General features: G+C 36.1%; 1 protein-coding gene and 1 long non-coding RNA gene across 2 annotated transcripts; both read right to left on the bottom strand.

Moving 5' to 3' along the window:
* Nucleotides 1-10,495: 10,495 nt before the first annotated feature.
* On the bottom strand, nucleotides 10,496-16,853 carry LOC150105604 (uncharacterized). Its single transcript, XR_016548491.1, has 4 exons — nucleotides 16,722-16,853; nucleotides 16,413-16,510; nucleotides 13,133-13,214; nucleotides 10,496-10,745 (listed from the first exon to the last, which is right to left on the bottom strand). It is a non-coding gene; the product is annotated as an uncharacterized LOC150105604 (long non-coding RNA).
* Nucleotides 16,854-25,214: 8,361 nt separating this feature from the next.
* LOC150105603 (sodium-coupled monocarboxylate transporter 1-like) lies at nucleotides 25,215-52,392 on the bottom strand. Its single transcript, XM_090393993.1, has 8 exons — nucleotides 52,142-52,392; nucleotides 36,356-36,719; nucleotides 34,325-34,444; nucleotides 29,753-29,907; nucleotides 28,509-28,649; nucleotides 26,777-26,912; nucleotides 25,627-25,698; nucleotides 25,215-25,301 (listed from the first exon to the last, which is right to left on the bottom strand). The coding sequence occupies exons 1-8, from the start codon at nucleotides 52,390-52,392 to the stop codon at nucleotides 25,215-25,217; spliced, it is 1,326 nt and encodes a 441-aa protein (XP_090250119.1).
* Nucleotides 52,393-72,089: the final 19,697 nt, after the last annotated feature.

Here is a 72,089-nt window from a genome sequence, read left to right as displayed (position 1 = left end):
TTCGACATCCCTTCACGGATTTTTTCTGGATGAAAATTATGTGTTAAATCAAGGTATAATGGATTTATTAATTATGGTGTCATTTACAGTTTCTGAAGAAGTTGCAAACTCTAACTTTAAAATCAGTGAGAATTAATTTATTCCTAAATATTTGTTTATTTGCTGGAATCGTTATTTTGTTGTAGTTTATGAAATAAAAAGTTTACTGTGTGTCTGTGTGCTAAGATAGTTTCACTGGTACTGTTTTCAAGTACCAAATGATGACACACACACACACACACACACACACACACACACACACACACACACACACACACACACACACACACACACACACACACACACACACACACACACACACACACACACACACACACACACACACACACACACACACACACACACACACACAGAAAGCTCGGTTTGGATTCCCACTGATATCAAGACCAGATGATATTAAGGGTACTTAAGTTTAAATCGGTATAGTTTCCGTTTTAATATATTTTTCCACATTCTGGGCTAGCGTCTTTTCACATTTAAAAGTTTTCGACAGCTATTGCGAACGATATATTTTCTGAAACAGCAAGAATATAAAACAGCACATGGAACCATCCTTACCTTGCGTATTCTACAACATTCATTTTCTAATATTTGAATTGTAGGACTCCACAACAACGTCTAACATCAGAGCATGCGTACGTTTATTTATACAGGCATTATTTCTAATGCAATAAATAAAATATTTAACAAACATCCTTTGTAGAGTGAAACACTCCAGTTTCCAGAAAGGAAAAAACTTACAACCTTCGTGTGTGACCCTTCGATTTTCAGTCCAGTAAAAATCCCCGATAAAGGTTCACGTCTCACTTGGGATTTGAACCCCCACCTATTTCCAACCAAAGGGTAGCTTCCAAACAAACGGAGCGAAGGAACTTCTGCACTCCCATGTATTGTTACCTTTTAGCAAAGCTATTACAGAATTACTATATATGGCGTGCACTCTATTATATCGAGTTTCACTTTATTTTTAAATTTTACCTAGTATAAAATTCAAAATTAGCAGCTTCTTTAATATTGCTAGTGATCACTTGACGATCATCAAAACATTCTCCGATGAAGGCGTTGTAGTACTTTTAGTTGTATTGCATTATGGTGCTATGGGTTTTTTCTATTTATATTTTATGCTCCGTTCTACGTAAAATGTAAGAATACAGAGCATTCATATTATTGCAGTGAGTGAGTGATCTATGAGTCATATAATACCGAATCTCTGTTTTAAAGAAAACACATGGAACGTTTTAGCCTGTCAGGCATTTATTATTAAGGAGAATGGTGGCGGTTTCATACCGAGTAATGAAATCACTTTCCAACTATCAACACGACGAACTAGATCAGTGAGTTCTTATTTGGCTGAGAAATTAAAGCTAGTTTTTCAGTGCAGTCTTGGTAAACACTCTATCTGAATGTTAAAATCACAATACGTGAAAGATATAATGCAAACGAAGCATGCCTTCTTTTACGCAACGAACAGACGCGTTATCTACTCAGTTAAATAACTGGATATTATTATTGGATAAACCAAAATAATAAATTATTTTCCATTTGTGAGATGAAAACAAAATTCTAAAAATGTTCCACCAAGTACCTGAAATCTAACTGCTCATCAGGTTTTATATGAAATATCGAATTTTTGGATAATTATGCATCGAATCTATCCTTAGTTGTACATGTATTTTAACTGTACAGTGCATTTGGTTTACCGTGTGGTTTTCATGTTGGAAAAATATGCAGACTATTCGGATTCTCTATATCTCTGGTGTGAAGTGAAGACTAATAGGATGAAATCCTATTAGCATCCACTTCACATTATATATATTCAGATTTTTCTCTCAAAGAGCGGTGCGTGATTGGAACAGTTTACCTTTGTGTTAATCAATATAAGAGAAGATATGATAGTCGGTATGGATAATTTATGTCCTCAGGAAGGGAACATTTCTTGTACCATTATTGTTGAAGTACTTACAGAATAACTTGAATAGGCTTAAAATGTAAGTAATGATAGCTATGAATTCAGTGTTATTAACAAAAAAAAGCATTCGTTTTGGTGTGATGAGAATTAAGCGTATTAAACATACTAGTCACAGAATCAGGAAGTTTTATTTGATACCGTCTTAGACCTCCTTCAGTTGGAATTACAGAAACAAACTGGTTCGGCATGGATCCCACATGGTGTTGGATTGTATCTATGTCTGTAATGTATAGGATACATCCATACGTCGTAGACGTAGTCCTCTTCCCTCAGATTTGAGGGAAGGACAGTAGCATTATCGTCCAAGAAAGAATCGTTTCCAATCTTCCAGTGTCCAATCATCATGATCCTCACTCCATTATTTCACGAACTTTCCGGTTCTTCTCAGATATAAATGATTTCCATATAGACATGAGTAGTAGAGGTTGAACTTTGAACCAGATCAAGACAAGATAAGATAATGTATTAATAAGATTGTTAAAATTTAAGAATATAAGAGTGCAGAGCTTAATTTGCTCAGTTACTTTGCAAGCTACCCTTTGGTTGAAAAGACATGGGGATTCAAATTCAAGTGAGATGTGAACAACCTTAGTGACGAACTTTTATCGGATTGACAATAATAGGGTCACTTACGAAGGTGGAATTTTCCCCCCTTCTGGAAACAAGAGTTATTCATTATACAAAGAGTTTTTATTAAGTATGTTATTTATTGCATTTGAAACAGTGCCTAAATAAATAAACCTGTACGTGCTCTGATGTTGGAGTTTGTTGTGGAGTCCTATAATTCAGAAGATAAAAGTTGTAGAATACAGACGTTAAGCTCAGTTTCCGTGTTTATTGCAATTCTATCTCGCCTCCTCGAGGTGCATCCTGGATAACCTTGTTAATCTTCTCGATCTCCTGGTTATAGCACACATGAACTCAAACACACTTATTAGGTCTCTTAAGGGCAAGATGACTAGAAATATTCGACCTGTTGTCCGAATTTGCCAAATCAACATTGAGGGTATATGTAGAGCAAAATGTGATATAAAATTGTTGTCATATAAAATCTCTAAAAGATTTTATATGACAACAATGTCGATGTTGTTCTTGTTCAAGAGACTCACTGTAAGGATGAGGATCAGCTCCACCGCAGGGTCAGAATTCCTGGTTACATTATTATTGGAGCCACTTACCATCATGCACACGGCCTTGCCACCTATGTACGTAGTACCCTAGAAGATTCCCACCTCATTACAACTAGCAATATCGGCAGCGTGCATCTGAGAACAACTATTATAGGGAACATAACCATTACCAAGGTGTATAAATCCTCTGCCCTCTTGTGGCCTCCACAAATTCTAACCAGTGTATAACCACCCTGCGATGAATATAGGTGACTTTAACAGCTACCACACCCTATGGAAATATGCTTCCAACAATGAATGCGGAAATAGACTTTGACTGGATGGGCAGAAATTCACAACATGCACCTAATTATCGATGCAAAAGATAGATCTTCCTTTAGGTCAGCAGCTTAGAACAGGGAGTACAACCCTGACCTCTGCTTCGTCACTGAAGACAACAATGGACGAGCGTGACCTCCATCGAGAAGAGTTCTCTCCAACTTTCTCTGAAGCCAACATAGACCAATTATATTAGAGGTAGGTCTGCAGTTACCCCTTGTTAGATCCATCCAACGTCCCAGCTGGAACTTCCAGAAAGCCGACTGGGATACATTTGCTGCCTGTATTGACAAATATGTCCGTTGGATATCTCCAACAAGCAATAATTACAAGAGATTCATGGGAGCTGTAGTAGCTGTAGATAAGAAGACCATACCAAGAGGTTTCCGAAAGGAAAGGATGGTGACAGGATGGTGACAGTAATAAACTGTATCTAGAGTACCTAGAGTATGGCGATCCTGATATTGTAGATGAAATCATTCACAGCCTTGACACTAGCCAACAGAAGAAATGGACTGTGACAGTAGAAAGACTCGATTTTTGGCACTCCAGTAAAAAAGCATGGAGCCTTCTAAGAAAACTAGGTGGTGGCACCCTGACTGCCCTGGAATAATCACCAATTTCTCCTAACCAATATGCATCACATATTGTCAACACATCAAGATATACCACCAAGGACAAACAGCGCACTTCAAATAAAAAGAGAACTTACATATTTGAAAATAACAGACAATCAGACACTTTATATTCGCGACCTTTCACTCTTGAAGATATTAACACAGCTGTAATGGATGTGAAATCAGGCAAGGCCCCAGGTCTCGATGGAATTCATCCTGATTTCCTGTTGAAGATAGGCCGAAAAGCTCGACAGTGGTTGGCTTGATTTTTCTCTAACATCCTCCAGACTGGTAGACTCCCGAAAGAGTTTAAGAGGACAAAAATTATCCCCTTCTTAAAACCAGGAAAAACCGACAACAAACCAGAAAACTATCGATCAATCGCCCTGCTTAGCACCTGTTATAAGCTCCTAGAAAGGCTCATCTTCAATAGAATTGCCCCTAAAATAACAGAACAAGTCCCAGTGGAACAGGTCGGATTCAGGCATAATCGAAGCTGCTGTGATCAGGTTCTGTCACTCACCACACATACAGAGGCATACTGCCAACAATGCCTGAAAACAGCTGTAGCTTTTGTAGATCTTAACATAGCTTATGATACAGTCTGGAGGAATGGGGCAGTCTGCAAGTTGCTCCGTGCAGTCCCATGCAGAACAATAGCAAAACTAATCGATAACATGCTAAGCAACCGCATGTTCATGCCTCGTGGCTAGATCAATGAATTACCACAAGGGTCAGTCTGGACTCCCCTACTTTTTAACTTATACATCTCGGATTTGCCTAATATAGCCTCCGAGAAGTTTTGCTAGGCTGATGAACATTGATCTAGCCACGAGGCACACACACCAATGGAAGATACACTAACAAACTACCTTACAGTCCTAGATGAATACTTCAACAAATAGAAATTAAGCCCAAATCCTAGCAAAAGAGAAGTTTTATGCTTCCACCTGAACAATAACCTGGCTAACAAAGAACTCATGGTCTACTTCAACCACAAACTGCTACGCTACAACCGATTCCCGAAATATCTGGGCGTCACTCTGGTCATTAACACAGGATCCAAGCTAAAAACAAGACACAACATACTGCAAAAACCTATGTGGTGGAACAAACTGGGGTGCCTCAGCAACAACGCTTCGCTTCGCTGCTTTGCTCTTGGCCTCGTTTACTCTGCAGCTGAATACTACTCACCCGTATGGTTGAACAGCGCCCATGTGTATTTGGTTGATACTCAGCTTAACATCACTATGCGCCTTATTTCTGGAACTGTAAAATCAACCCCAACCTACTGGATCCCAGTGCTAAGCAACATCTCACCTCCACACATCCGTAGATCCAACTTTCTTCTACATGAATACAGCAAAATCATGAAAATCCAAAATCTTCCAATCCACGAAGGCATCCCATCCCTGGAAATAAATAAGCTAAAGTCAAGGTACCCTCCAATCTTAAGAGCAAAAAATCTTGCAGAGACAAATTTCAACATGAAGGAGAAGTGGAAAGAGTCCTGGTGTAAAATTTAACAAGGGTCTTCCACGAATTAGTGGATCCAACACAGATGCCTTCGGGTTTTGACCTACCTGGGAAAACTTGGTCTATCCTTAGCAGAATCCGCACCAATCATGGCAGATGTGCACATCACCTTTACAAATGGGGCATAATTGCCTCAGTCAGGTGCGAATGTGGTTCACCCCACCAGACAATTTTAGCAGAATGTGCCCAACGTGCATACACTGGGAACCTGTCAGACTTCTTCCATGCTACACCACGTGCAGTTGACTGGATAATCATCCTAGACATACAGTTGTGGCCTATTCTTGAGTGTCTCTTTTAGGGCTGTATTATGTCTTATTATTGTGCATATGTCTATTACTATGTCCATATATATTAAGAATTAATGTAATGTGACTTTTCATGTGTGAGCCATATGCTAAATAAATAAATAAGACCGTATTTATGTTTTATATTCTTGCTGTTTCAGAAACTATATCGTTCCCAAGGTCCGTAAAACATTTTAAATGTGTAAAGACGGGGAATGTGGGAATATTAAAAATGAAACTATTCCGATTTAAAGTAAATTAACAATAATATGGGCTTATAATAACCTCAATATTGGCTGATAATCTTGATATCAGTGGGAATCCAAACCCAAACTTTTTTTTTGTCATCACGTAGTACTTAAACATAGCACTAGTGAAACTATCATATTTGTACAGATTTGCAATATTATTCACCATTCAATTAGTTTTAATATTTTAGGACCCAAAGAGACAGTTATCTTTTTATTTAAGAAACTCCAATGAAAGAATAATTCCAGCAAATAAAGAAATATTTAGCTTATAACATTGATTGATTTTTAATTTACACTTTGTCATCTCTTGAAAACATATTGATGAGATATATCTTGATTTAATACTCATAATCATATTCCAGAAAACATCCTCAAGGGCTCACTTTAGTGAGTACGGGCATGGCAAACCCGAGGTACCTGATGCTGGACCATGCCTTACTTCATGTAATATATATCTGTTATATTATTCTGTAGATTGGTCCCTCCTCTTCTTTCTTTGCTTCTTTCTCCTCTCCTTGCTCCTTCCCCCTGATGCTATTAGAGTATTCGAGGGCTAGGGGTGAGTCTTTCCTATCTTGCTAAGTCATTTCGTCTTATGCAGCCACCGAAGGAGGCAAGCTAGCTTCAATAGGTGCCGGTCCCAAGCCCGGATAAATGCGAGGGTTGATGTCAGGAAGGGCATCCGGTCGTAAAACTTCAGTGCCAACTCAAACTATGATTATGAGTCTAAGAGAAAATGATATAAGGGCTAGGGCGTACCCCTTAAGCGACGCGCAGCCACATCGCCCTACAGCTGTGAGAAGTGGACGAGGGCTACCGCATCAAGGGCGGGTGCGGTTAAAGAAGCGAGCCCAGCAGGTGGAGAGGATGTTGCGAGTGGGAACACTGAATGTTGGAAGCATGACTGGAAGGGGAAGAGAGGTGGCAGACATGATGAGGAAGAGGAAGTTGGACATTTTATGTGTGCAGGAGACAAGGTGGAAAGGGGGAAAGGCAAAGGAACTGGGAGATGGATATAAATTGTTCTACTCTGGAGCGAATAACGAGGGAAGAAATGGTGTAGGAATTGTGGTGTGTGGCAGAATGAAGGGTGAAGTACTGGACGTGGGTAGAAGGAACGACAGGATCATGCGAATGAAATTGGGTCTTGGAGAAGAGCGGGTGGTCGTATTATGTGTATATGCCCCGCAAGTTGGTTGTACAGCAGAGGAAAAAGATGAGTTCTGGAACGTGTTAGATGAAGAAATGAGGGAATTGGAAGAAAATGAGATGGTGATTGTCGGAGGAGACTTGAACGGGCACATAGGAAGACAGAATAGAGACTGTGAAAGGGTGCATGGTGGCCACGGAGTGGGAATGATGAACCAGGAAGGAGAGAGGGTTGTGGACTTTGCAGTAGCGTTTGATCTGGCAATTGTGAACTCGTTTTTCTTCAAGAGGGAAGAACATTTGATAACATTTAGAAGTGGTAACAACAGCTCACAAATTGACTACATTTTGACTAGAAGAAAACATCTTAAGGTAATTCCAACAGATCAAGTAGCACAACAACACCGACTGCTGTGCGCAGACTTTAAATTAAGATCGAAGATAAGAACTTCTGGTTGCCATGGGATGAAGACAATTAAGTGGTTTCGCTTAAAAGAAGAGAGTGTGAGGAATCGTTTTAGGGAGAGAGTGTTAGAGAGGATTTCGGATGGACTGGAAAGTGTACAAGATTGGTGGAAACATAATTCAAAAGTAATCCTGAGCTGTGCAATCGAGGTGCTTGGTGAGACATCTGGAAAGATTAGAGAGCAGAAGGAGGGTTGGTGGTGGAATATTGATGTACAAGTGGCAGTGACAGCTAAGAGGAAGGCAAAGCAGAAGTGGGATGAGTCAAGAGTGGAAGAGGACAGAGAGGTGTACAAAGAGAGAAAGCAAGAAGCCAAGAGAGTTGTGGCACAGGCGAAGGCCATGGCATATCAAGATCTGTATGATCAATTAGAAACAAAGGAAGGACAGAGAAAAATTTACCAACTAGCGAAATGTAGAAATAAAGCAGCTAAGGACATCTTACATGTGAGGCAGATCAAAGATGCTGAAGGAAGAGTATTATGGAGGGATGTGGACATAAGAAACAGATGGAAAATATACTTTGAGGGACTTCTGAATGAGGAAAATGCAAGGACTCACAAAGGAGATGGGCAGCCTTCTGAGGGGATGGTGCAGAACATCAGTAGAATGAAAGTGACGGAGGCCATGAAGAGGATGAGGAATGGAAAAGCGGTGGGCCCCGACAGAATTCCAGTGGAGGCATGGAAGGCACTGGGGGAAGAGGGAATTGACCTGCTGTGGGACCTGTTCATGAAAGTTTGCGAACAGGAAAATATACCCAAGGAATGGAGGGAGAGTACTCTTGTTCCCATCTACAAGGGTAAAGGGGATGCACAAGACTGTAAAAATTACAGAGGAATAAAGTTAATGTCCCACACAATGAAGATCCTAGAAAGGGTTCTTGATGGTAGATTGAGGGAGGAGGTGGAGATTGCAAAGGAACAATTTGGCTTCATGCCTGGTAGATCAACAACAGATGATATCTTTGGGTTACGACAGATGATGGAAAAATATCGAGAGAAACAAAGGGAGCTACATCTGGTATTTATTGATCTGGAGAAAGCATACGATAGAGTGCCAAGGCAAGAAGTCTGGAGGTGTCTGAGGGAGAAGAAGGTGCCGGAGAAATATGTCAGGTTGGTGCAGGAAATGTACAGAAATGTGAAGACAAGTGTTCGGACCTGTTTGGGACAGACAGAAAGTTTTCAAGTAACAGTTGGCTTGCATCAAGGGTCAGCATTAAGTCCGTTTCTGTTTAATATTGTGATGGAGGTGGTAACAGAGGAGGTGAGAGAAGATGTACCTTGGACAATGTTGTATGCAGATGACATCTTGCTGTGTGTAGATACAAGAGAAGAAGCGGAAACTAAACTGGAAAGATGGAGAAAAGTACTGGAAGAGAGAGGTATGAGACTGAGCAGAAGTAAGACAGAGTATATGTGTTGCGCAGTGGGCGGTGGCCAGGAGACAGACCTAGAGCTGGAAGGAAATGTCATCAGGAAGGTGAGAGACTTTAGATACTTAGGTTCGACAGTGGAAGAAGATGGAGGAGGTGAGAAGGAAGTGGGATGCAGGATACAAGCAGGTTGGAGGAACTGGAGGGAGATGGCTGGAGTGTTATGTGATAAGAGGGTGCCGATCAATCTGAAAGGCAAAATTTATAGGACAGTAGTGAGGCCAGCTATGACATATGCTATAGAAACAGTGGCCCTGAGGAAAAATAACATCAGCAGGATGGAAGTAGCAGAGATGAGAATGCTTAGGTGGATGTGCGGTGTGACCAGAAAGGATCATCTGAGAAATGACTATGTCAGGAGAACAGTGAAAGTTACGAACTTAGGAGCGAAAATACAGGAGGCAAGGTTGAGATGGTTTGGTCATGTGATTAGGAGGGAGGACGAATATGTGGGAAGAAGGGTCATGCAGATGGATGTGCAAGGAAGGCGGAAGCGTGGGCGGCCAAAGAAGAGATGGAGGGAGCTGGTAGAAGAGGACTTGAAGATGAAGAACTTGGATGTGGTGACAGCCCAAGACAGGAAGGTGTGGAGGAGACTCATAACAAACAGTGACCCCACTTAAGTGGGAGAAGCTGCAGAAGAAGAAGAAGAAGAAGAATCATATTCCAGAAAACGATTCCTTAAGGGGTGGCGAAAGTAGTCGAAAATCTTCTTATCACAAATGATGAATATGAACAAAATATAATTCTCAATGGAATATAATTTTCGTTTTTCTTTATTTTCTTTTTTGAATCGCTACTTAATTCATTAATTATAATAATGGGATTTATTCATAATTTGCGTTTAACAATTCAGAAAGTAGAATTATGAATTCTACTTTCTGAATACTACTAGAATTATTAATTACACTAAAATAGTTATATTTCTCTTTCTTTGTCGTTTTCAAACAAAAAAAAAAAATGAACAGTGGTAGTTGTAATTTTCAAAAATATTGTCTGAAATTTTTTTGTAATTTAATTTGCAAAGAAACCTCACTGAACTATTCACCAGCATATATTTCTTTCTACTATCGATAACTAGAAATGAAGGTGTTATTTAAAATTATAATTTTAAAGTTTTATTATTATATTTTATTTACTTGAACAGATTTGCTTGATACTTCAGGTCAATAACGGATGTCATGTTCTTCTTTGATGTTTTCAGGTTTATTTATAAATCGGGAAAGAATAAATGATTTTAAATTTATTAATTGAGACAAATTGTATTTCCTTAATTAATATAGGGACGGTTTTTCTTTCTCCCGGGCGTTTAAAGTATTTCTTTTTCATTTACGTTAGTTACATGTTCTGCATTGTTACTTTGCCTCAGATTGAGAACCTCATAGGCTCTTATATTAATAACAGCTATGTGTAACTTATTATTAGGCAAGTTTCCTCTGTTGTCCTTTTCAACCACTTTGATGGTAACATCCTTTGGCATACGAGTCCTCACTGGGATTGAAGAGGGGCAGTCTCGCTCATGTTTCTGTAAATATATAAAACATCTTTAATACACTTAAACATTATGGTATACTATCAGAAATTCATTTTCATTACAGAATGACATAAATATACCTCTTTACATATAAAGATTTCTATTGAATCAAAACGTTGTGTGAATGATTTTTCTCACATTATTTTTTATACCTCAAACACAGAATATTTAAACGAATATTGAGATCCATACTAGCGACTATTTCCGAGACCCCATTTCATACATTAAAAACTCTGCAAGCAAAACAAAGATAGTCATCGTCCCTTTGCTAATTACGCTCTTACACGATCTTCAAAGATGATGCCTTCTTCTCTTATTTGCTATGATACATTAAAAATATTCCTTGTCAATACTATACGATTAGACCTTCAATCCTTCCTCATAGGGGACATTCTGAAGATCTCTCACTCTCATTAGGAATTGTCTAGGATTCTCTCCACAATAACCTCATCCCCAACTTTATCCTGGCAAACGAATCTGTTCGCATATCGTCACCCTTTACATCTCGCTGAAACCCCATATTTTTACCTAAACATTATTTTATATTAATATGATATAAATTTAATAGAATCTGCGTAACACTAATCCTAATGGGAATACTATTATTTTACTTACATTCTCCTAGATCCCAAACACTACTCTTTGATGTCTGTCAGCCACTCTCTTACCGATATAATACCTAATTTTATTTGCTCCAATTTATGAAACACGGTATCATATAGTGTCCTGGGGAAACCCATTGCAAAGAGTACCATTATCACTGTTGTAATTTACAAGAGGAGAAGCTATGAACAGTGGTATACTGTATCACTATTCATACTACTGTTCATCACTGTTCTTCTTCTGGATCTATTCTATACCATCCTTTGATGTTTGGCATCAGCCACTATTTTACCAATATCACCACTTCATATCAAACCTCATTTACTCCAGTTTATCTAACATAATTCCGTGTCGTATCATCTAGAATACTATTACTATTGTGCATCCTTATCTTTATCTACTTCAATTGTTATTTTATTCAAAGAGGTGAGCAAATTACTAAGGCAAGGCGTTTTTTTTTTAATTCCATGCGTCCCGTATAGGATGTCATATTCTTCATTCATTCCAAAATTTTGCCATTTACCAGTTTACCCAATACCAAAATCTCTACTACTCTCAACCTCATCTCATATAAATATCTGTGTTTTGAACCTTTGATTTACGTTTAGACGATTAGACCTCTCAAGTAAGGAAACATTCTTGATTCGTTATTGTAATTTGATTTCAGAAAGAGTTAAGCTGAGTAAAGAGCTAATTGAATCATTAATGCAATTAATCTACCTTACTTAATTTATTTACCTTATGATGTTTACGTATTTAAAAGTTGCCTTTGGTGTTATTGTGGATTAATCGGAAGAATTATTGTTATAATAGTTTGACGAAACGTGTACGTGTAAACGCAGATTTATTACATATGCTATAAAAGGTTTCTAAAGAATGATTGCTGTAATTACCGTGCTGATTTTATTATTCCAGATTGTTAGTTTTCTTTCAGAAACTGGAAAGTTGTTTCTTCTTCCTTAAAATAATAACCGGTCCAGAAATTACATACAGTTTAAACGCATAATGTACTGGTATTAAAACTACAGCTGCTTCTTCCGAAATAAACATTTTCTTTTTATATCCATCCGACGAACGAGATAGTGAAAAATCTATAGCACAATAGCGCTGCTTGTATGTGCGTGGGCACGCGAACAGTGGTCAACATGAAAGAAAGAAGGCATCTATATATATTTCGAAATCGAGATTGTCTATTTCTAAATTTAATTTGCCATATTCACTAAATTTCTGCATAAATAGTTGAAATACTTGTTCTATAGGTTCTCCATTCAGGAGGCAGTTTACCTTCTCAATGATCCTACTTTTGTTCAGAGTCTTTGTGTTTTTACTGTGATTATTATACGAAATTTATAACAGCGATGGTTTGATTTAGTTAGATTTAATTAGTTATCTTTCCAATGGAAAAAAGCTCTTGATAATTCTTTCACTTCTTAAAATACTTTCAATTTTCAATTATTTGTGATTTTTTCAGGTCATTGAAACTACCAGAAAGGAAAAAAAATTGACGCAATTGAAAAATAACCATCGATCCATTTTAAGAGCAGCTACAGTATTCCCAAACTGTTACTTTACAAGTAATGAATTATTTTCCATATCATCCTATTCATCTGTTATGATTAACACTAGATGTATTCCTATTTATTCTCTTGTGTACTAATCTTCTTTGACTTTTTTCACTATAATAAAGAGTAGAAATGTATTCATTCAACGACTACTTAAAACGAAAGAGAAAAACTATTGACATGATTTTACAAAAGATAGGGGAAATGCCTTACATGTTTTGATTTTCTTCGTAATCCTTCACATACCTCCTTATAAACGGACTCACCAACTGTAGTTGAGCCTTCGTAGTAGATCCTAGAGAAAAAACATTTCAAATGTATAATTCTTTTGTATTCCTTCCAGAATATTAATGCTACATTAAGTAAGGCATAGCTACAAATTATTTTAAAATATGCATTTATATAAATGAATTAATTAAATAAATTTTATTAGAATCTCATAATCTTTACTACAGTAATACTGCGTTTTTAGTACCACAAGATAGTATAAACTGGCCATTAAATTGGTTTAATCGGTAGAACTGAATCATAAATCTAGTGAAAGCAAAACAAAGTTTGCCATGTCTTTGTGAATCATCATCTTATAAAATAATATTAAAATAATGATCCTCATATACATTACAACATATCTCTACACAATTATCGTGTATTCGATTTTTCTTTTATATCTTCCTGCACTGAGAAGTTTGTCTTCTCTGATACAGAGAATCTTGAAAAAATTAGGATTTTCGCAGACCTTTGCGACGGGATACATGAACATCTGAAACTTAAAAAAAAAATAAAACTGACAAAGCTTTTATTCGTAACGCATTATAAATACACAAAACGTGTTCCTTCATTAAAAATAAGCAGTTATAGTAGAATATTTATGGTAGAATAGCCAAACGAAGATAATTTTCCCCATTTCGTGGTCGAAAAGTGGATGATGAGATTTGCATATAGAGGAATATAAATTAACTTTCATGTAAGTAAATTAATAAAGCATTAAATCAAGGCGAGACTTCGATATTTATCTATGAATAAAAATGCTATTCATCAATCGTATTTACCAGCTTAAGCGTCGAATATGAATAATTAAGAGAAAACCTCCATGCCACCTTTTAGGGAATACTGAGAAACAACTAGGAGTTCTAGTCTAATGTACAATATCACTTACTTGTGACGTATCCCGTATGTATCCTGGATAATGAAAGAATGAGGATGGTTGGGCAATTTTGGATTTAGATGTTCCAATTGTTCTCATATTGCCTTAAAACAAAATACAAAATGATGCGGCAACATAATCGAATTTCATGCTAGTCCGGGCTTCGCCTAGTTAAACAAATCTCCATTTGTTTTCATTAGGGAACCAGAGCGAAGAGAAAAAATGTAGCTACTGAAACGACTCCACTCCAATATCAACAAAGTTTAAAACTGGCACACAATGTTGATGTAAGTAGCAAAGTAATGGATAAGCACAGAATCGAAATGGCAGGTGTTTCCGAAAGAAAGACAAAAACAGGTGAGATTCTTCTAAGCAACAAACAAGAAGTGTTATATTCAGAATATAATTAGGAGGATAATCATAATTATATCCTGAATATAACATTTTATTATGACAATTATCTTCTCGAATGGCATGCAATATCAAGTGGAGAAATGTGAACAAATATCAGAATCGGCAATTAGAAAATGCGTAGCTTATTTGAGGCTATGGTTCCTAAGAAGTTTCTTTTAAGGAAAATATACTAGAATTTTTAGAAGAATTAAAGAAGACAGCTGAAACAAAGAAAAAAGGATAGTTGCATTTTTAGAAATATAAATAGCAGAGTAGCAAATACTTACCAAATGTTAGAAATATTTGGAAAAATGGAGAAAATTGCAAAGCTAATAATGTACGATAAGGAGATGGAGATGTGCACAAGTTTACATGAAGAGAAGGTAGAAGAAATAACAAAAGTCTCATCGACTATGTTATTGATGACAGTGATATCTGCACCCAGGTTCAGGTAAAAGATTTCACGGAGAATTTAAAACAGGAAGTGATCAATTTTGGGTTTCGAGCAGTTTATATTGCAAAACTGAATATTTAAAGGAAAAATTTTAGAAAGAAAGATGGACAGCTTTATTCAAGACGGAAATGAAACAACTTGAAAACAAGAACCATACACTGGAGATTTAGTGACAGACTCTACAGAAATATTTAGATAGTCAGTTAGGATGTCTGCAATTAGAGAAAAATAAGAATTCCATGTAGACTTAAGAATTTAGAGAGACAATCATGGAAAATAAGAAACGAAGTCGAAGATTCTGGCAGATAATTCAGCATGTGCTCTGAGAGAATACCGGGGAAAATGCATGAAATCAGAGGACTGTGAAAAACTAGGTAAACAACTGTAATGGGAAACGTTTAGTAGGAGGACAGAAAATAAATATAAGGAAAGGCAATATTGCTGAAACAGTACTGTAAAAAGGAATCGGAGACGATATAGGTGACATGAAGCTGAGTTAAAAACATTTTATATCGATGGAAAAATTACCTTGAAAGATTGTAAAATGAAACAAGAAGTTACTCCGAAGTGGTAGGTAACATTCATGAGGAATCAAATCCGGGTCACTTTTCAACACTCGAGGTGTAATAAGCCACAAAAAATTGAAGTATGGGAAGGTATGGCTACTCCGAAGGTGATAAGATCGAATTCTTGATGATTGTAGTAGAGCTCTCAATAGCATCAATTTATAAAAAGGAAGTAAAAGTGAAAAAGAAAATTTAGAAAGTTTTTTTCTAGTGATTGTTCTTTGTAAGATTTGCGCAAGCATCGTATAAAACGAAGCTAAGGTAAACTTGGAAGAAGTGAATTTCAAAAAGTTCACAACATATATATATATATATATATATATATATATCAATTGTAAGTCATAGTTAGAATTGATGGCGATATAGGAAGATTATTTCATGTTAAATCAGGTATGAGACAATGGTAAAAATTTTGACCACTATTATTCATTATTGATATGTATTACAGTATAACAAAATTGGCAATTAAACATTTTAATCGAACTAGAAAATTCGTTCTTTACTTTATGCATCTGATGTTATTCTCATAAATGAATTGAGTCTGCAGGTCTGCAGGATTCCCCTAAACTTAATAGCAGCTGTTATATTTCTCATGAAAATCAGAATCAGCAATTTAATATTAAAATATTTTAATATTGAATTGCTACTGAAGAGTTATTACAAAAAGATTCATTCTCCATAACTATCTGTATTGTTTATTTTTTACTCAAAATCCTGGTTGCTAAATTGTTTCTTAAAATGTGTTTTATTTCTCTGATGTTTATTATCGATTTTATAACATTTCTGAATAGATTTAAGTGTAACCAAATAGGTGTCCTTTTTAATCTGTTCTTACCTTCCCCCCCTTCAAATTCGTTCTTAATATTCAATTCCTAATGCAATACATTAATTTGCTATAATGAATCAAAACTGCTCAAATAAAGTAACTTATCTTACCAGATAGAAAACTTGTTAGATAACCCACTACTGTTGTTGTTAACAAGCCAAAAGCAGTTACCCACAGAAAGGAGAGTTTATACAGTGGAAAGATATATCTGAAGAAAAGTAAATAAAGTGAAAGTTACCCTTTATTTTGAATAAAAATTATATTTTTTCTCATTGAATATATATGAAAATAAACGATTATATGAATGCTTTAATTTACATTGTGCGTATAGAATATACACAAGCTGAGTCTTTTATTTTTGTAAATAAAAAAAAAAACAGAAAGGAAAAATTTCAAAAATCAAAATCTTAACTACTCACTCTTCTTCTTTTTCCGTTAGTTCGATGTTCATTTCTGTCGAATTCGTCCAAGTTCCGTTCATTTCCAACGTATCTACAGCGTAATTGCTATTTGCGTTTGTGGTATAATTACATAGTTCCACGGATAACGGCAATGCTTCTGATGTTTTGTTTTTCACGGATGTTATTCCAATTCCCACCCAAGAAGCAATCCCGATTCCTAGACACAATCCGACCAATGCTCCCTGCAGCAGTAAATGAACACATTATTTTTTATTTACATATACGATTTCTCGTGCAATTTCTAAATAAGAGCTGATCAGAAACATGTACCAACATTTTAATCAATTGATTATTTTGCACGTTTAGGAATATTCTATTAAACGTTTAATAACTGTGATATTGATATTAAAGAAGTACATTCTTGATGAAGATTAACGATGTTGTGAATTTATTTATTTAGGGTATGGCTCACATACGAAAATTTACATTACAATAATCTTTGATATATATATATATATATATATATATATATATATGTGATATTAAGAACAGACTACAACTGTTAATTTTTCAGTTTTATCCTAAACGTAATTTTATATTAAGAATCTTTTACAGGAATATCGAAAAATACACCAGTTACGTAAACCGTATATAACAACAGAATCTCGAATCGTTGTTAAATGCACTTTATTTAACTGATGCATTTTTTCGATATTCCTGCAAAATATGTCTTATGCATCTTAAAAGTCATCAAAGATGACTTTTAAGATGCATAAGACGTAAGACACTGGGATACTTATCCAGTGTCTTACGTTTTGTGCAGGAGTGGATGAAGTCCGACAGGTTTCCATGATGTACACTCTGGGCGCATTCTACTGGTATTATGACTAATTGTACGGGGGGGGGAGGAATCCACAGTCGCATCTGGGTGAGGAAATCATGCCTTATTTGTAAAGGTGGTCTGCACATCTACCATGATTAGTGTGGAATCTGTTAAGGGTAGACAAATTTTTCCGTGGTAGGTCCGTGTCAAAATTTGTCTCCTCAAGATTTGTCGCTGTTAAGATTGGAGGGTTCCATGACTTTAGCCTATTTATTTCTAGGAGGAGAGATGTCTTCGTGGATTGGGAGATCTTGGATTTCCATGATTTTACTGTATTCAAGTAGAAGAAAGTTGGATCTGTGGTGGTGGGTGTTGGTTAGCACTGGAACCAGTAGGTTGAGGTCGAGACCACAGTTCCAGAAATAAGGGCATAATGGTGTTAAGCTGAGCATCAACCAAGTACACGTGGGAGCTCTTCACCGATACGGTTGAGCTGCAGAGTAAACGAAACCAAGAACAGTGTAGCTTTGCGGCTGAGGTACCCCAAGTGTTCCGCACAATTTTTGCAGTATATTGTTTCGTGTTTTTAGCTTGGATGCCGTGTTAATGAGATGTGGTTTAAAAGTGAGAGAGTTCTGTTATCAGTGACAACGAGAAACGCTTAGAAGGTATGAAACCATAGTTTCACAGATTCGTTAATCCTACTGTATAGGATGAATACGGTAAAAAGAGACTTTTATTGCGACTTTTGGCTCAGACACAAAACGATATTTATCAACGAATGGCCATGAAGAGGAATTTTCTATATGAGCTTCGTAAATTACTTGAATTTTCATGAAGCAAAGGTTCTTCAGACTGGCAATGTTTCTTTCAAATAGATCAGTCCTTTGACATCGATGGTTTGCCCATTTAGAAAAAATACTGGAAAAATCAGTCAGAAAAGTAAAAACGTAACCTGAACTTTGAAAATCAAGATCAAAAATAATTGACCTTTTCATATCATTTACATCGATGCAATTATCGATGCAAGAATGTGGGTGTGGAAGCAGCCTGGTGAACTTTTGTTACCACAGTGTACTTAACCAGAGTAAATTTGGTGGTGGCAATAATGTCGTGGGATGCATTCAGCTGGCTTGGAGTGGGATCACTGGTCGATTTCCATGGTTCTGTGAAAAATAGATGCATTGAGAATATATTCTAGACTCTAAATAGGACAAATGACAGTGAGATTCTATGATCATCTGGCGTAGGCACAAACTGGAGATAAATGTAATATTTTTAATGTTGCAAAGCCAAATGAATGTTACCGTCGAAAATAATTACAATATACACTATAACCTCTTATTAACAAAGAATATATTTTGTATATTTAATAAGAATTTTTGTAATCAAATAAGACATGTTTGTAAAGATCTTTCAGTTCTATCCACAATTTCATTTAATATTAAAAATATTTTTACAGAAATATCTAAGAAAATACTTCAGTTAAAATAAAGTGTATAACAAGTAACATACCGAAGTACACTTAAATCATCTTTGATGACTTTTAAGATACATAATCCAGAATTTTAAACAAAATATTAATAAACACTGGTAGGCAAGAGGCTGTTCTTTTTTAAAGATAACAGTTTTATGATACACAGAAAGACTATTAAAATCAATTCTGCAAATGCTTCGAGTCAGTAAAATTACAGATTATTCTTTGTATCATCAACATGTATTTGACACGAGACATATTTTCCATATCAAAAACAAAAAGACTCGATAACAATGGACCAAGGACGAATCCCTTAGTGTACTCATAGTCACAATAAAACTAGCATACACACCCACACATCAATTTCGATGTTGGTCAGTCAGTCATCCTCTTATCCAAGTTAATGTTACATAATACTGATGCATATACTATAACTTATGTAACATCCTGCCATGCATTTCCTTGATCAAAAGAAACCTCCTAAACGCATCACTGTCTATCTCAATCGTAACATTCTCTGAACTCCCATTTCTGTATGCACGTTCTCACCACCTTTTTTACAAAAGCTTATAAGGCGGCTTTTCAGGCTTGATGCAAAGAGAGTGTGAACTGGAAAATTGTCCATTGGAAAACGGTACTCTGGAACGATGAATCAAGGTTCAGTTGTTTCCAGTTGGGTGGCAGGTGTTGGTGTGGAAGCATCCTGGTTTGTTACCACAGTGTATTTAACCACTGTAAAGATGGGTGGTGGGAGTAATGGTGTGGGATTCATTCAGTTGATTTAAAGTAGGGTCACTGGTCGTTGTCCATGGTTCCATGTAAGCAGCTCAGTACCCTGATATTTTGGATAATCAGATGCTGCCTACAATGTGGAGTTTTTATGGAACTGACTCATGTTACAAGACGACAACAATTCCCTATGTCACAAAGCTTCAGCTGTTATGGAATGGTATGAACATATGGGTGTTAAAACACTGTGCTGTCCTGAGCAGTGTCCTGACCTCGACCCCATCGAACACCTGTGGGACGAATTAGAGCGGCGATTGAAGTCCAGAGCAGCACGTCCTCGATCTGTCGATGACCATTGGAAAATTCTCAGTGATATAATGGAGAAATGGATCCACCTGATGTATGCCACACATTGATGGAAAAGTCTTCTTCAAAGGGTACAGGAGGTGATCAAAGCCAATGTGGGACATACCGATATTAGGGGTTCGCCTGATGGTATCAATTGCAAATTCCTAAAGTGTTCGGACAATTGGTAGATAATGCATATGTGGAAGTTATGCTTTACTGTATATAGCGGAATGTTTCTTTTCACTCAATTTATACACTTCAAAGCAAAATCAAAGGCAAAGTCTCTTCAGCTGAAGACTGTTTTACCATTGCTGCTGATATATACGATAGGATCTATATGTGGAAAAGGTGAGTTTGACGCAAAGCCTGGGCGAAATGTATTTATATCATGGATGTTTGTATTCACCGGGTCATTGCTGCTGATATATACGATAGGATCTAATTAGGAATTCTTTTTTTTTATTTATTTAGGCTGTGAGGAAAATACAAGAAATTATTGAGCAAAACAATATAGAGCCTGATAGTTCAATTAACCAGTTGATGGCACTGTGTGAGATTAAATGCAAATTTTTGAGGCCTCCAAGAAGGGAGCCTATGGCGGCGTGGGAAGTTATCATTAATACGATGAATAGTCTTTTCAGAACCATAAAGACTCCGTAGCTTAGTCCTATAGATGAATTCCTTTGGTCGGAAAGACCTAGGTTTGATTCCCACCCATGACGTGAGGAACTCTTATCGGGCCTCTTTTGATTAAAGGTGAGTTAGCCGCTCTCATAAAGAAGGGTTTTTGTCCTCCCGATGATATGGTTTTTCATCCATCAAAACAGGCAAACCGGCCCGGTGAATACAAACATCCATGATATAAATACATTTCGCCCAGGCTTTGCGTCAAACCGGTTTGGTCTCACTTAAAGGCGCATCATGTAAAATAGTGACCCTGCACTTAGCGAGATATTACGCGAGGAAGAAGAGCAGTCTTCCCAGAACCACACACGAAAAAGCGTGAAAATTCCTCGCAGATGAGACGTGTTAATACAAATTGGGGTTGCAATGCGTCGATTTTTAGAACAGCCGCTCTGACTCGATTCTTCCCAATCGTAGAATATTTTTCAACACGTTCGAGCCCAGGTCATCCCATGACTCTCGGGGAGACACAACTTGACATAACGAGTCATCTCTGGTACCTTACGATCTACTCCTCTCTCATGGTTTCCTGTTATTTCCTACAGCTCCCTTCCAAATTAGTTGAAAGTTTTTCTATGCTAATGACATATCTATCACCATTCAAGACAGAACCTTCCATTGCCTTGAGGAAACACTGAGGAAAGATCGGAGCTTACTACAAAATTACAAAAAAAAAAAAAACTAAGTTTAAGATATCTGCCAAGAACATCATAAACAAGCTGACAGGCACAACTTGCGGTTGTAACGCCTTGATTCTTAGAAACGTGCCACTGGTTCTAGTCTTGCCTTTTGCTTAGTCTTATTTAGCAGTTTAGAGAGAACAGAAGGTTCACGCGACTCTCTGGTCACACAGCTTAACATGACAATGAGAAACCATCCCTGGTACCTTATGTTCTACTCCTCTCAAAAAAGTTACTTGTTCTTTTCCACAGAACGTTTCGATGCTTCAAAAGAAACCTATCATCAAAGAAATAAAAAAAATCAGAAATAATATGTATCTTCCTATTCATCAAGATATTCCTTCACCTTTATCATGTCCCCTTACCTCTAGATCTCCCATATTGATTGTGAAATTACCAGATCATGGTCCCCACGACTGGTGGAGAAGATTTTAGAATGAACTACAAATTACAAGCAAGTACCTGTCACAGATCCAACCTTTGAAATGGCAGGATTAAATCTACCTCAGCATCTCTGGTGTCAGCTAAACAGATTAATGATAGGAAAATGTGCCCAGGAATTCTTGTTCTTCTCCAATTTATACAACAGCTTTAAAATCTCTTCTCCATACATTTTTTATTTTTTTTTCAGTGCAGAGTCGTACAGAAATATTTTGTGTACATATTTCTCTTATAACCTTTCGAAACTCATTAATTAGACAGTCAGTTAGACAATTAATTAATCAGATAGTCAATTTAGACAATTAATTAATCAGATAGTCAATTTAGAAAATTCATTAATTTAGACAATTAATGAATTGTCTTAATTAGAGTGACTTCCACGGTCGTTTTTCTTGAGTTTCCAAATAAAAAACTCTAGTTTTTCGGTTAAAGAAAACAGCTTGCCCATGGATGAAATAGACTAACTTGGGAAGCGTTTGAAGAAAAGGTTCATATAGTTAGCGACTGGACTCGAATGTCAAACGGCCTCACTTCTCTGCCTAACGCTATGAATAAAAATGACATTTCAACGGAGATACCAAAAATTATATTTATTATTTATTTATTTTAAATTGGTAATGTATTAAGAATAATATATATTTATGAAAATTCTGTATCATGTGTTATAATGATTCCATCCTATGATATTTCATGAAATCGAATCCTTTTACAAACATAGTAGTTCACGTTATAAAAATATCATGTAATCTAATTATAATATGTAACACAAAATTTTCAAATGAAATGATATAACAATATAATCACCCTCTGGTTTGCTCTTATAGTGAACATCCCTAGAAGGAACACTCCTAACACTGGTCCACTTGTTATTCCAATGAAAATTACAGTTGCTTGAAGGACACCATCAAAGGATCCAACAGAAAATGATAAAGCGATAAACAAAAATCCGAAGCAGGCAGCTGAAAAACATGAAAATTAGCCAGTATATAATTTAATGAAAAGATAATTTCTGAATAATTTCGTATAAAATTTTGAATAAATGTGTTACACAAAATCATTTCAGTATGATTAAAAGCATCAGAAAAACAGACTGGTCAAAAAAAATAATGCTTTGAAAGAGTTTGATATAAGAAGTTTATGGACCATTTCGAATCTTTTTTGATTTAAAAGCATCATCCTCGTCTGACCACAGGTTGTTAAGTATTTTTGCACCTTATTTAAAACGTGCGAGTGATCGTTTCAGATTATTGGATACCATTATTAGAGAAGTATTCAGCTATTCTATCAACAGTAGAGATTTTGTAGATTTTCATCCCACTGTAGAATGGATTCGTGTGAAACATATGATTCATATGCACACAGCACATGGGTTGTTTACAAAGCAATCACACATTAAAATATTTCTTTTCATTGACAACCTCTGAAACTTGCTTAATGTTTTGTTCATGATAAATGCTTCAAAATAGAAATATCATTTGCAAACGATATATTAGTGTTAGCATTCATCGAGAAATAAAAAAGCATACAATTAAAACTATTGGAGCAAACGTATCTAAATATATCATATATGAATCACTTTCCAACACTCTAATGACATTTAGAGGTATTCTGTTTCTCTTAATGCATTCGATGAAAATAAATTTGTGAAACAAGGGCGATGTTTGATATGTCCTCCAACCTCACCTGCTTTAAAACATGTGTGATGGTTACTGGAGAACAGGGCAGTCCTAATGTAGAATATTTACACATAGAACTGGAACAACTGATAGAGACTTTTGAATTTTGAATCGCCTTCTTAGCATAATTATGGACAAAAAATAAATGAACACCTAATGTAATTCATTCTTTGTTTCAAAAATTAATTAATTAGTTTGGTTATTGTTTGAAATAATTGAAAAATTTTTCCTTCTGATAGTTCGTAGTAGCAAAACCATCCAAGCAGATCCCAATAAACAATGAAGAAGTTTAAAAGTACATATATAAAATGAGTTAGCTGTAGGAAGACAAGCCTGCACTTGTTTGTATAGCATGTACTAGTTCTTCTATATCTTCCAAGAGTTTTCCACCACTTCGACTAATTACCAGCATCATGTAATATGATCCTGACGAAATATCGGAAAGTGTTTCTATATAAGATTAAAATGACTCTATTTGTAGTAGATTGAAACAAACTGATTTTTGTTGTGAATTTATTTAAAAAAATTGACAGTTCAAAGAAATATTGAATTAAGATAATAAACGTATATTTAAATACATACGTTTTTATGTTAACAAGCTCTAGATGCTTATAATGACAAAGAAAAGACCACCGTATTAATAGATGCTACATCTCATTCACGAAGAAAGGCATATAGCTGGCATAAAGACATAAAAAATGACCACTAATCTTATTCTTATATTAGATATGCAATCTCTTTGGCCTTGTTGGAACTTTCTGTTTTCTCACCTCAGACATATTCAAAAGGTTTGAACCCAATACATGTTTTCCGCCCCTCAGCCAGATACCTAACCATGTTCAAAGCCATTCATATCTTTATCACGTTTGCATGCCATAGGTGAACTTTCACACGTTTTTCCCATTCCTCCCTCGATGATATCGGTTTCCTGACTCTCTGTAACTGCAGGCCGTCCCTCTTATACATGACCAAACACACTCTACGCATCTGAAAACTCGCATCCATTTCTTTTACACAGTCAGCACATAAAATCACTTGCTTTCATTGCGTTCCATCTTAACTCCGTACTGTCATATCTGGGTAACAAACTTTCAATTTTTACTCTCTCACATTTCATTCTCGCTTCTTGCAACAGACTTCTCATATTCTCTTTCATGCTATATTTTTCGATACTTAAATTGCGAGTTCCTAAAAGAAGTACCATTTGTTTTTTACTTTACTTTTTTTGTTTTTTTCCATTATTTTGCTATATCTTTTATTCCTCTCCAGGGAAACTCAAAGTAGTGACTCCCTAGGCAAGCGCAAATTTTATGATTGAATCACCATACCATATCATCTATTTTACTTAGATTTTAGCTGATTTACCTTGTTGTTGTTAATATTATTATTATCAAGTTCAGTGGTTTCTTATCTCTTCTTGTTCGGATCCTTTTCCTTATCCTGTCTAAGTTTCTTAAATGTTTTTTCCACTATTTCTAATTTTCTGGTCGCTTTTCTGATAAATTCTTTTAATCGAGATATTACCAATGTCAGGTTATTCTCGGATAAATTATCATCATCATCACTGTAGCAACGCTTTTGCTCATATCAGGACAAGCGTTTCCTTCTGCACTAACAACTTTAACTTGAGCTATAGACACTTCTCTCTTGTGACTAGTTTTCGTCTCCATTCTTAAGAGCTGTAGAAACTAATAATATTTCTACAATTATGCTATTAAATTCTGTATTACAATAACTACACTATAAATAAAATAATATACTAAAATGCACCAATAAATTAAAGAAAACACTCAATAAATCAACAATAAGCATCGATCATTGAGAATTTTTCAGGATTTAAAAATACAATTGTATTTGTCACAGAACCAATGTATTCTCCCATTAAGATAAGAACGTTAATAAATTATTCGGTTAATATTATAAATTATTTACCTGAGACCATGACCAAGTAGGAATTGTATTTGTTAAGCCATTGGAAGCAAGAGTATGGTTTTATGATGTCTTTCATCAATACAGTGGTCAACGAGTTGATTGCAGAAGAAAGGGTGCTTAATGCTGCGCATACATTGCCACAGACACATAACCCTGACAATCCAGGATAAGCAGAGAACAACACTACAGCAAAATATGCATGCAGCTGCAATACATTTACAAATAATATTAGATATATATGACCACATTACTTTTAAAATCAGTTCTTATTTAAATCATTAGTATATTATTTAGATACCCTGTCCAAATTTGTCTAACTAACAATAATTTTCACCTCATACTACATACGAAATGGTAACAAGGCTTTGATACCACCACACCAAGACATTACAAATATGTGGACTACAGATATCGGTAGTATCATGAAGGTCTATAAACGCTGGGTATTTTTTTGTTTGTTTATTATATGGAAAGCAGGGAGAGGAAAAGGTGAGGATGTCCATGGAAGTAACTTTCTGTACATTTTAGAATGGGGATGAGAACTGTATTTATCTTTCACTGATCAGTTAATGGAACAGTTTGTTTGCAGAAGTAATGATTGCATCTGGTGTGAATGATATGAGAACAAAGTACTAACGCTGAAGTGGTTGATCTATGGCCTCCATTGATGACTCTATGATGGTTATATGTACTTGATGGTTATATCAGTTACTTTAATATATTTTTTGTTCTAGAGGTTTATCAGAACGTTTCAGTCCCGACTCGTATGTGCATTCAAATTTCTAAAGCTGTTATTCTGAATTCTTGTTTATGTAACCAGTATATTTAGGTAAAATATGGAATATGATTTTCTGATTTATTTCAATTTTGTTTCAATAAATCAGTTTACATAAAGCATTGGAATGAACTTTTAAAGAAAATGTCATGGTAAATATATCATTTTATAAATACATCAAGAATTTAAAAAATTAAATGAGAAAATCTTTATCTTATAAATGGGCGTTAATAAGACGAAAGTAAGTTATGGATCGCCTTAAATAACGTAGGACACTAAAGTTTTGAAAAACGCCTGTCAATAAATTTAGTTCCCATATGGGATTTGTATGGCGAATTTGCTAAATTTCTCATCACGTTTCATTAGCTGTCTTAAACTCTTGTCTTATTTACGTTTTCATATCATTGAGCTACACTATTTCACCAAGTGGAGAAAGATTTCTCTACGTAAATATTTAATCTCTTTCTGATAATTACGTATTTTTTATTTTGTTTAAATAAAAGCTTACTTGATCTGGTGATGTCAACCCAGCTTGAGGATCTTGCAGCGGATCACAGGTATAAAAATTAGCGTACATCACAAGCCCCATAATAGCCAAACATATAACAAACGCAAGGGCTAAAAGCCATCCAATCGGAAGAATCCTAAAAGTAGCCTTAATCAGCTTTTTATTTTATTTTTTATTTTATGAACATATTTAAAAAAATACAACAAGATAGGAATTATAAATAAGCCTCTGACAGGATTAAAATCTCGTGTTTATTTCACGTCAGAACTAGGAATCTAGTGTGCAGTATATAATATCGCCTGTTAAGATCATTAAAATGACATGAGATTACGGCATCTCACTGCTGTTTATTAAGAAACTTTTAATTCGTATTCAAATACGAATTCATTTAGATTGCACATCCGAAGAGGGGGAACCCGCCATTTAACAATATAACATTGTTACATTAACAAAAAATGTATCACTTAGAGAAAGAATAAGAGATATCGCTAACTAATTGAACAAAGATTACTTTCTTTTAATTAGCATATTTTTTATCATCTACATAATGACTGTACTCAATAGAAGAAAGGCCAACTTCCGAAATCCTTGAGAGATTAATTTCTCACTTCTGTTTTGCTAACAGAAATGAAGTTTCAGATTCTGACGCCATTTGTATCAAAGATGGCAGCTGAACGGAGGTCAATCATCGTATCTTGAAACGATCTATTCTGACCTTGTTGATTTTATTTCTTTAAAATGCTAATTTTTTCCCCTTCTTCACTGACATCAGTGAGATCAGCTACCATAGAAATTAAAAAATTCAAAACTCTAGATGGCATTCCTTTCCCAATGCACTGATTCAGCAGTTAGTATATTGTGTAGGCATTCTACTACATATAATGTTAGTTTCCTTCTCCCACATTGAAACCTTCCCAGTTTCACTTCTTCTTCTTCTCCTTCTCGTGTTATTAGGGATTATAAGACACTCAAGTGGCACTGTGTTCGTGATTGGATATATGTAACATTTGTAATAATATGCATATATCCAATATATTTGTAATATGTTCAATCTAAGCACTTCACTGAATCTTGAAACTATAGGTTAAGAAGGTAGCAAATTCTTGTTGTACATTAGACTAAGATGAACTGATAGGAAATAAAAATCTGTTAAGTTACATTTCATGTTTCCATTTCCAGAGTCACAGTTTGATTAAAAACAATCAAAATATTTTTGACAAATAGGAACCACTTGGTAATGTTTAGAAATTACACATAATGTGTGAGAATCACAAATTAATGGTTCAACATGTCCAGCTATATTACAATATATAAACTCAGAAAAGTTGCAAGTCACATGTTAACCTAATATACATGAACCTGCAGTAGCAATGTCTATATTATACTAGAGGGATGATTCGTTATGAGCTAGTAGACGAGAAAATGTTCTATATTCCGTAATATACGAATCCGATTTTGTTGATACAAATTAAGGTATTACACAAAAGTGCTATTTTCAAAAATCTTGCTTTTCTTACTGAAATCCCAAACATCCGTTTGCTGGGGAAAACATTCAATCCCCGTATGCGAATGAACAATCGCTGTTCGCTTGAAAAGATGTTTTGAAGTTGCTAGCGTTCCAAACCTAATGTTTAACCAGATACCTCCAAGGAGCATCTTATAAAAAGAATGAAAACGATTTGTCTAATGAATTAATAAACAAGAATTACAGAAAGATATTAAGTTTACTCACCATTTAGCATCGGAGTATGACTTTGCAGCAAGCAATCTTTGCGCAAATATCTGGTTTATTCCTTTAGCTGAAAGTGACCACATCGTGTTGCAGATAAGCACATTCCAAAAATTGTATCGTTTAGTCATATCAAATTCAAATCTGTAAAAAAAAGTTGATTCTTTATCAAATGCTAGTTTCTTAGAGGAAACTGTTTCATCTAAAACTGCACGCGTGTACATACAACGAATAATATCTGGTAATATCTAGAATCAATTAAAACATGAAAATTAGGTAAGAGAATATCTCTGTGAAAACGCATAATTTCTGGAATTAAACACGAAATATTCAAATATTGATCAACTTCATTTGTCCTGTATGTAAATTTCAATGTTTGATTGTTGAACACCAATTATTATTACCATTTGCTAATAGGGTAATATCGTCTTGGTTAGATGATGTTTTATTAGCTTTTGTCTTCGAGTTCAGCCATTGAGGAATTCGAAATAGAATCTGTACTATGTCGGAAAAACAAGAGCAAACAAGTAAACATAAAATAAATTAGGACGATTACTGTCGTTCGATTATATTTACCAACCATTTTTAAGCGAATGAAGATAATTTTCTTTCGAATCGAGAACCGTAAGGATATCATTTAGTTTTTCGAACATTAGTCCGTAAAATGAACAACGTCACAACAATATTATATTCCTTTAACCAAAATGAATGACTCCTTATTTTCCAAAATTCTGAAGGAGGTCATACTTTTAGAGGTTGTGCTTTTACTGATCTGAGTATTTTTATCTATCACAGCAAAAAAATAAAAAATAAAATAAAATAAAATAAATAAAAAATCACTGTAATTAAAGCAATGACTTAAATATTTTATACTTAAGAATTCTTATAAACAACCATTTTCAAGGTGTCTGCATGATCGGTTGCTTATTTCCTAGATCTGATATCAATGCTTCAGTTAAATGTTATCCTCAAAGACTATATGACAGGACCATAATTAGTCGATTATAAAGATATTAAATTACAATACCAAATAGAATTACACGTATTGTCTGCGCACAATTACAATAACTGAAGTGAAAATGCATTCAATTATTGGTTGATAAAAATAACTACATATTTGGACCAATCAAATATTTATAGTCTTTGTAGCAACAGCTATTGTTGATAGAAAACTTCAACTAATGTGTAAGTATGTAAATGAAATATTTTAATAAAATATAGATTATATAACCTATTTTCTTTCTTACGTAGCTGAATGTAATCTGCCTCCTTTGTATCCGATATCAATTACATTTCCAACACCTCCTGCAGCAACAATCCCCTGTCCAATCATCAGAAATACAGAAAGAAACATTAACACAGACTGGTACGCATCGGCCCATATGACAGCTTTCATTCCACCCTGAAGAGAAATCAGAGAAATTAGGAGGTTGTCAAATTAGTATTTTTTATTCTAATGAAAGCAAAATATATCGAGTCTGTTAAAGTTCCAAACGTAAATTCAGAGAAGTGATTTTAAAAATTCTAATATTTTCATGAAAAGCAATTATTTCTTTACATCTTGAACTTGTAGAAAATTTGAAATTCTCCTAAGAAAGTCTAAAGTAACAAATATTAACCCTAAAATGTTATATATTTTCAGATACAATACGCATTTATATGCTTGGAATATATGTAGCAACGTAATTTAAAATCATATTGTTGCTAATTTTCAACAGAACTGATATTCATACAGTCAAAGGAAGTAACAACATCTGTAAAAATAAATAAGATTTCGAAAGGAAATTTTCTATTTTTTAACAATTAATCTTTTTTTTTTTTGAATAGACAGATATTTTTATTATAAGCTTCATATTCTAGTAGAAAATTTTGAGAATCATATATGTAACCTAAGAGCAACAGCTCGTCCAGGTTACGATACGCATAAACTTACAAAACGTAATGTAATGCATTATCATTATATACACATATGTACAATATAATATAATATATAATATATTTATTATATGTTATAATAATATAATAATATAATAACATAATAGGAAACATGCTAATATGTACAGAGAAAGTTGCATAACATTAACTGGGAAACAAAATGAAACAAATTAGTTAAATAGTATTTAATATTTTTACATTTTACATCTGAAACAGGATCTTTTTAATACCAATATGCAAAAACAATCAGTTGAATTATTATTTTGAATAACACTTCCTCATTTTTATGTGAAAATAAATATTCTTTCATTGGAGTTTTGTATTTGTTTGGGTTAGTTTTATTTCTTATTGTTAAAGTTAGTGTGTTGAATATTTTTGGCCCTAAATAAGTATAATGTTTGTATATTGCTTCTTTATTTGCTTTCGAAACTATATATTTTAGGCACTTATGTCTACTAAGGAAGGCATCGTGTTCGATATTTACATATTCATTATCGTTTTTTATAAATAGCCTTATACTTATAAGGACTGGCTTAAAGGGGCAAAGCAAGAATGCTTTTCATCTTCCCCGTTATCTGTAGAGGACAGTGTAGGGATAAGGTGTTATTGAGCTATTAAAGCTCTGATCATAGCAGGAGGGTAAAAGCAATAGCCGAGCCTCAGTTAGAACTTCATTGGCTACAGCATTGCCATCCATTACCCTCCAAGGGTATACAGGCGTATAAATATCTACGGGAATAGTATGTTTAGTAAGGTGTATTTATTACACAATACAGTATCCTTGTGTTTCTTTCTAGTTAAGATTTGAATTACTTTATTCTGAGTCGAAACTAAGGTTTCATCATAGTGTGATAGACTCCTCTTCAACTTAATATACCATATTGTAATGTGCTTTGGATTCATGCAGAATATAATATTTTTAGCATGTTTAAATTTAAGAATCTGTTTAGGTAGTAAAGTCTGTTTAACATAATCGATACTTTATTTACGACATAGGTAATATGCGGATAATAGCTTAAATTACTATCAATTTTTAATTTTATTAAAAGATATTACATTAAATTCACGAGTAAGATAATACATTGAATGTTTCCCATTTCTTCAGAGTTGCAGTATTAAATTGTCCTGCAATTCCAATCATACCAAATTAATAGTTGTTCATTTTGTCTGCTGTATTTCGCAAATTAAAATTTACATATTTAGTTTATGAGACATTCAGACTGAGTTTATTTGACTGGAATCAATTTGTTACTTGATATAAATATTAAATAAAATTGGTCCTAAGACAGACTCCTATGGTTCACCACACTTTTCTTTTAGAGCTGCTATAGCCGTTTTTATGTTTACAATTTGTGATCTGGCATTTAAGTAACTTTTGAACCAGTTTAGAGAGGTACTGCGTATTTCTATGACTTTTATGTGATACAGTGTCAAAAGCTTTGTGTATATCTAAAATACTGCTTGCGTTAGTTTATATTCATCTAGGGAGGTATAAACTGTGTTTGTGAAGTTCAGTAAAGCATGTTCGGTGCTAAACTTTTGCCTGAAATCCAAACTGCTTCTTTGAAAAGAAATTGTTTTTGTACAAACATTTCACGAGTCTAATTTTTAACAATTTCTCTAATATTTTCGAAAAGGCTGAAGAAGGGAGATGGATCTGTAATTTTTCAAATAATTTTTTTCCTTTTTGTAAATGTTGCCTACAGTTAATTTTAGTTGGTGCACTTTTATCAATGCCAGCTACGGACAAACCACCAATGCGGTATCGACTCATCTGAAATCTGCAAGTTTTCTCCACCTGACCTACTCACAAAAGATTTCATAAGAGTCCAGTATAGTTAGTGCGAGTCTACAGAAATACATTAAAAACAGAGGGATATTGATGAAATAAATATTTCGACTTGGTCTTCAAATCAAATACGTTGAGAATTTTGTGCTGAAAATCCCCCTTAATTCAGGCTTCACTGTTCAATGCATTCAGTCTCTTCACACTCCCACTCATCCCATCTTAGGCGATGCATTCCAATTACTCATCACTCAAAAAAAAAAAAAAAAAAAAACCTACTCCGTATCTCCACCCTCTGCTTACATTCTCCTTATACAGATTCGAAGATAGCATCTTGTATAGAAACCCACAACTTCATCGATCTGGTAGCAACCAATCGATGAAGATGTATACTGACTGTCTTTCCTAAAAATACTCTACCATTTACACTCGATAACAGTTAATATATCTGATTCTGATAGGCACATCTCACTAGTGACTACAGTCTGTGGTCAAAATATTGTATCTATAATCTTGGTTAAAATATTGACCAAGGCAACAAACTCTCTCCATTTGTTTCTGATCCTCCTAGCATTCTTGAAGAGATATAATAAGCTGCTAACATATTCTTTTTGTTTACTATTTTCTGTAGTCTGCCTGACACAGCTGGAAGACTCGCAGAATCTCTGTAATTTTCTAGTGCTTCATGTATGCAGAAGACATCTTTGCATATGATTGATGGGTTTGAAATGAATGAACACAAAGTCGATATCGCTCTCTCCTCATAACCATTTCTCTTACACACACACACACACACACACACACACACACACACACACACACACACACACACACACACACACACACACACACACACACACACACACACACACACACACACACACACACACACACACACACACACACACACACAAATTCCCACGTTCCTCTCATTAAAATTTAGTTTCCTTGACTCTCTGTTAGACCAGTTTTTAGTTTTTGAAGGCTCCAGATACCAAACGCATTCAAATGGAAGCTGATATTCCCTCAAATTCACTCCACACATCCAAAACTCGTATTCCATTCTTTCTACACAGCCTACGCATCGAATCGTTTGCCATAAGAGCCCTTCTTATTAATTAGATTTGATCGAATACTAAAAAAATCGTAAGTGAAAATGGCAAATACGTAAGATTTTCACTTTCTCACTCTTCACTCTCGCCTCTTCCAACAACCATTTCATGTCCCCTCTTATACTGAACTTATCCCTAGTTAAGTCGTTAATACCTACTACATGTTCAGCCTGTCTATATCTTTCTATGCATCACTCCTCCGCATAACTGCCGTAATTCGCTGGGTTATCGTCATAATTTTGGATGTCACCGAAATTTCAAGAGAAGATGAGGGATCACGTCCAGATCCCTCACATCCCGAGCGTCCTCTAAGATCTCTCCACCAATTGCATTCTATGCAATCTATCTATGCTTACTGACTTTTAAAACATTATGCTTCTCTACATTGAATTAGTAAGTCCAGACATTTGATAATTCCCAGACTATTCATGTTCTGTTGCAAGTTACAACACGTGTTCTACTCCTCACAGGTCTTCCTAACTTTGAATCCTCTACAGAGACAACTTTACATTACGATTCAAACATTTTCCAATATCATTAACACATATGTTAAAAAAACAACAGCTCAAATCATATCCTTGGGATACATCTCTACGGTCTTTAATTTTCTGAGATATCACCCCGTACGTAACATGTTCATACCTATCTGACAGCCAATCATCAGTCCAGTGCACGATTATCTAATATCTAACCCTATTTTTTCCAATCGAATTACCAGCTGTAATGTGGCCATCTCTCAAAGGCCTTTGCATAACCTAAACATACGACTGTTGGTGCATCATCCTGATCCAATGCATTTGCCACCTTATTATAATAAATAAGCATATTATTATAACACGATCTTCCTTTTATAAACCAATGCTAACAAAAATAATTTAATAACAATTAATTTTCTAAACATATATTCAATACATATGTCAAAATAATCATATTTGTAACATAATTAGATATGAAAATTAAAAATCGAGACATAACTTGGTGCTTACTATTGTAGAATATAAAGTGCAGATTGTTCCAATTATAAAAATCAGTGCCCAATCTGCCATTCCTGTAACACAGTTTAAACTTACTGCAGTTGCGTATAAAATCACAGCAGAAAGGAAAATCTGTAAAACAAAAGGAAAGCAACTTTATTAACAAACGAAGTAAATAAAGGGTAATGTAAAAGGGAGTGCATATTAAAATTAAAGCGTTTTTTTTTGAACTGATACTTACTAACTGCATCATAAACGCAAGTGAGGAAATTGTCCTAATACTTTCCCCAAATCTTTTCTGCAAATACTAATTAAAAACGATAATTTACAGTGTTAGAGTTTTTAAGTTTTCATAACACGATGATTTTAATGAAAATAATAAAATAAAACAAAACAAAACATGTAGCTAAATAAATAAAAAAATTAAAAAAATATAAAAAAAAAAATATATATATATATATATATATATTTTTTTTAATTTTTTTTTTTTACAAACATTGTATGATTAAAAAGCCTAAAAATTTATTTTTTTCCTCTCTTAACGATTTTATCTGTCTTACCAGAATTACCCTGCATTCCTGGTAAAGTGGACATAGTAATCCTTCGTTTCTGCCATATTCGCCTATTTCTGCATATTTCATGTAATAAAGATATGAGTTTAAAGTGAAATAAAATAAAGCCTACTGAATAATTATCGCAGTATCACTGATATTCCATCTTCGCACGAAATATGAGAGTGAAGGATATTTAAAGTATCCGCTAAGATAACTTTAGTTGGTTAGTGTATTCCTATCAATCCTAAATTAAAAGTTGGCATTCTTAAACATTCCTGCATGATTTGTTTCATTGTTATTACACTCTTCCCCTGTTGATAGGAACTGTCTTATTTCATCACCACCATAGTTTTGCATCCTTGTTTTAACTATTCTGTTTACCTGCTATAGGGTAGAAGAAATATCTGCTAGAAGAAAGAAAGTGGAACTGACTTTAGTTGACCCATTTGAAGCCCTCACTGGACAAATTGAAAATGGATTCCCTAAAAGTGTTGTGAAGAATTTAACTTTATGCATATTATTGAATGGCAAAAAGAAAAAAAAAAAGAATGGCTGTTTTTGCCATTTGTAGCTGGAGCAGGTGTTATCTAAACAGTTTTTGAACTTCAAGTTAAAAGGCTATTCATATCCTCAGAAGTTAAGAAATTTAAAATTGATTGTAAAACATATTGGACATCTCTTAATAGTACTGTATATCCTAATAGACAGCAGCGACAGAGAAAATTCTCCAATACTGTTAATGGATGCATATGATTCATTTTGCAAGAATCAGTAAGCATTGAAAGTGATTATATTGCAGCTGCCAAAACCTTTAAAATTAATCAATAAATAAAATTGTTCTTTATGGGAAAGAAATGTATCAAAAGAAAACAAATGCGCACCATAAACATCGCTTATTTATTTATTTATTTATTATTTTATTTTAATTCACGACACTTTCATTTATGACAGATAGTGTGGTACTGGTTTGCTTTCATTACAAATCTCACAGTAGTTTAATTTCTTTATGCCATATAATGACATATTTGATAAATGTAAACTATTTAGCGAATATCCTTGTAATACACTGGGTTTCGACGAAGCTCATTGGTTGGAAAGACCTATATTTGAATCAGTCTAGATTGAGAAAAACCTTTATCAGGGTTTTTACTTCAAAGTGAATTATTTGGACTCTACAGACATAGCAGATGTTTCTCCCGGCCATTCTAACTTGTAGTTTGTAACCATATGTAATATGGTTACAAACTGCAAGCACAAAATATATAATTAGACATAGAAAGGAGTAGATACAATGGATTTATGAAGTTGGTAAGCTTAATGTTCATTTCCCAAGAGAATAAGTATTCAAGGCAGATCGATTACATGGAAATAACAGAGGAGCCCTTCTATAGAAATAGTATTGATTAATTTAATTCAACAAAAAATGGGAAAATGACAACACAATAGGCTAAACTATATATTGCTAGAACGTAAAGTAATTTTTAATTACCTCATTGATGGTGAATTTTGCTATTTTAAAATACACTGGGAACAGAAACACTACCGTTATAATCAGACCAATAAATTGAGCTATAAGCATAAAAACAACATTAATTCCAAATCTGTACATTTCTGATGGAAATCCTACAGTCTGGATGCTTGACACCGTGGTAGCCATGTAAGAAAGTGCAAGGGGAAGAATGCCTGCTTTCTTGTCTCCTAATAAGAACTCGTCAGGTTTTACTTGCTTTCCTCCTGCAATTCTGGCATAGATTCCAATAGCAGCAGAAATGATCAATGCAACTGCAATCACCGAATAGTCAGTAACTCCTAGAGTATAATTCGTGGTCATCTTGGTAAGAATGGAAGTATTTCTGAAAAGAAAAAAAATAATGAAGGATGTTTGTGTAAATGAAATGTAACATATTCTGATAATTTATTATTAAAATAATAAAAGTAGAAAATATATTATTAAAATATCCAAATAATACCTAAATTATAGTGATGGAGATTCTCTAATTACAGTCAATTAAAATTACCGAAAAATCACATCATTGTTAACTAAACAAGAAAATCAATCATATATATTTAATTTAGTAATGTTTGCTATATATGTGAAGAATCCAAGATGTAATAAACCAGATTGCATTTAAAAACTGCGTATTTATCGAATTTTTTTTTTTTTTGAATACAAAAAAATACAAACTTTACATCGATGAGAAACCTTCTGATATAGCTTTGAGAACTCCACTACTATAAGAGAACCACCGTTGTGTATTCATTATGAGAATCTGCAGGTAGTTCATGGAATCATTTCAGGAGATCGAGTTACATTCCGGAAACCACATAATATCAATCGTTTTCATAATACTTGTCGTACCTTCCATACTTCGCTTGAAATCATTCACCCCTACAACACACACATAAGTAATTCTGGAATTCTATTCACGCTATCGCAGCAAAAGCTGTATAGCTAATATAGCTAACAAGTTGCTAACTTGCTAACTAAATTCTTTCTTAAACTACAACGAGTACACCTCATTCTTCTCATACTGATTATGTACTGAAATTGTCCTCTTTATCAATATTATAAATCCTTCAAATAAGTTACATCTCTATTATATATCTCTCCCCCTTTTTCACCTATTAGCCGATTTTAGAAACCAGTAAACCTTCAGTTTATCCTCATAAGGAGGATAAAGGTACACCTATCACCGTTTGCTCCCCCCCCCCCAAACCCTGTATCCTTTTCACCTCTTTCACAAATGTCGAGAGTCTACTAGACCTTTGCACAATAACTTTGTGATACTTTTTCACAATTTGAAAAAGTATAGCATTTGAACTTTAAACTCCAGTTTACCACTAGCAAACCCAAACGCCTATTAAATTATCCATTTATCACCGTTTTCCTTATATATACTGCACAGCATTTTCTTCTTATGCAGCTCGTGCTTAATGATATTATGGTAGTTATGTCTACAGGTGGCGAAGGTTTAATCGACATCTTTAAATCCCCTCCTTATCAAAAAGTAATTAAATTCATCCCTCTTGAACCAGTCTGGAGTGGTTTATGGCCGTTCGTACCAGTTGGGCTGGTTTCGTTGTGAGCTCAGCTGAAGTGACTTCATGTTGCAAGTTCGTTTCTAGCGTAGTTATAATCGATAGTTTTTAATTCTCTTCTTTATTAAAAATAAATTAAATTATCTTCTTCTTGTCAATCTCTGTTTGAACTGTCTTCTCTCATGATTGGTTTTAGTTAGGTCGCAAGGTAGTACCACATCATGTATTTCTCTCCAAGGTAATTTTAATTGCAGGTTTTAATTCCTCCATTATCAAAAAGTAATTAAATTCATCCCCTTGTCAGTCGCTGACTGGATGACTCATCTTGTGGTTAGGTGTAGTTAGGTCACATGATAATCACCTCCCGAGTTCCTATCGAATGGTTTTGTAAAAATCCATCGTTACGAGGTTGTTTACGATGACATAGCGATTTCGCCAATGGCGAGAAAACTCTACGTTTCCGCATCTACGAGATCATCCACCGATCATCCCGACATTTTCAGTTTTTTTTTTTTTTAAATTAAAAACGTTGTGTAATCCTTACTTGGTAAAATTAGTTTGTTTATTCTTATTCTTGAAGTTAAGGTTGTTTCAACACAAGGGTAGAAGCACATATATCATTGTCAGATATCCAGAAAGCATATTTTGGAATTGTTATGTTGGTTTTTGAAAAACACTGTGTAATACTTGTATGGAAAACTGCTTTGTTTATTCTTTTTCTTGAAGGTAAGGTCGTACCTATGCATTTTAATAGGATGTTAAGGTGAATAATAATCTACCGGGGTCATGTGTCATTGTCAGTTTCTCAGTTCTTAAAAGCATTTTTATTACCGTGTAAGGGGGATACTTCTGAAAGAATTTTTCCCTTCTCTAAGATTATTTGGATGATCAAGCTGTTTTTGAAGTTAATACTCGGATGATTATTTTTCAATCAGTCATTTATGGGAATGAACATTCATTAGTGAACTCTCAGGTAAACATTCTGTATATAAAGTCAAGAGGGATAATATCATTACTTAGCCTTTAATCTTGTTTGTGCATGTTCCTCTCACTATAGAAGTGCTAAGAAATGGAAGCAGGTCCTTCTACAATAACTGAACAAATTGATGACCCTGTGAAGAAAAGTGATAAGAATTATAGTGAAATAAATTAAGTTGATTTCTTTTCCTTTTTTAGCAATGTAATTTTCGCTTCGATGCGATTTTTAATGCAAGAAAAAATTATGAATTAATAATCTCCATTTTGTTTTGCTATTTATGTTCGAATAGATAGTGTTAACCACCTAACCGGTCATTATGGATCAAATACGCATCCTCATACACTTCATATCCATCATATGTTTCAATGTAATACCAATGGTAATACAATTTTAATATGCACTTCGCATCCATTATACCTTAACGTCTAGACGTCTTGGCCAGTAGCACGGTTTATTAAAAGTTTTTAATTTAAATCATAATTGAAAGAAGGGGTGTATTTCTGATACGTTTTCTGTTTTTTGCGGAAAGAGAAAATCTGTCTACAATAAATTTTACATTTAAAAAAAGCTACTATGTAACCTATAGGTAACAACAGCCCTAGAAAAGTCCAAACATATAAGTAAGCGATATGGCATTCAGACAGTGTTCAGTATACCGAAATCAATTTCCAAAGTGGAAATAGATTTTGGTATATGCGGTGGTAATTCTGTAATAAAAATGATAATTAATCATTTTTATTACAGAAGACAAAGGATATTTCACCACCACTAGAAAAATGAAGCAGCTCTCTCAAAATTATCAAACACAATTTGCATCGATGAGTTGTGGAAATGCACAGTATTAAAACTTCTGATGCAAACAAAAGTAATAGTACGATCAGAAGATATTTTTACACATTTGCTTGAATATGTTAGACAAGCAGTTCCAGAATATAATAAAATATGCTTAGCTATGTTGAGTGGTAATTTAATTCACTCGGTAAATCTACCTCTTATGTCAGCAGATAATTTCACTATAAACAGTTATTAGATGTCGTTGACCAATTGAGTATGACATTTTTAAGTAACTTCATGCTATAAATAATTACAATGTTTATTCCTGATGGTAATGTCATATGAAAAGTACACATAAACATGCGGAGCTAGATATTCACATATATTTTAGAAAGAAACACTCCATTAGAAGTATATTGAATTCAGGTCTGTGTCTACCTATCACTATTGTAGTAAGTTAAAGTTATGCTGACAGAAGTGTCTGTTACAAACTAGGCTTACCTCTTGATGAGAAATTACATCGGAAGCTTGTTGACTGCCGACATCACTTACAAAACAGAAGACAAAACAATTATATAAAAATGCCGATGTTACTCCAGGTGATGGTTCCATAAATGTATTAATAGCATTTCAAATATTATCGAATCATACTGTATTCGGGTGAAACCAAATTTCAAATTACCTAGAGAGGTCCTTAGATGAGAGAAAAGAAAGTGAGTCTGTTATATTCGCAACGACACCATGACGTTATTGTTTTCATCTCTGGATTTTTCTCCCCTAAACACTTCGAGATGTTTATGCACCTGCAATAAATCTGTGCTATTACATGTATTCTTAAATATATGTCAGAGATGCCAGGCAAAAAGATGTAAGAGGTCCGATGGTGAAATGCCTCTACCATCGTTCGTATTTTTATGCAGAAACGTGTTTTGAGAATCACAAAGCTACAATATGTGGTTTTCTAGAGAGAGAGAGAGAAAGAAAGAGAGAGATGTGAAGAATGCTAAGTGGTTTTCGATAGAAAGACCATTCATTCATGCAAGGTTCCGTGTACAGACTGCAGCCGTTTACAAACAAGCAATGTTATGTTTTCACATCTGCAGAAGAAAAACGATCAAAAGAATTAAAACATTACAGACATCTGCATTATGATTTTGAAAGTATAATATTAGATGAACATAAACCCCTTTTTATATAGCACAATTTGAAGAGAAGTGTGATGTTGAATTTTTTGAAAAAGTCTTTTTTGGAGAGTTACTAACGACAGTTACTACCAGATGTAATCATGAGGGGATATAAAATTCTTATTATGACAATTCCAGCACCTCAAATCAGATTTGCATACAGTATGAATTTCCTAGGAACCAGTCTGAGAAACCTTCGCAAAATTTTTGTTTTGGAAAGCAATGTGAGGAAATTATATTTCCCTTACAGATATGTTTGCAATGACAATGCCAATTGCATAGGACTAATTCCCAAAATTAAATTCTATAGACTGGAGAATATGGAACTTACAGAATGCCAGGAATTTGAAATGGAATTTCAAAATGGAACATCTTTGATCTCAAATATGAACTCGTATTATACTGTCAGTCCGACTTGTCTATGCAAAGAAAAAGTTCTGACAATTTTCCACAACTGTTGCTCCAAAGAGTTGGGTGGACTCCTTCGAACCAGGTTTCACGTTACCTCAATTTGTTTTTATAGTCTTCAAGATTTAGTTTTAAAACCAGTAACGCTAGGTTTGGAACCCCATTGTGGGTACTGCTTAAAGGAATCTCAGAGTATATATGCTAGGATTTATTTCCAGTATTAACAAAATGAATATGGTACATCTTTACAGCCATGTGATTCACTTCAAGGAGAGTAAAAAGTAGGTCCTTCTTTTCACGTTGATCTATTTCCCCATGTTCAAAAAACAATTATCAAATTTAATGGCTGCTTCTTTCATGTTCATCCTAAGTGTTATATTCATCGAGCTGTGCATCCATTCTATAAAGATAACACGAACTTGCAAATTTATAAAATGACACTTGATCTCTTATTTGCAATTAAACAAGATATTCCAGATTATACGTATCAAGAAATTTGGGAATGTGAGCTCCAGGAACTTAAAAAATATGATCATGTTTCCCTTTCATTATGTGAAAATGAAGAAAGTTTTCCTACTGTGATGCTTTGTGCAGAGGAATAATCGGTGCAACAAGTTTATAATTCAAAACCACAGACGACAAAAAATCATGTATGATGATTTTAAATCTCTCTATCCTTTTGTCAATAAAAAATGAAATATCCAAAGAAACACCCTCAAATAATAATACAGAAATTTTTTTTATGAAATCGACCATTATTTTGGAATCATATGGCAGCAGTCAAGCTTGTCTTTCCGCTGTACCAAAAGGATGTGGAGTTCAATATACGAACATACTAACAATTTGCGAGTAATCAGTGTTATTTGGACTTCTGTAGAACTTTTGTAGAACTTTCGATAGCCATGAAATACGGCTATCAACTGTTAAAGATTTATGAAATTTGGCATTACCTCAAAACATTTGATATAGTTGGAATTATTTGGAGGTTACATCAATCGTTTTCTCACCATGAAACACACAAACAGTGGGTTTTCTTCACACGTGAAGACCACTGAAGAAAAACAAAGATACTTGACTGAGTTCAGAGAAAGGAAAAACATAAGATTTTGTTGATGATCTGATCTGATTTTCCCTTTCAGTCGTTTCCGACCATAGGTTAGTTAATAGACATTGCCCACAAAGTGCTCCCTGTGAGATTTTTGCATGGTAGTTCACCATTGCTTTCCCCAACCCCACAATTATATCCGGGCTCAGGACCAGCATATGTTTTTGACATATTGATCACTGTAATCTATGTGTGTTTCCGGGTCTCGTTTGCCTGTTTTGGGGAATGAAAAAACCCGAGTTTCCGGTTGAAAAAATCCCTAAGTCCGCATGAGACCGGCTAACTCACCTTTCATCGAAAGAGACCAGATTAAGGTTCCTCACTTCACTGACTGGAATCGAACCCAGGTCTTTCTGACCGAAGGGCTTCGTCTATACTGACTGAGCTACGGAGGCTCTAGTTCCAGTGTGGTATATGAATTAACTCATGGTTGCCTCCTACCCACACCTCTCTAACCACCGATTCGCAATCTAGACATAGCTATCTTCATGTGTTTGCACATGCTCAGCTGTTCCCGAAAAATATAAGACTGCTTGTTGATGACGTCCAGTTTAATCCGGATTTAAGAGCTATAGGAAAGATTCTCTTGAACCAGCCGTGGGGAAAGTTTGGGTCAGTTAAGTGAATGCACAAAGGTGGAATTCGTTGACACTTATGAAACTCGTCTGCAATTAGTGACTAATACATAACAATCAGTTCAAGACATTTTATTCGTGTCACCGGAAACATAATTGGAGTCTCACTGTTCTGTATCAGAGTGCACGAATTCTAATTTTAATATGAGCTGTGTGATTTGTTCATTTGTTACTTCATATGGGAGATTTTGTTTACTCCAAGCACTCCAGATACTGCAAAATCGTGTTTTTTATTTTGACACCGATTATATTCTTTTCACTTTAAAAGAAGGGAAATATATTCTTACTTTAGGTAACCATTTGGGACAGTTAGTGGAAGCAATCGATTCGACAGACTGATGGAATAACGCATTTTATGGCTGTGGCTCCTAAAAATTATGCACTATGTTTACGAAATGGAAATACCATAATTAAATCAAAAGGCGTTAGCCTGAAAGGACATGCAATCAATATTATTACTTTTGACTTCATGAAAATAGTTTTAGAAGAACAAATGTTGTTTCCATTCCTGTTAAAGACCAGATTGTCTGAGATAAATATAGTTCGAAGTTATTAAATAAAGATTCAGTGAAGAAATTCATTTATTCGTATGACAAATGTTTCATCGATCTCACTGTCCATATTACTTATGCATATCGATGTCAGGGTTAATTCATCCAGCAACATTGTCTGCAGATCAATCGGAAGCAGTAAATCAACTCTGGTTGCTTCACTAGAGAGAAATCGAAATACAATTAGAGTATACAGATAACAGTGTTTTTAATTTCTCAAGGTCAGCCCCTGTACGAGTTAATGAAGAGAGAAATTCCCCATATTGAATTTTATAGAGGTCTACAGGGCATTGAGTTTGTCTGCGGAAATAAGAAATCTCTTAATTATTGAAGATCTGTTCTCCGAAGCAAACGTGTCTTCAACAATAGCAGATTTGTTTACAAAAGGAAGCCATCATCGTAATCTAACCGTTATACTGATCACGCAGAATTTGTTTCCTAAGAATATGTACAAAGCATTCAAGGAAGCAATTCCTTGAATGCCTTGTACATATTTCTTTTATCTAACCCAAGAGATAAGTCTCGATATTAAACCTTGCTTGACAGATATATCCTGAGCATCCTTCTATATCAGTACTGGCTTACAAATATGTTATTTCATCAAAACCACATGCATGTCTCCTAATCGATCTAAAGCCAATATGTATAGAAGATTCACGATTATTCAAATATACACCCCGATGAAGGCGACAGAGTTGTTTATGTACCAAGAAAATGATTGAATAGTGTCGTTTATTCAGAATGAAATTTAACAGGTGGAGGTTTTTGGGATGTTTATCAGAATTCATGTAATTCTGATAAACGACACAAAGCATTAATTTTAGCTGCTGTTAGAGTTGAAATCTGTGGAATTTGTTAAGTTTGTCTAAATTTGTTGAAAGATTTGTTACCCATTTCCAATCATCAGAAGCACAAGCTTTCAAATTTTAAGATTCAGATTTGTCATCTTGCAAATCAACGTGTCCCTCTCTCGCCTCAAAAAAGAAAGTTGTGAAAAAATGAGTATTTCTGGCAGCTCTCATTCCTCTTTTAGCACTTCTGCTCGGAGGTTTAATAAGTTTCTGATGGAATCCGTAATTACAACAATGCGCTATGAAAAAGTACAAAGTTCGGATGAAGAGATTGAGAAAATTTTAAAAATTATGTTGATGGCTTCTGATGACAAAGTCAAGTGTTATATATGGATACTCTTCGTAAATATCTGCTCTTCAAAGAAAAAAATCAGTTATTATTAATCCAGTCCCTGTCATCAGTTTACAACAATCAAATGACGATGCTATTTTACTATGTAGGTTTACCAGCAAATTTGCATCATAGTGCATATTTATTGCTTGCTTATCTAAAAATGAAAGGGTGTCAACCGGACCTCTTACAATTCCATTTATGTCAACAATATGCCTCTACCTGATGTGAATATGCATAATATTTTCCACCTGAATACAGACTGCTACACTCTGGTGTTTAAGACTTTCCCTTTATTAAGAATTAGAAATGGATGCCATATTAAAAAACTATATATATATATATATATAGTTTTAATATTATATATATATATATATATATATATAATATTAAATTTCATATTTGTTGTCTAATTATTTTTTGTTTCTTGCATTTTCGAGATTTATTACAGAACTTATCACTAGGTACTAAAAATGCACACGCAAAAAATCAGTTAACAGTATTTTTTTTTAGAATAATGTATGGATTATACTAACATAGAAAACGCTAATAAATCATTATAATTCTGAGACGTAGAATAGTTTTTTTTTTTTTTTTCTATCCCGAATTGTGTAATCCCGAACTGTGTAAAATTGAAGCACCGTTTTGTGTCGCAAAATGCGCTCCATATATACAACCGCGCTAGCTACGCGTTACTTCGCGAACAAATCACCGCCACGCGGTTAGGCTTAGCCGAAATTAACGAAGCTACTCGTACCCTCGAAGATGAACTTTCAGGCACTTTGAATCAAGAACTGTGGTCAATTTTACATGACATCTCGTGTACCGCTGCAGACAAAGAGTTTGAAAAGATACGAGGCCGACAGATGAAGAAATTCGATAAATTAAAAAACAATTCTACCGTCAATCCAAAACTTGCTACCAACACCGTAATCAACCTTTCTTCAGTCACCCTGAAGCCTAAAGCTCTCAACGTGCTTTCACGTGGCCACAACTTCGCCATTGCTCCCAGAAAAATACCAAGTGAGGATATTATGATCCAGATTGAAAGAGGAATCCGCCACCTTCCACATCAAATCGCCAACAGTGTAAGACTGGATGTAGCTTGTGTCCTTTCCATAGCAAAACCACCCAAAACCAATATATCCAACAAGGAATTTAAAGCCCTACAGGAATTGAGAAATAATAAAGAATTAGTTATCACCAAAGCGGATAAAGGAAATGCAACTGTAGTACTTAACCAAAAGGACTACAAAGGTAAGCTGAATGCTCTTCTATTAGATCGGGCTACTTACCTCCCTATCAATTACAATCCCACCAACTCACAAATTAGAAAACTTCACAGGCTCCTTAAGAAAGTCACTTCTTGGCCTGTAGAAGTTGCCAACAGGTTAAAACCGTTTAACTCTATACCCCCCCGTATTTACGGACTCCCAAAAATACATAAAGAAAATGTGCCATTACGTCCCATAGTGGATGGCATTGATTCCCCCACATACAAATTAGCTAAACATTTGGCCAAAGAGCTCACACACTATACTGGCAACACACTATACTGGCAACACATAAAAAACTCAGCCCACTTCAAAGCCAGCATAGAAAACCTTACACTCCGACATACTGACATAATGGTCAGCTTCGACGTCTCCTCCTTATTCACAAATGTCCCACTCAAGGAAACTTTAGAGCTAATCCAAGCTAAATTTTCCCCCTATATATCAGCCCTATTTCAGTTCACAATGAACTCAGGCTATTTCGTTTGGTAGGGAAAATTCTACAAACAAATAGAGGGGACAGCCATGGGCTCACTACTCTCACCACCCTTGGCCAATTTCTTTATGGAGACCTTTGAGGAAAAAGCCTTAGCCTCTGCCCTACAAAAACCAACCATATGGCTTCGCTACGTTGATGATGTGTTCGCTATTTGGCCACATGGCTCTGAAACACTCCTCTCTTTCCTTAGACACTTAAACAACCAACACGCCAGAATCAAGTTCACCCTGGAAAAATAGGAAAACAACTGCCTCCCTTTCCTAGACACACTATTCACCCGCCAGCCTGATGGAACTTTGGTTTTCTCAGTTTACAGAAAACCCACCCATACAGGCAGATACATACCCCGACAATCCCCCCCCTCACAACAATATGGAGTGGTAAAAACACTATACAACAGGGCTAAACTAATCTGTTCTAACGACATAGCCCTTAACACTGAACTAAATCACATCCTCAACACTTTCTCAGCCAATGGCTACCCCCCCAAAAATCCAAAAAATATTAAAACCTACAAACCACAACCCCCCTCCTCCCCCCTCCACAAAAAAGATTACTCTAAATCCATCACCATTCCCTACATCCGAGGCACCTCAGAAAAAATTACCAAAATTTTAAAAAAACATGACCTCACCTCCTGTTACAGGCCATACAGAAAATTGGCATCCCTTATCCGCTCCACCAAAGACCAACCACTTCCCCTAGACCTACCTGGTGTATACCAGGTCCCTTGCAGTTGTAAACTGTCGTACTTTGGCCAAACAGGCAGGACAGCGAATATCAGAATTTCTGAACACAAGGACTACATCCGGTTTTACAAGTACAGCCATTCTGGTCTTGCAGACCATGCTCTGGATACTCGTCACAGAATACGGTGGAAGAACGCAACAATAATACACCGGAGCAAATATAAATTCGAAAGATTATTTATGGAATCAGCCTCTGCCCTAAGAAACTCTCCAAACCTCAACAAATTTGGTTGTATGCGACTGCCCCAAATTTGGGAGGCATACATCAGCAGACCTTCATCGCAACGGCCAAGAACGCCTACTTAGCCCTCCAGAGGGCACCATCAGGACTTCTAGGAGAACGATAGCTTCAAATCTTCATTCTCAGTTACTGTATTGTTATTGCCTTGTGTGCATCTGCCTTTTTGTAAGTTCCTTTAGAAAACGGCAATGTGACATTGCCGAAATATCGGAAATATCTATTAAAATATAATTTAATTTATATTCGGATCTACGTTGTTTCAATTCCCTAAGTTATTTAGAAATGCATAACCAACGTATAAGCCTGTCTACGAGAAACGTAGAATAGGTATTACATAATATTTCATCCACAGTAAAACCTCTACTGAGTAACTTACAGAAAAATACACAATGTAAACCACAAGTGTCACTACCATTTGGTTGAAGCGGAGAGGCATTGTGACACATATTTTCCCAAATTTGTTGAAGAATTCAAGAAACGTCTTGTCTGGCTTACTTCCAAAAGAACAGAAAAATATCTTTTGCTTTTTCTCTTACTCAATGAGAGATTACCGCGTGGACATATGTAAACGCTTCACAATCAGACTGTTGCTTTGGGTGAAATCAACTGCATAAAGTGAATAACCCTTTGAATACTCATTCAGTTTGATATCCAACCTACGATCTTCAAAATCATCCCCATCTCGTTGATTACAGAAAAACATTCCCTTATGAAGACGTTCATGTCGAAAAGTTCAAATCAAAATTCTAAAAACAGTATTGATTCTCATAACTCCCGTTAAATGCTTTAGAACTTAATGATCCTAACACTATTCTTCCTGGAATTTTTCCCAGAAATAATTGATCGCGGGTAACACTCGTGAGTCCTTTGTTTATCGAAAAGGCTTTCACTTCTGCACGTATCAAGGGATATTTGGCTTTTGCTAGTAAAATCGATAACAAGATTTTACTAGCAAAATTTTATTAGCAAAATTTCACACATTTGAGGTAGACGTTTTAAAGAAAATTTTATAGTTTGGTTTAGTTTCAGTATAAATCAAAGCAAATTCAGTTTTTTTTTCTCTTATAAGTTGTAACCTTAGACCAATTTGATTAATTAACTATCATTCTTGGCTAAACGAATCGTGATGCAGACGCTCAATCTTATCTATTGTTGAGCTTTTTCGACGAGTTTTTGTCTTTGCTGTAATCCAGACATCGGAGTTGTTGTACTATTCTGTAGACAGTTATGATATGAAGGGTCGTCATCTGTATAAAACATTTTACGGACCAAGTGAAATGCTTTATTGGTTATTCAGAACTATAATTCAATAAACTTTCCAAAAAGGCACGATATCCATAACAATTATTACTAGAACTTATTAGTGTGTCTCCTAAAAATAAATCCACTTGTGAAAATAAAGAATAGAAATAAGGTTGCAGGAGCGACTTTGACATTATCATCCAGAGATGAACCGTCAGCATTCAGAATCTTAACTCGCAAACACAAAACTGATTTCAACAAATCCAGGTAATGCTATTCATCACTTACAAAGAATTCTAGCGGTCCAGTTTCCAGACTCAAAAGGGGGTCATATGGTGCATACAAACTCTTCTCGTGTGAATAGTCAGTTGGTGGTATGCAAAATATATCGAGCTCTCAACCCACACACTCTGAAGACATTTTTAATCAAATATATTGCGGATAATGTACTCTCTACGTTATCTTTGAAAAAGACGTTTCTTCTTTCTGCAAAGTCTCTTTATACCAGTTTCCAGTCGTTCCAAAAATTCCTTCGACTGGTTAAGTAAATCTACACTCATCGCTTGGTTGACTCGCGAATGTTCTGACCAGGCACTACATCTCCTATTATTTGTTTTTCTGTTTTCATTGCTTGTTTTGAAAGAACACGTGCTGCTGGTTTAATAAAAGGGGTCACAAAACCGAACACACTTTTAAACAAACCCCCTAAGCCCCACTCTATGTTGGAAAGTTGGACCCCTGAAGACGTTCGGGTTTATTCCTAATCCTGCTTGATTCTTATAGTATTCTAATCAGCCCATCATCGTTTCTTGAAGTGAAGTTTAATCACCGATTTCCTGGAACGAAATAAGAAAGGTTCCCCACTATGTGATCTTAAATGAATTTCTACAGTTTGAAAAATATTTTCAAACTGTAGGGAAAAGACCTAGAGGAAGACCAAGATATAGGTGGATTGATACAGTAAAAATGCCTTAGAAGATAGAAATATAAGATCTGATAATGTTGGAGTCTTTATATATCAGGAATTGGATGATGATGAAAATTTTTCATAGACACCAGAAAGTATAGTGTCTTGTTGTATATTTTAAAAATAATATCACTTCCGTCATATGTAGCAGGAATTATTCTGAGCAGAGGTGCCTACACATCACCTACGAGATGTGGAGACACCAAATTGCAATAACAAATTCTATAAACTCTCTTCCTTATGTTAATTATGTACTTTCCTTTGACTTCTACAGAAAGCAGTCGACCAATTTGAGATTCGTCAATCCCCAGTAATCTGACAAGTCACAGATCAGCTTTAGGAAATCGAAGACTAGTATTATGAGGAATAATTATTTTAACTTTCTCATCTACTTCTTTTTGAAAAGTAACTGCTGTGAGTTTTCTACAATATTCAACAAATCGATGAGGGAGGGATAATATCCAGGCAGAATAAAAACCTCTTTTGCCTCAATTATTCCAATTCTCGTTATTTTGCGTATTTGAAAACGCATATTGTAAGCAATTTGAAGTTCAGTTATAGCACTTTGCATCGCAATTGTTCCTGGTCCTTCCTAGCTGGTGTAAGCCTCTCCAAAAGGGATTGCAGGGCCTCCCAACAACGGAGTTAGATCCAAGAAACGTTTTATATGATAACCCGCTTGTATATGTATAACAACATTCCATCTTCCCTTTCTTTTTTTCCCATCCACAGTAAACATGATATAGGGTTTATCATCATAAGGAAAACCATTGTTCAGCCGTCTTGCCAGTTGGTCTGCATTCCTCACTGTATGGGAAAGTATCAATTAAACAGTTGATAATCTGGTATTCAAAATTAGTCTAATGTGTGCAATTTCATGTTTATGGACTGACTCATATACATTATCGAAAACAAGATCGATAGCATGCGGTAGTCATACAGAATAATTTCCTATGTTGTTCTATAGGAATATATCCATAGGAGCTGTACTAGACAAGATTAGATACTCCATTACATACAGTATAATACTCTGATATGAAAACCTTTTCCAGCAGATGAATATTCTTGCACTCTGTTAATCATTCGGCGAAATGTAGAGTAAAGCAGGAAGCCTTCTCCTTCTCTGTTAAAAACGGTTCGACACGGTTGCTTCAAGTTTCCAACTCTTTGACAAGATTTACAGATGATAGGTGATAGAGCAAGAGCTAAATGAATAATGACATCCTCATCACCACAATGAATGCATCTCTCTGTGTGTTGCTTAAAAATTTGGGTTAAACAGCATGTCATACAACATCCAATAAGGCTTCATTCACAAATCCTGTAGTTTGAGGTATCATTTCCAGAATGGTCACTTGTACAAACCCTCCAGGGTCATCTAGGTTGGGTACCTCTGTCGGTATTGATGGAGTCCAAGCAGTGATGCATCTACTTTTCCAAGTACTTTGGATCTGAGGTCAGGTATGCAACGGGATGATATTCCCAACTGTTTCTCGAAAATAGAAACCTGTGTTCGAAAGTTTGCAATATCAGATAGCCAGTAGCCATATCCCTCCTTGGAAGACATAGTGAAAATTTCAGGTGTTAGCACGAATTTAAGATGCTTGTATCCCAGATTTTGTTTAGGAGAGGATCAATTTAAACTCATCCAGGTTACAAGTCTGCCACTAAATGAAGTGTTATTGAATCCTCCAAACGCACATATGCCAATTACCGAGCAATGCACGCTCTTGTCTGTACCGTCTCGATTTGGAAATATATAGTTATCATCCTCAGGGAGATCAACCTTGTTTAGAGGAGAATCATAATAATTGCCCAGTGAGCTGTTATAAATGGAATACTTCACTTGCACGTACCCAACACTGGTCTGGATAAGATCGTCATTTCAAAAAAACTCTGGAATACCACTTCTAATGCTTCCAAACCCTCCTAGATTGGACAAATTGTAATATAATTTACTTAAATCACCCTTCGTTTCAACTCTTTGTCAACAACGTAAAATTCAGGTCTGGCTTCCTTTTGTATTTCATCGGCATGAAAATGACCAGAAATTTCTTTCCCCTTGTGTTTTCAAGTCTATTGATGATAGGACTGATAAATAAAATGGTCTTCATAATAAATATCTCCTCAGTCCAAGAAGGTGTGGATTCTTTGTGAAAAAGGTTTTTTTGGGGGGATATACTATGACCAAGTCCAAAACTCTCCCATCCTTACTCCTCTCCACCTCATGCTGCCACAAGTAATTGTCTCCCAGTAGGTGTAATTTCCACTTCCTTCCTGCCGTGAGATCTTTCTTCCTTGCATTCTGTATCTCCATCGTTGAAGTTCCACCCCATAGAAATTACTCGAACTGCATTCATTGTACTAATTTCCTGATGCATGTCTTCCAAAATAGCTGTGGAACTTCCTGGCTTATAGCAACAAGCAACTGTATCTTTTGCCTTACTGGACTGCTTCAAATGAACAGCCGTCCTCCCTTCTATCTCCTATTCGTTTTGGCTGCAATTCATCCACTACTTCCAGCAGTACCCGTCTTCCTCCTTCTCTACCTTCTCTGAAAATACTAAATCCTTCATATTCAGTCTTTATAACTACATCATCTGCTGTTATCCAAGTCTCACTTATGCTTATAACTTTTGGTGAGGTTGCAAAAACAATTCCAGAAACTCCTCCCTCTTTTTCTGATACTTCTAGCATACGTATATAGAAACTGCAGCATTCCTTTAGGTACACACCAAATTATATTTCCATAATTGACTACCCTGTTCAATATTTTCGCTTGAGAGACTGGATTCCACACTTGGTCATTCTCACATTCATTCCCTTCATGGATGCCTTCACACTAACTCATTTGCCTCCACCCTAATTGCTTACGTTTTCCTGAATTTGCGTTTTAGTATGCTCGGGGAACAAAGCTCTCTCCATACACCTAATACCAAAACTACTTAGATGCAGTCCATAAGCATTATACAAATACTCTTTCCATCAATCGCAGATCCAAAAATCCACCATCATTCCTTCTGCAAAACCTAGGTATTCATTCTTTAGCTACCAACGCCCTACTCCTCAGTTCGCCTCTATCATTGCTTGGCAGCAGACATACTATCTTCACCTTCTCGCTCTTCAGTTTTGCTGCGACTAACAACTCATTTACATCCTTCCTCGTAGAAGACTTCTGGCATCTCAGATCATTTGTGCAAACCAAAAAAATTAGTTCTCTTGCTTTACGTTTTTTGCATCCGGTTGGTGTGACTAATATGAATTTTTGGATCTGGAAAACACGATTTTGTTACACTTGCATTAAGTAATCCATTAATCATTGAATATCCCTATATAATTTTCTCCTCTTGTTTGCTTGTTTGTTCGCTCTGTCTCTACTTCGAACTACCTGCTTCTTTCTCTTCTCAGAGCTGCCAATCTCTTACAGCTTCTGCAACTTTTCTTCGCGCTTTTTCGTCTGAAGGATAATTCAAGCGTGCTCTTTCTTTCTTTATATCTATTTCATTCTCCTGTATTTCCATTGCTGAACGTTCGACATTAATTCCGGTATTTTCATTCTACCGTCGATATTCTCCACTCTTCTAGCATTTTTGTTTTGTTCTCGTCACCTAATTGGCATTCACTTTAAACACACACACACACACACACACACACACACACACACACACACACACACACACACACACACACACACACACACACACACACACACACACACACACACACACACACACACACACACACTCTCTCTCTCTCTCTCTCTCTCTCTCTCTCTTTCTCTCTCCCTCCCTTTCCCCACTTTCAATTTTCGTTTATATATCGTTTAATTTTCGCTATGAATATATCTCGCACACACACGCTGCACTGCACTGCACTGCACAAAATACCGACAAAGTGGTGTTTGCTTCCATTGTTGTACCACAATCACTGGTGCCACACCGACATTATTATACGACAGCAAATTATAAAAATGCAAGGTTTACTTACAAACTGGATAATTCTGTCAACAACATACGCGTTCAAAACAAATGCCAGAATAAGTTAACCTAATATTATCAACTAAAATATGAAAAAAAAAAAAAAAGAGTTAACTTTCAGGAGTGCTGATACTATGCAACACACACACACACACACACACAAATAGGCCATCTAAAGCAGATTATCCAAAGATATAGAAGACATCATTTGATTTTGACTATTCTAAAATAACTAAAATCTGTGGTTTAAAACCACGTCGCCATCAATATAGATAAAATGCCTCCCTACTCTACACTTCGTATCCATCATATATTTCAATGTAATATCAACGGTATTACAATTTTAATATGCACATCGCATCTATGTTAACCTGGACGTATATATACCTGGACGTATATATCATGGCCAGTTGGGTGGTTAAATGCAAATGGTAACTTTTAATTGACTGAGAACAGCAGTAGTAACGGAATTTAAATTTCTTCCATTTCTCTGCTTTTATTATTTCATTACTTTTATAGGTTTTATTGTTAAATGGAAGAAAAGTTATCATCGTAATATGATGTTTGAATATATAGTGCGAAGTTCATTAGAAAGTTGATCATGATAAAGTAGGCGTAAGTAATCATTGTCTTTTTCCTTTCCCAATCCCCAAAATTTGGAGGCGCCATCTCACCATGAAATTGCCGAATTGAATCCTCCTCCACTTAGGCATGAAGTTGAAAGATCAGTAAGCAGCTTAACAGCGGTAAGGCCCCAGGTGCATATGGAACCCCAGCAGTGTTAATTAAGGCCACAGGGGACGGAGAGATAAAAGTGTTTCATAGATTGACTACAAGGAAATGGGAGACAGGGTCAGAGCCTAACGACTGGAAGAAGTCAGTTTTCACAGATCTATAAAATTATTAGTTTATTATCTCATGCAAGCAAAATTTTAGTGAAGATCATGCTAAATAGGATTGATGCCAAAGATGCGGCAGAGATGCACGAAGAACAAACAGGTTTTAGGAAAAGTAAAGGCAGCACCAGAGATCCTTTGCCTTAGACAAATCATAAAAAAAATATAAGGAATTCAGACTCTCTCTAGTGCTGTGTTTCTTAGACTACGCTGAAGCTTTTGACTGTGTTCAGCATAGGACAAATTATTCATAAAGTTAACAAGATCAGTAATAACATAGAACTTCAACTCAATCCTAGAAAGACAAAGATTATGATTCTCAAAGGAAATACAAACAGAGAAGTTCTTGAGAAACAAGTGCATCTTAATGGAGAAAGAATTGAGGAAGTCGGCAAGTTTGAGTACTGGGATCCATTATTAATGTGAAAAATTGCTGTTCGGAAGACGTCAGAAGAAGAAGATTAGGAATGACTGAAACAACAGAGAGACTTGCCTAAAATCTAGAGGAATGGATCTATCTCCAGGGGAAAAATTGAGGATTTTGGATGCAGTTGATTTTCCAACTGTGACTAATGGATGTGTGACTTGAAACCTAAACAAATCATATAAGAAACGGATAGCTGCTTTTATGATCTGGTGTTTCAGAATGCTAGTAAGGGATATCTATACTGAGAGTATAGATATCTCTCACTTCTCAGTTATACTGATAAGGTACAAATGAAAGGGTGTTAGAAAATATCAGTAGAGTTTTAAGGCTTCTTAAGAATATTGATAGAAGAAAGTTAAAATATTTTGGATACATTGTAATGATGGACGGAAAACTTCTCAGAACAGTAATAGAAGGTAAAGTTTCTGGAAAAAAGAGGAAAGTTAGATCCGTCAATGAGATGGATGGATGAGGTGTGTGGAGTGATTGATATTCAGAGACTTGAAGCCTCCAGAAAAGCATATAATATAACTACAATGCGAGGCCTTGTATGGCACATCCCTGAGCATCGGAGTGACCATACGGCATCTGTAGATGCCCAGTGAACAGATGGATGAATGTCTTTTTATGTTAGATATAATCGAGTAGGATATTTCTATTCTTATTACCATCAGCATTATTATTATCCTGCGAAATAATACTAGGTCCACGGTAGACGTTTATTCAGTACTTCAGTAAAAAATTCAATTTTCAGGAAACAAATTCACATTTTTGCACGAAGGACTGATTAACGTGGAAGCGAGAGAGAAGGAAACAGCAAATTAGGTAACCTTTACGTTATCTAGCAAATAGAATCGAGCGTATATCGATCTTTCTCATACCTACATAACGCAAAAGAAGTTCTTACAAATACATAAATTATTTTTTTGAGGAAGTCGGCAAGTTTGAGTACCTGGCATCCATTATTAATGTGAAACTTAAACTAAAGAATACAAGTATTCTTTAGTTTAAAATTCAAGATTCACTTTTAAATTATATGCAGTCAAATAGATTATTTCTTGATACATTTTCAAAATGAGTACATGTATTACGTATTCTTTCTAATTATAATATAAATACATACGTTTTTCTTTTGTTGGAACTTTTATACTACGTTCAGAAACATGACACCACATGTTTTGATTTCGTTAGGTCTTAAGAAGAGTTTAAATCCTGTTATAGGATGTTTTCAACCATGTGTGCCTTACATGTCTCGAAGTAGATTTTTTGTGAAATAGGAACATTTGTCGTACAGATCAGACAAACCGATGGCAAATACTACATCCATATGGGTAATATATAGATCTCTTGGCCATAGCTGTCGTGGACGAAACTCTCGTAATTTTAAGAATAAAACGATCAAATATATTTCAAGCGAAGAACAAGAGAACGTTCACAACAACAAGAATAATAAAAAACACGAAGAAGTAAATAGTTTTATATTATGTAAATATTAATTTATCAACAGGCATCAGACGTTGGCACTTCTGATGCCTGTTCAAATTATGTATTTCTAACTAAAGAAAACCTTACCTCAATGCTTTTCTATTAATGACTATTACATCTCTGAAGAGTTTCAGAAGACATTTCTTCTTTTATCAAACCAGAAGTATCAACACGATAACAATATCTAAAATTTGTTTTGCACGCTTATCAATGCGAACGATTGCATGTGTTGTAATAGAGTAATAATCACCAAGTGGAGTAATATATCAGCTTGAGTCAGCAGTTACAGTGTGGTGGCTCGTTAGTAAGAAAACAATAGCTACGCCTACAATTCGTTTTCATTATATCTGTATCATGCATATAGTGCTTATTATATAAAAATGTCCATTCTATAATTACAATGAACTTTAATTTATTACGACTTCAGTTAGGAGAACGCTACAATAAACATTTTGCATACGGAATATTGTTTAGTAATACATTTATTACTTGTACAAATCACATACTGTTTTTCTGTTAAAATCCCCACACCGTCAGTGGTATCACACTGCCAGATGTCTACGTTTTATAGCATATAATCAAAACATCTTTTACGATCTATCTTTAATTCTCTTCCTTGTAAGTGCAAGTCATTCTATATAAGCAGAAGAATAGACATCATGTGCAATGCTGTGTACATCGATTGCGTGAGATGACTGTGTCAAGAGTCCGTGTGATAATTCGTGGGATTAGAGTTGAATTTTGCCGTTTGTTGCATTGGAATAAAACATTCACTATAGGTTGTTTTCTTAAGAGTTGTATAGCAAATAAAATGATTCTATTCAGGAACGAAAAAGATCAAGTATTCAGTAAAAAAAAAAAAAAAAGAGAGACAAAGAGGGGCCAAAGGCAAATTTATTTATGTTGTTTCATATTACATAGATCATAGTAAGGTCATAAACATTCAAGACCGTACAAACTTGAGCCATTGAAAATTGATTTACTTTTCTATATATAGAGGAAAGGTTTTTTTCATTCTAACTTGTATCCATTCATTTTTATAATATCTTCAAAGTAACCCTGTAGTACGTAACGTAACCTAAATGTAGTCTTACACCTGGCTCCAGTTTCTATTGAATCACTTTCAGCATAACTTTACTTGCATGTGAAATTGAAGCGATGGTTCTACAATAATCACAAAACACTGGAATTTCATTTTTTTTTTTTTTTTTTTTTTGAATTTGGACGAATACTGATGGTTTCCAATCATTTCTATGCCAGTATATTTTCGTTCAAACCTGTTGACAAATTTTAGGCAATATATTCGCTACCCCAACTGCTCTCAATAATTTCACTCACACTCCATCAGCTCAAGGAGTTATTCCTTCTTTCAAGCTCTAACATTACTGATTTCATTTTACTTTTCATGATCATGGGCTCTTTCATGTATTCTCTGCTTTCAAATTCTCCTTAAAGATTATTTTCTTTCTTGTACAAATTCTCTACAAGCTCATTCCATCACTTTTTGCGTTACGTTTTCCATCAGACATTCCCCAAATTTCTTTTTACATCTCCTAATCTAGGGATAAACTTTCCTGTAACAACATTTATTTTTCTAAACATATCTCTTGTTCTACCTTCTTCAGTTTCCTTGCACTTTTTTGTTTAAATGTTTTTCCTTATCATTGCTAGCACTTCTCTGGAAATCTACACACTCAGTTGCCTATCGCTTTCGTAATTTCTCTGAAGTTTCCTTTTCTTCTTTCATCTATTATTTGAATAGCTTATTATGGTATATATTTAAAATCCAGAAGGCCTGTATAGCTCAGTGGAAGTGACGCATGCGTCCTCTGCGCTTGGTCGCTCGAAGTTTGACTTAAGTTCAAGTCTAGTAACTGACTGGAAGAACTTTTTCTAAGCCTTCCTACGACCGGTTCCCGAGTTAGTTAGTCGATGTCTGGCACGGGCAAGCGGGTTTTTCCTCCCTGAAACCCGGGTTTTTCATCCGGTAAACTCAAGAAAATCGACCGTAGTACCCATATTATTTCAGACAGTGACATATCCTCTTAGGGTTAAGTACCAAGAGATGGCAACACTTGTTTGCCAGCCTCTTCATCGGTGGCTGATATAATTAGTGATAGACATGGGCCAGCTATCACTGATTGGCTACCGGTGGAGATATAACTGCCCACTCAGTCTCCAAAATCTAGATTCTCCAAAATCTCCAACAGGCCTTTATACCCTCGCCTACTCCCTATAAGTAAATAAAAGGCATTAGCTGATTTTTTTTTTTTATTTAAAATCCATCTTTGCTTTTACTTTACTTAGAGTCTTCTTTGCTGATTCTATAAGTGTCAACTTTGTTTCTTTCCATAGTTCAAATTCTTTTCCTATCTTTCCAAAACTTTTTATTTCTTTCCGACTTCTTTAAATGCTTCATTTATATGACTTTAATCAAATCTGATAATATCCTTTGGTTTCTTCTTAGCTCTTATTTTCAATTTAACTTCAGATATCAATACTTCATGAAATGTGTCCCACAGTTTACATTAAGTATTGTTTTTGTTGCTTGGATAGCACTTCTCCCCATTTTGTCTGATTTCTGTTATTCCTCATTAGGTGAAGGCTATGTGTAGGATATTCGTTTATGTTATTGGAAGCAAATGTTCTCAAGAGAAAACTCCAACATCCTTTCTCCTGCATCATATTTCAGCACTAAACCACATTAGATCATTGGAATTTTGCATTCCAATGATCTAATATCAATCTGTGTTATTAATACTGTACACTTCTTGTCGCAGGCTGCAATAAAATTCTTCGACCTCATATACATTTGAATCTGTAGTGTGAGCATACACCTGCATGAGTGTAAAATTCACTAGTATTGCCTTTATTATGATCAGAATTATTCAAATGGACACTGGGTAGTAACGTAAAATATATTTTCTGTATTCCCTTATAACTATTAATGGTGCTCCATTTCCTCGAAGCTTTCTTTGTCCCGTGTTATACATCACGAAATCGACGGTATCAGTGATCCATTCCCGAATTATCTTAGCTCAAGTTCTTCTCATTTCTTTCTTTACCAGTTCCAGATTTCCCTGATACATGCATCCAGTGGTGAGCCATGGAAATTTTAACAAAGGGCTCGCGTCGTCGAGCAAAAAAATAAATTCCAATTAAGAAGTATTAGAGGACAATGAACCTCTAAATCTATCATTTTTGAACAAATATTTCATGATCTAAACATGAAATATTTGCACACAATCAACTGTGTTTATCTTACATAAGAACAACATTTTTAACTATCAAAATATAATAGGAATGAAATCTTTTATAAAATATTTGATTGGCTACTGGTTTTACCATACGATTGGCTACCAGCAGGGAGAAGGGTAAAGACAGCGCATGCGCTTATTTTATTTTCAAAGTTGGGCGCATTCGTTATAGAGGAGTTGAAACCATAATTCCAAATAATCTATACACTGCCGAAAAAATATTTTTTTTTGAAAAAATAAAAAAGTAAACAAGAAGAACAAGGTGATCGCAAATTTGAAAAAAACTTAACAAAGGGCTCGCGCAAGACCCATTGAGCCCCTTATAGCACACCACTGTATGCATCGTAGGTTCCATTTTTCTATTTAATGTAAATCAGTAAAGCGGAGGCGACTTCTTCTGAGATTAAGTGTATCAGAAGAAAACCTTCAAGAAGGCTTTGATCCAGCTGCATCACTATTGTTAATTTCATTTGAAATTTCTCTCTGCTCTTCACCAGTAGCCATTTCAATGCCTTCCGATCTGGGTGTCATCATCCAGCACGATATCACAATAATTTAAATCACTGTTCAAAAGAGTTTTTTCACAAAATATATACGAAACTGGTCTGCTATCACCTTCTTCTGTGTTTGTTTACCCTCCAAAGTAAAGTCCACAACAATACATGAAGAATAGTAAAATAGAAAAGATTTGAAGGAAGGAGCAAAAAAAGAGAGAGAAAGAAAGAAGAGTAGGGACCACTCTACATATATTAATAATAATAATAATAATTATTATTTTTTTTAATGTCTCAGATAAATTGTATACATAGATACAGTAATAATTACATATACACGTGTATATATATATAATATTTATACATTACAATTGTGAATAACAGATACTTGCAAGTTAATAATATTTTAAAATAATATTTTTTTCTTATTTTAATTCAATCCTTCTTTTTTTCTTTTTTTATATTTTTTTTTATTACTGAAATTATGATTGTATATTCTGATTGCATATTTACAACAGGTTTAGTTTGTTTGTTTTTTTCTGTATAATGTTTAATATTCTTTCTTTGGGAGGCATTTCTGATTTCTTCCTCGAAGCTTAGCAGAGCTTATCTGAGGAAGTTAATAGATGGCGGTGGTTTCGTGGTTATGTTTCTATACTGGTCGCAAGCCAGGTGTTGATTTTACTGTTCGTTGGTACGTGCTTCAAAGACTTCAACTGCTATTACAGTTTAATTTTTTTTCTTTTTTTTTTTTTTGCAAGTGGGGTTGGATTTAGACACGATGTGTTTGTTTGTGTTCTTGTAGTGATGGTTTTTGAGAGGGAGAGAGAGAGAGAAAATCAGGAATTGCTCTAATTTTTATTCTAGCTAATATTTATATAGCGCCTGTTTCAACTCTCTGTATGTTCCTAGGTTTCTTCGTCGAACGGCAGTTTGTTTATTATTATTATTATTATTATTATTATTATAGAGGGCGCTGTGTAGGCATACGAACGGTTGCATGGTCGTATCGCTCGTCCCGTTTTTATAGTTTTAATGTGGTTCTAACTCGTGTTTTTAATTTAAAAGTGTCATAAAGAAACTCTACTTGTCACGCTGAAGACGGTGACATATAATTCATCGAAATCGGCCAAGTGGAATCCAAAATCTGAGTGTGCTAAAAAAATTGAAGCGTACACCGCGGTTGCTAACGAGTACAGAACAAAGGACGTCGCCATCTTTGCAGCTGTCCAGAGGAAGAAAGCAGAGTCATGAAGTGCAACAAGTGTCAGAAGGAATTGCCGTCCGACGGATGTTACATAACCTGCAGGAAATGCTATAGGAATCTTCACTTTACATGTTCCGGACTTTCTGAAACAACCTGGCAACGCAAATCCAATGCCAAACGAGAAGAATGGAAGTGCCTAAACTGTAGAGAGAACAAAGAAACGCCACCACCCACGACGCAACTGATGACGCCGGAGGCAGAATCGGACGATGAACTGAACAGACAACAAAACACCGGTGAGTCTTATAATTTGAGTTCCGTTAATTTATTTCTAGAAAAAGGCTTAGAAAATATAAAAGCCAGCTTGGTAAATCTTGTCCAAGAACTATTTGATAAACAGAATAAAGAAATAACAAAAAAAAAATTAGCGAATATGAAGAGTTTGTTAAATTTAATAATTCAAAAGTCGAAGAAGTCTTACAAACGGTAAAAGACATTAAAACCAGCATTAACGCATTAACTGAGAGGCAGCACAAATTGATAAAAGACACATCGGAACTCCGTCAAGAATTTAATTCCCTGAAACAATAATACGAAGTTTTAAACCAACAACAACATAAAGAAGACCTTGTCATAAACGGTCTTCCAGAAACCGAATCCACAGAAAATCTCAGAGACGTAGTTCTAAAGTTAGGCCATGCAATTGACATCCCCTTACAGCATAATAATATTCAGACCATAAATCGGTTTCCCAGGAAGAACAGAAAACAAGGTTCGCCACGACCTGCACCAGTCATAGTTCGTCTGATAAGCAAGGCTACAAGAGACAATCTCATAAAAGCCAGCAGACTGAAAAAACCAGTAGTCAAGGATTTAAATGCATCGCAAGACAATACGCCAATCTTTCTATCTGAGTATTTAACAACTTTCAATCAGAATCTTTTGTACCAAGCAAGAAAGGAAAAAACAGAAAAAAAGTATCAATTTTTATGGATCAAAGACGGCAAAATATTCTTGAGAAAGTCAAGGACTTCAAAGTCTATACAAATAAAAAGCTCGGAAGATATAGACAGGTTGCCAGAGTGAAACAAAAGACTAACTTAGTTCAATAAGAAGATCTCAACACAACAAAAATGAATGTGAACCATCAGATAGATGTAATTCACCAGAATACATCAGTAATTGTACTTTCGAATCTCTTGATGCATGGAAATAAAACACAGTACAAGCGAGAGGTCTCTCAATCTTGCATATTAACATCAGAAGCATCAGAAAACATTGGTTATTATTAGAGGCTTATCTGAGGAATTACACTGATATTATTGATATATTGATTCTTACAGAAGTATCCATAACTAATGACGAAGCGACTGCTTTCCAAATTCCAGGCTTCCAACAACATAGATCATGCCGCCAAACAAGAAGAGGGGGTGGAATACTAATATTTATGAAACAAAAAATAATAGCAAAAGAAATGGCCTATCAGTTTCAGCATGCTGAAACCCTCTGCCTCGAAATCATTAATACCACGAATACACAGCATCCCATAATACTAAATGCTATTTACAGGCCACCAAACCTAAACATGATAAAATTCTTACACGAACTCAATTGCTGGCTTTCAAGCCAAGAAATATGCTCAACCGAACACCTAATGATAATTGGCGACATAAACATAAATATTGCAGATGAAAAACCAGAACAACACTGCACAATACCTAGACACACTATCCATGTACAAACTAATACCAACAATAACATCATGTACTAGAGAAGAAATATTCGGAAATATTATCACTGCCTCCTGTCTAGACCATATAAACGTCCGAGCATCACCAAATAGTTACACTGCATCAGTCATAAAGTGCAAAGTAGCAGACCATTACTTCCCCGCTCTAAACCTGCACACCAAGACAATGCCCATGCAATGTCCCACAGAAGAAAAACGACAGAAAACAATAATAGACGAAGCAACAGTCAACCACGAAATAAGAAAAACAGACTGGGAACACCTGGTATCAGATTCAGCAGATATCTTTTACAACAACATTAAACTCACACTGGAGGAAATATATAACAAAGCTATAAAGAAAGTCCGAAATCGATCAAAAACAACACAAAATCCTTGGATAACACAAAACTTAATCCTAGAAATACACAGAAAGGACGCTTTATGGAAAGAATTAAAGCGATATCCAAATAACACAACTTTAAAAATTGAATATAAGATAACAAGGAATCGCCTTACAACACAAATCAGAAATGCAAAAAGAAGCTACTACAGAGACAAACTAACCTCCGCACAAAACAACATGAAACAATCCTGGCATCTGATTAATGAGATGCTAGATTCTGTTCCCAAAACCACTGCCTCCGAAACCATAAAACACAGCTTCATGAAAGACGCAAAACCTATCCAACAACTAGCAAATGACTTTAACCAATACTTTGCAAACTCCATCCAAGAACTTCACAGAAATATTCCCCCAATCACAAAACGAGACCATCCACTTCGACTGCGAACAAAACAGACATTATGGTTCCCAACCATAAAAGAAGCAGAACTCCTCTCAGCAATATATCAAATCAAACCAAACAAAGGCCCAGGAATAGATGGTATCAGACCTAAAGATATAAAGCAACATGCAACTAGTTTAAGTCCTATCCTACTAAAACTAATAAATAAAATATTTAAAACAGGAGAGATACGAAGTATGCTAAAGACCGCCATAATTACACCCATATACAAACAAGGAAAAAGAAATTTAATCAGCAATTACAGACCCATAGCAACATTACCAATTATCAATCAAATTATGGAGCGGATCATACTGAAGAAACTCACAGCATACACTGAGATCTTTAATATTATCCCCAAAACACAATATGGTTTAGAAAAATAAGGGAACAACATCTCTCTTGGAAGACTTTACAGACGTAATTAATACCGCCTTAGACAAAAACAAAATAGCCACGGTAGTCTTTATAGTTCTAACCAAAGCATTCGATACACTTACACATCAAACCTTGTTAGAAAAGCTGAGGCATGTTGGAATAGACGGGCCTCTTCACAGGTGGTTTACAAACTACCTCCAAAATAGAAAGCATATCACACGTATCGGATCAAACCGAAGCAGAGAGCTACCAGTAACCCGTGGAGTGCCACAGGGAGCTGTACTCTCCCCAACTCTATTCAACATTTACACGCACGATATTAATCAGTTACCACTCAAAGGTAAGATATTCCAATACGCAGACGATACAGCAATAATATCCATCCATAATAACGCAAGCATAGCCCAAACAAATATGCAACATGATATAAATCTGATCATAGACTGGCTCACGAAAAACTCCATACACCTAAACTCAGAAAAGACAAAATTAATGATATTCAGAAATCCACTGACTCGACAGTTGATAACAAATATATAACCATCCAACATCCACTTTCCAACACAAAAAACACACAGAACAGCAAAACCACTACAATCACTCAGGTTGAAACAATACGATACCTTGGAATTTACCTCGATGCAGATATGAACTGGAATAGCCATATAAAACATCTACACAACAAACTCCGAACAATAAATGGTAAACTCTACAGATTAAAAGACATAGTTCCCATACGCCTAAAAACACTAATATACAAAGCAATAAGCCAAAATATACTAAGATACGCAATAACAACGTATGCCTTCTGTGCACCCTACAAATTAAATAGACTAATGTCGCTACAGTACAAAATGACAAAACTGATCTTTTCGGAACAAAGAGAAAATCACGACCTTATAAACATTGCAATGGCAGAACACAAAATACTGACAGCAAAACATTTACAGTATGTCACTATGCAGCCTTGCTAAAACATTATTTCGATGCCAACTACAGGACAGTTAGAAATACATACCGTATAACAAGACCTCAGACTACTAATCATATCACATACAAATACAATAATCACTACGGAAAGGCCACGCGAAACTTCTTACATCCCAGACATGATAAACAAATTACCTTTTGAATACAGAAACCTTACAAACTACAATAGCCTGAAAGAGCTCTAAGGACATACTACGAACAAGAAACACGCACCCAAAATACCATACAAACTTAATGAAACACAATGTATTCGCTCAGGCTTCCAGTTCAGCGACACATCAGTACATTCCAATTTATTGTGTGTGGGAGGGGGAGGGGGTGGGGGTGCGCGCGCGCGAATTTCTCAATCATAGATTCCGTAGCATCCTAACACAGCAAAAAAAAAAACAAAAAAACAATACATAATAACCAACTGGTGTCATCCTCAGATAAGTTTACATTTAAGCTTCGAGGATGAAAGGAAAAAAAAATTAGTTCTCATCCAAGATGTATCATATGTAACCAACTGCATATAATATACGTATCACATGTAAACCAATGCATGGATTATATGTAAACCAATGGACGTAATGTAAATATCACATGTAAACAAATGTAAGTAATGAATCATATGTAAACAAATGAATGTAATGTATATAATAATTGTAACAAATGTATGTAATGTATATAATAACTGTAACAAATGTATGCAATGTAAAAAAAAAATATTTTAAAAGTAAATCATCAGTTTACACCGTATGTTTGTGAAAATAAGGACACATAATATTCAGATTGCATATGTGTAAATACTGTTGTATAATCACACCTTTTCAAACTTGAAAAAAAAAATTAGTAAACCACATATCTGCAAAGCACTTTGTGAGGCAGTAGGTTCCGAAAACATTTACGGGTTTACCCCCTTTGGCGCAGGGAGATACCAGGTAGTGGTAAAAAACACCACAACTAGGGACAAACTGCTGGAGGGTTTTAAATGTAATGACGTAGAAATCACTCCGTTCTTAGTCGGAAGCCTGTTAAGAACGGTAAAAATTGACAGGTTCCCCCTCGAATATATAGAAAATAGCGACGACGTCATCCACAAGACATTCGCTAAATGGGGCACAATTAAGAACATCAAACGGGGCACTGATGTCGACTACCCGGATTGGAAATCAGGAGTGGTCATCTTCACAATGGAGATGAAAACTCCTGTTCCGAACTTTGTCACCATCGGCTCCGAAAAAGTCATGGTAAACTACCCAGGTGTCACAAAGCAATGCTACAGGTGTGGCTCCCACGAACACCTGGGAGCAGAATGTGCCAAGGCCAAGTGCAGCAATTGTGGCGAATCTGGCCATTCCCTACCACATTGCACCAACCCCTGCAAGAAATGCCACCAAAAAGACCACAGTTACAATGTGTGTCAACACAGAACATCAGCAGAACGAATGGGGGGTGCGATACAACCACTTTCCGTTCCTCCCCCCTTAGCTCTGACAACACAGAACCACCAAAAATACCCACCCCGACCCCGCCACCGATATCAACAGCCCAACCCAAACGTGGCAAACAAGAGGGGTTCAAACAAGTATCACTGGGTAAAACCAAAAAGTACAGAAGCCAAAATTCAACAGCCAGCGTTCCCCCCACCACCACGAACGCAGATACAACCACAGCATCTGCCATAGAGGAAATGGACACCTCTACAGCAAAACGTCAAAGGGAACAGGTAGAAGACGAACAAGCTTCGTTTAAAAGGTTGCCTATGGGCGGAAACCCTACTACCCTCCCCACGACAGGAACAGAACCCACCCCAGCACCATTCCCTAAAATAATTCCAGGGGGAGCTACTATTCTCCACCACGTCCAAAAAGACCAGGACGGGTTCGAAAGAATCCACAATGCCATAGAGAAAAGCGGCGAGCCACACTTCTATGCCCACTACACAAAGGGTTCATCAAAACCCTGTGTTGGCTTGGAATGGGACAAACTTGCCGTGCCAGATATTCTAAATGAGGAACAAAACTCCTTTAGGAACTCCATTCTAGCCGCCAATATGGGCTTACACGACAGCGACATCACAGCGCTATACCAAGCACTAATCAAAATAGTTACCGAAGAGACACTAAAATTCTAATTATCCCTCCCTATAACTACACCACTAAAATGAACAACACTTTTCGCGTCGCCACTCTCAACATTAACGGTCTGCGCTCCGTCAACGCACAACGCGCTGTTTGGAGCCTAATCTTACTGCATGAGGTTCATGTACTCTTTCTTCAGGAGACGCATTTTTATCAGTACTGGGACATAGAAAACTTCTCCAGAAGCTTCCCCGTTCAGAGCTTCTGGTGTTTCGGAGAGCGCTGTGCGAGGGGGGTGGGAATCCTTATTCGTCAGCCTATTCTAGGCGGGATTTTCAATGTACAGAAAGATGCTGCAGGACGTCTAGTCTCTATAGACTGGAAGTTTGGAGGTAGAGTCATCCGCTTCCTTAATGTATATGCCCCCAACAACGCCCACCAGCGAAGCGGGTTCTTCATGTCCACAGAACCCTATTTACACGGGGCTCAGTATATCATCGCCGGGGGGGACTGGAACTGCATCGCTGACATAAGACTTGACAAAGTTGGTGGCAACATCAACTCCGGTACCGGTGGCTCTAGGGAACTGCAACTCTGCTGTGATAATGTCGACCTCATCGATATCTGGAGGGAACATAATCCAGACACAGTGGGTACCACATGGGCGAGCGGAGGAGTCGCAACGCGACTAGACCGCCTTTATATTTCCAGGAACCTTGGGCCACAAGTTATCTCGGTCAGGCATATAGCGGTTGGTAGCTCGATAACAGACCATAAAATGGTTCTGATGAACATCGAACTACCCGAGGTCGTAGAAACATCGAGAGGACCCTGGAAAATGCCTCCAAGCTTCCCCAAAATTTATAGCAAGGATTTGCAGCTGCTATGCGAAGGAAGGAAAAGGGCCCACTGGGACTGGGACGCGTGGGCCCAGTTCAAAACCGAGGCAAAAGAGCTCTTCCAAAACATCTCCAGAGAAAGAGCTCACGCGCAAAGGAAAAAAATGAGAGAGCTGTACCGAGAGCTAGGGTGGTACCGGGCTAACCAGAGAAACGGTATTCCTAGCGATTCGCTCATTAAAGCCGTGGAAATCGAACTCGAGGCACTTCGACGAAAAAAAGTCGCCGAGCTCGATTTTCGCACCAGATTGTTTCTCCGGCAGGCGGAAACACCTTCGGCCGCTTTTTATAACCGGCAGCGCATAGCAGCACAAGATGAGAAAGCGGTTCGGCAAATTCATGCTAACGGGCAAACACTCACAATCACGGGAGACATCCTGCGGCAATTTTCCCAGCATTACACGAGAACCTATTCCTACGAAGCTGAGGAGACAGGCGACTTCGGAGTGTGGAACATTGACAACATGCCTGAACACCTCAGAACTCTTCAAAAGAGACCAATCACTTCGGAAGAGGTTACTCGAGCCTATAAACAGCTTAAGCTACGGAAAACCCCTGGCCTGGATGGGCTAGGCGTTGAGCTCTATCGCTCAGCCTGGAACTTCATCTTGCCTATCCTGGTCTCACTATTCAACAGCTTCCTATTCACTGGTGACGTGCCTGCTGACTTCGTTAGCGGGTACACAATTTTCATCCCCAAGAAAGGGAGAGACCTAAATAGCATGGGTAGCTGGAGGCCCATTTCCTTGACTAACACAGACTACAAATTATTCGCAAGAGTGATTTGTAACCGTCTGAAGTTGGGCATTGGGAATGTGCTAACCAGCACTCAAGTATACGGAGTTCCGGGAAGATCGATGGCGCTCAACCTCTTCCTGATAAGAGACCTTCTTCGCTTTGTGACGAATAAGGAACTCCCACTTGCACTCGTATCAGTAGACTTAGATAAAGCGTTCGATAGTGCAAAGCACAACTTCCTGCACTATATCCTAGAGAAAGTCGGAGTGGCGGCCTGCGTAAGGGAAGCAATCAAAAGCATGTACGGTAAAACAACAACACACATTGCGATTAATGGGTTTCTTTCAGAACCCATTCCCATACGCAGAGGGGTTCGGCAAGGCTGCCCCCTTAGCCCCCTTCTTTTCTCTTTAGTACTAGAGCCTCTTCTAAAAAAAAATTGATGAGACGCGCGCAGTAAGAGGAATACCGCTACCCTTAGGCTCCAAACAGAGCAAAACTGTCGAATATGCCGATGACATTGTCGGAACCCTTAGGGATTCAGAATCGATTTACATCTTCTTCGGCATACTGCGAGAGTTCAGCGTGCTCAGTGGTCTTCACACCAACCCAGAAAAAACAAGAATCAAAATTTATGGGAAATTCGACCCTGCCAGTCTTCCGTATGGTCTGAAACCCACAACCGGCCCATTAACAATACTAGGAATTCCCTTCCTAGAGACCCCAGTGTTGCAAACACAACACTTAATAGAAATGTGTTGCGAAAAACTAAAACCCTTCAGTCCCAACTACCTATCATTCGAAGGTAGAGCAACAGTTATCAAAACAGTCCTAAAACCGATGTTACTGCACACCATTAACCTCACAAACATAACAGACACACAAGACAACGCCATTCACAAACATATCACTAATTTTTTCTGGAACAACAGGAAACACGAGGTGCGCAGGGCATTTCTCCATCTTCCCCCCACACAAGGGGGATTCGCCCTGCCAATCCTCAAATACTGCCACCTAACCAACGCTGCTCAGACCATACGGAAAGCACTGGCATCAAATCACCCTTCCGGCAATCTGATGAAATACTTCTTAGGATTTTTCCTACCCTACTTCGGGATCACTGGCCACGCCGGACCATGTGCAGAGACGGTGCCTGAGTGGTACTACACAATATGTAAACTTTTTAAAAAATTGGCAACGGATGGAGTTCGAGTGCTTCAGCTCAGCCCAAACAAGCTGTACTGGAAAATTTTTGACAGCTTTGACTGGGAAAAACCCGATCTGGGAACAAACGAAGAGGTGCTGTTCACCAACATAAAAAACAGCTAGGGGCAACCATTTCACCGGGACTTAGCCTGGAGAATCGCCTACGGCAGACTCCCGGTGAAACTCGTAATCAGCTTACAACCCGCGACCATGCAACCCTTCTGCGACGTCTGCGGTGCGATAGAAACCGTAGGGAACCTCTTCTTTCACTGCCCGCCAGCACAGCGTGTTTGGCACAGACTGGCTGAGGTGCTTGCGATCCCAGCGCTCACATTCCCCGAAATAGTCTTTCTACAGTTTCCTCCCCCAGTAACCAAAAACAAGAAACACCTGATTTTCCTAATAAATGTGATTAAGCACCACATTTGGAAAACCAGGAAAAAACACCTTCTTAACGAGGGGGATCGCATCTATCTCCGTGTTAAGAACTGCCTCTCAGCCTACCTCCGCCGCTTCCTGGAGCAGGAAAGGTACTTACGGGGAGAAGAGCGGTTCCTGAGGTGATGGTGTGATCCACCAACCATCTGCCAGATCATACAGGGGGGAATCCGGTTGTGTCTGAACCTATAACACCTTCAAGTTGTAGGTGTTGACGCTATCTCGATCTTCCTTCCTGATCAGCGTTTAACCCACAGGTAGGTCTAGTCCTTTCACAGTTGAAAGTTTTTCTGTCCCCAGGTTGGGGTTGACCTGAACAAACCCGGACTGCGAAGGCCAACATCGAGGTGGTCCCAAGCCCTTTTCAGGGCGGGGTCTTCCGGGCCAGGTCATATCCCTTCTTTTCCTGGTTATACTGTTCTGGGTTTGCTCGGCAAACTCATTCCTCTATAGAATTGTCTTCCACATAGTCTTCAGATTTATTTACACTTGTTAAATTTGCTTAGTCTCTCCTTTTTTTTCCTTTTCAGGATTTTTCCTTTTTAAAAGTGAAAAATCAACGACCGTTTTAGAAGCACCCCTGGGGGGTCAACAGCTAAAACAGGTCAGCTGAGGCCTCTTTCATCTACTCTACTACTATGCACTCTATCTTTATTTCCTCTCCTACTATCTGCTGAATCTCAGCCTATCTTACTACACAGGCCAATGATGAGATACGTTGAACTCACAAATTATTATTATAATTGTAAATTATTATTATGATTGTTATTTAAAAAAAAACTGTTATCATCATTACTATTTAAATCTCATTATATGTAGCGAAAAGTGCTGAACCTTGTAAAATAATATACTGAATAGATGATCATTGTACATATGTAAATATTTGAAAGAACAATTAAAAATATTATTATTATTATTATTTTTATTATTATTATTATTATTATTATTATTATTATTATTATTATTATTATTATTATTATTATTATTACGGGCAACTCCAGGGAGTCTTTAGACTCAAAGAGGGAAGCCCCAAATCATATTCATCACAACTATTCGATATTCGTACAGTATCTATCATGCCTCGCCTTAAACTCATTCACTGTCACAGCATCCACCACAGACTCTGGCAGCCCATTCCACTCATTCACCACTCTAAAAGTAAAGAACTCAGCTCTAACACCTTTACTAACCACACTTTTGCTCAGTTTCCATGGACGTCCCCTAGTTCTCCCGCAAGCCCTTTTCTCAAAAATATCTTCTGAATTAATTTTATAGTAACCCTTCAGTAATTTGAATGTCTCAATCATATCTCCACTCCTCCTCCTATCAACCAATTTTTGCAACCCACAAATCCTCAACCTTTTCTCATAAAGTTCATTCCACAGACCTGCTATCATCTTGGTCACTCGCCTCTGGATCCTC

This window comes from Typopeltis vanoorti, chromosome 6 (assembly GCF_054136105.1).
Source record: "Typopeltis vanoorti isolate ZY-2024b chromosome 6, IOZ_Tvanoo_1.0, whole genome shotgun sequence".
NCBI classification, from domain to species: domain Eukaryota; kingdom Metazoa; phylum Arthropoda; class Arachnida; order Uropygi; family Thelyphonidae; genus Typopeltis; species Typopeltis vanoorti.
This window is presented reverse-complemented; position numbering and strand designations above follow the sequence as displayed.

Excerpts from the sequence above, each read along its gene's own strand:
- LOC150105603 (XM_090393993.1), bottom strand. The coding sequence starts at position 52,392 with ATGCTAGAAGTATCAGAAAAAGAGGGAGGAGTTTCTGGAATTGTTTTT. Across the intron at positions 28,650-29,752 it reads GGCAGATTACATTCAGCTAC|ATTTGAATTTGATATGACTA; the intron begins GTAAGAAAGAAA and ends TTTTTTTTACAG. Across the intron at positions 25,699-26,776 it reads GGTTGACATCACCAGATCAA|CTGCATGCATATTTTGCTGT; the intron begins GTAAGCTTTTAT and ends AATGTATTGCAG.